Below are 60,948 nucleotides of genomic sequence, written 5' to 3'. Positions count from 1 at the left end.
AGAAATTAAAATCTCAAAGGAGGAAAAGGAATAGCAAAACTTCAACTCTGGACAGGAGGAGAGCTGACTTCATGTTGCTCAGGGAACTAGTGAGTAAAGTCTCCCAGGAAAATGTTTTTGTATTTGAGGGGATTGTCCTGCTCTGCTCTGTGCTGAGGCAGCCTTGTCTGGAGTCCTGTGAGCAGTTTTGGGTGCCACAATAAAAATAAAGGCATTAGAGAGAGTCCAAAGGAGGCCACAGGGATGATGAAGGGGAAGCTGTATGAGGAGTGGCTGAAGTCACTTGGTCTGTCCAGCCTGGAGGAGACTGAGGGGAGAGCTCAGTGTGGCCTTCAAATCCTCATGAGGGGAAGCAGAGGGGCAGGTGCCAACCTCTTCATTCTCATGGCCAGTGAAAAGACCCAAGGAAATGGCTGGAGCTGAGTCATGAGGGATTTAGGATGGATGTTAGGAAAAGGTTTTTCACCCAAAGGGTGTTTGAGCACTGGGACAGACTCCCCAGGGCAGCGGCCACAGCCCCAAGCATGACGGAGTTCAAGCAGCCTTTGTACAATGCTCTCGCACACATGGAGGGAGCATTGGGGTGTCCTGTGCAGGGCCAGGAGTGGGATTCAAGGATCCTGACAGGTTCCTTCTGACTCAACATATTCTATGATTCAACTTTGAGTGAAAAGTCTCCATTACCCTTACATTAAGGAACTGTGCTGTCATTAAGTACATGAAGTACCTGCAAACTTTTACAAATTTAAGCTGGGATTTTCCAAATGAGAAATGTCAGTAACTCACACCACTCAAGTTATTATTCATATAGTGAGTTTATTGTGAATTAAGAATACAGCCAGTGCTTTAATGGTACATGTGAAGGCTGTCACATACACACCCTGGTTTTCATAGTGCACTTGAGAGAAGCGTTAATATAAACAAAGGAGCAAATAATTATATACACCTCCTTTCCCAGAAAATCTCTGAGGCAATTCCACCAGTGTGGCAGATCTTTCTAAGCATTTCACTATCCCATAAGTATATACATTAAAATTTATTTATCCACATTTGAATAATATTCTTTGTAAGCATGTTTTATTTTGGTATCTTACAAACATGATTTAGTTACATGTTTTTTGGTCTTGAAATTATTCTGTTGGTTTTTGCTGTTCTTTTTTTTTTAATTATTGTAAGGCTAAATATGACCTGCCACAATAATAAAAAAATGAAAAGAGAGGAAGAGGCAAAGCATTAGTCTCTCTACACTAATATTTAATTTTTATTTTATATTTTAATATGTTTGTGGAATATACATACTACCTTAGCTGAAATAAAGAAAAATATTTTAATAACAAAGCAAAAGTAGATCAGAAAGTTCCAAAATCTAAACAGGTAAGTATAGTTCTCATAATACTAGTTTAGAGCCCATTCTGGAAATAATGTGTAATCTAAACGTAACTGATGTGTTTTGAGAAGCCACTTTAACAAGTCTTTTGGTATCGTTGAGCCTTTCAATGATTTACTTTCATGGTTCTGGTATCTACTCAGACTTTGCTCAACCTATGGGCTCATCTACACCTGTCATAATTGTTGCCCTTGGGGCAGATAGGAAAAAATCATTTTTATTAGTGTACAATCTAGTACATCCATGTACTTGAAAATTTGTTCAAGTATTTACATGAATACCAACCTTGGCTTTTAATTTTCAGTAAGTAGAAAATTAGGAAAACATTCTTTTCTGTGGATGATTTTGTTTTCATTGAGGATTGAGAAAATACAACCTTCATTTGGCTGTATCTCCAACAATATTAGATTTACTATCTTTTTCTTCCTCCAACAAGATTAGTTCAGTTCTTGCTGAAGATGTCACAATAGATGAGGCCCCATCAATTTCAGCTTTTTCACCTTCTCCTATTTCTTTAGGTGATAAGCTTTCTTGTGCATCAAAAAACACATCTGGCTTATCTGTTGGGCTATCTTCATCCGAGAGTGTCCCCTCTTTATGACCCACCTCTTCTTTGTCAACAGACTTAGCCTTTTTGGAAGGAGATGTGAAACCAAGCTTGGGAAATCTAAACCATCCAGCTTTTTCAGCCTGCTTAGAGGAATCATCTGATGTGTCAGCGGGTTTCACATCTTCTGGAACTGATTTTTTAATTTCTGCTTTTGCATCTATGCTTGTTTCATCCCCAGAAGATGAAAAGCCAATACTTGGAAGCCAAAATTTAAATCTTCCAGGAGATCTTTTACTATCAGTCTTTTCTTTCTCATTGGTTATGTCTTTTTCTTCACCTTCCACTGCTTCAACTACATCTTCTTCTTCAGAGTCAGGAGCTTCAGTTATTCCCTCTGGTGATTTACCAGGAAAACTCTCATCAAGTTTACTGGAACCCTTTACTTCAGCAGCAGATGTTTTTAACTTTGACAGACTTACTTTTCCTCTAGATTCTTCAGACCCACGGTGTGATTTGTCAGATAGTTTAAGCTCAGCACTGCCACTTCCCTGTGCTGCTACTCCAAAGCTTTCACCAGCACCTGTAGGTTTTCTCACTGATGCATCTCCTGTTGGAGATGGCTGCTGAACCTGCACATCTAAATCACTGTGAGATTCAGGCAACTTGGCCTTGAGCAACGAGAATCCCAAAGTAGCAGTTCTGACCTCTGATGACAGAATCTCTGACTCTTTCACTATTTCAGTAGTGTAAATCTCACACCGCTCAATAGCAACATGTTCAGGTTCTACTTTTTCACTTACTTCTTGGCCCTCTATGTAAGACCAATGAATGTCTTGCCCTGCACTTGAAAGGGAGGACTCTATGGTAGCTGTCATTTGGGCTGTTTTAATGTCAGGTTCAGTCAGTGTCATAATTTTGCTTTTTGCTTTTTGAACACCCCGCTCTACAGCTCCTGCTGTTTCTTCAGGGATAGCAGAGCTTGCTTGCAGTTGCACTATTTCAATGTCAGTACTAGAACCCTTTGGATCTGTTACTACTTTTGACAGTAAAACATCAGCCTCAATTGGGGGAGTTCTGAAAGTGAATCTTGGTATTTTTAGTTTGGGAATTCTTACACTTACTTCTGGAACACCTTGTGTTTGGTCCACTGTTTCCCCTGTTACTCTGGCAGATGCTTCTATACAATCTAGAACTGGACTTTTCAGGCCAATTGATCCTTCTAGTTTTTGTAACTGCATTTCTGCTGTGCCTCTTTCACTTTCAGGTGCTGAATCAGCTTCTGACTTTGGCAAATTGGTATCATCTTCAAACCCCTTGATTTCAGAATGCAACATTCCAAACCTTGGAATCTTAAACTTGTATGCTTTTATTTTACTTGTTTCTGCTCTGTCTTCTACTTGCACTTCCACTCCTGCAGACACATCCTTCTCAACACTCTTCACTCGAAATTTCATTTCAGGATCTACTCCAGTAATTTTTACATCCGTCTTCAATGTTGGAACTTCCACCTTTAGATCTTCCAGCTTAGCAGTAACATAAGTACCATCTTCTGATCCTTTTCCTGTAGACCATTCACACGTAGTCCTTTTTAAATGACTTTCTTCACCGTCTTTTCCTGTGATTTTCACCTCCCCCTTTATCTTTCCTTTTTTAATTGCTGCCTCTTTGTTTTGAATATCTAGCTCTTCCTTTGGAAGATTAACATCTATTCTCTTCTGTGTTGCATCCAGAGTCATTTCAGCTGATGACGGCTTGCATCCTACCCCTGATGTCTCTAACTTCATGGAACTTTCTACCATTGGGACATTTATATCCTGTGATTTGCCTTTATGCTCTGGAGATGTCAGAGTACATGTAGGAAACCTATGTGTTGAACTCTTGTCTTTGTCAGTTTCTGAAGTGCTTGGGTATGATTTAGACAATTCTGCTGCAGACACTGTGATTTCTGAAGTATGTCCTTCAGCACTGCGCTTAACTACGTCTGCATAAGTTTCAGTTTTTGGAATATTCACTCTACTGTCTGTTCTTTCTGTGGATAATGAAATATCTCCTTCAATCTTTGGCAAGCTAATATTAGAACTCTTCACAGAATCTTCTAATTTTTGAATCCCTTCTTTTCCAATAGTAATTTCAGCAACTGCATGTGGTAATGAGAAGGTATTTTCAGGAGCACTTGTTTCAGTTTGTACTTTAGCAGAAGGAATAGTTGCCTGAGCTTTTTCCATACTTCTTTCAATATCGGCATCACTTTTCTTTTCCTTTAAGGATGACCTGCCAAATCCAGGTATTCTGAATTTGGGCATTTTAAACCATCCTTGATGTTCTTCAGTCTGAACTTCTTCAGCTTTTATTTCATGTTCTTTTAATTTGATTTCCTTCTCCTCAAGACTCTCACTAACCCCTTCTGTCTTTGGTTTGGTGCTTATGTCTACCTTTGCATCTTCAATGCCACCTGTCAGAGCTTGGGGTGTTTTTATCTTACAATCAACTACTCCAAGATCTGACATGACAGATGTAAGTTCTGATGCTGGAACTCCCACAGCAATGTCAGCAATTTCGTTTGTTGTTCTTAGTTGGGGTAGCTCAGCTTCTATTTTTGGAGAGCTGATCTCTGTCTCTGGGACTTTCCCTTTTGTTCGGGAGATTCCAAACTTTCCCTTCTGGAATTTGGGCATTTTAATCTTCCCTTCAGGACCTTCCAGTTTCACTTTTCTTCCATCCACAACTGATGAGCTTTCTGTTAATATATCAGGGCTCTTCAAATCAACTGAAGCTTCTCCTTTGGGGAGCTTAGTACCTGTTTTTTGAATGTTACATTCATTGGTAGAACTTATTTTTAAGTCAACCTGTTGAAAACTCCCCTCTGAGGGAGTTAAAGAAGCATCAATCTTTGCTGAGCTGACTGTTATTTCAGTTTTAGAGGCCTCAGTTTCTACTCTGGAAAACTCCAGAGTGTGAACCATAGTGTCAGCCAGTTTTATATTGATTTGTGCTCCTTCATCAGTCCCTTCAGGATGACATTTTTCTATATCAGGTATCTTAATAGAATCATCACCCTCTATTTCTCTTTTAGGAAGAGTAGCATCAGCTTCAACTTTTTGAGATTTTGGAACCTTGATCTTGGAGAGTGAAATTTTAGGCATGACAAATTGAGGCTTTTTAACTGGACTTTTTTGTTCAACTTTTCCTGCAGATATTTCCAGATCAAGGTCTGGCCCACTACCTTGATCATCAGTTGCAGATTCTTTCACTTCTGTGTCTATTCTGCTTGACATGACAGCAAGCTTTTGATGTTCCAAATTTGCTTCAGAATCAGATTTAACACTTGCTTCCTTCTTTGGTGACCAACTGAAGGATGGAAGTTTGAATTTGGGCATTTTGAAATGTCCTTCTTTCTCTTCTCCATCTCCATCTTGCTTTATTTCCCCCTTGATCTTTACTGCTGCATCTGAATTCTGAATATCACTGTCTGTTTTTGGAATAGGAATGTCAGCTGATGGAAGGTGAACATCAGCCTCTGATGTCTTACTGTCAGTTTTGGTAATTTTGGCTTCAGGACTGTAAGTCCTTGTTTCTGTGCCACATTCTACCTTCAAGTCTGGTCCTTCAACAGCAATGTCAGATATTTCTACTGTTGCTTTTAGTTGGGGAACCGTGACTTCTGATTTGGATTGGCCAACATCCTTTTCTGACCCTTTCCCTTTAGAAAGTGTAATTCCTACCTTTGGCATTTGGAACTTAGACATTTTTGTTTTCCCTTCAGAACCTCCAGCTTTTATCTCTACATCACCCACAGCAATTTCACTTGATGTTCTTTCAACACTTATGTCAGGACTCTTCACCTCAAGTAAACCTTCAGGTATCAACTCAATCTCTGAGGTGGGGAGGCTGGCACTAGCAGCAGCTGATTTCAGTGTCAGATCATCTCCTTCACAGGTAGGAACTTTGACCTCACCTGTAGGCATGCTAATATCCATCTCTATTTTGGGAGCTTTGGCTTCTGGTTTGGAAAATTCTGAAGTTGGGACTGTAACTTTAGGACCTTTTATTCCCAGTCCTGCAACTTCTCCACTACTTCCTTTCTCAGATTTCTGAACAAAAACACCTTCTTTTTCTTGTTTGGGTCCAGAAACATCAGTTTCCACTACAGGCAGAGAGACCTGTACTTTGTGGCCCTTAATTTTAGGGAATGAGATCTTTGGCATGGTAAATTGGGACTTCTTGGTTTTGGCCTTTTCACCATCTTTCTCTGTTGTGTCAAATTCTTCATGAAGGTATTGATTCTCAGGAGTAGGAAAAGTTAATTCAGATCCCATGTCTCCAGACAAAGTGGGTCCTTCCAGATGTTCCTCAACGTGAGAAGGAGCAATAGCTTCTTTCTTTGGGGACCACCTAAATGAAGGCAGTTTCAGTTTTGATGATTTAAATTTGTTTTCTTTCTCCTCAGTGCTCTTTTCTCCTGTAACTACTTCCTGTTCTGCCTTGCACTCTAAATCTGGGCCATGGATTTCTGCTTCTAAGTTTGGAAAGGTAACCTCCATGGGTGAGAGATTTGGATCCATTGTTGGTGCATCCAGAACAACTTCAAGTGAAGGCTTATGTACCTTTACACCAAGATGGGCATCAGATATTTGAGCTGGTTTTTCAATATCAGGACCAGTCATATCAGATGTTATCCTTCCCTTGGAAATTTCACTTTCCACATTGGAACAAATGTCACTTTCAGATGCTTTTCCCTTAGATCGAATTCTGAATTTTGGTTTTCGGAATTTAGGAATTTTAACTGTGACCTCTGTGTCAACCAAAGATATTTCAGCAGATGTGGTTTTGCTCTCTAGCTTTAAACCTCCTTGCTCCTCAGAACAATCTTCATTTAAAATTTCAAAATCTGAAAGATTTTCATCAGCAAGAGGTGCTATTTTTGATTCTGATTCGGTTAAATTAATTTGGTATTTAGTAAGAGTAATATCCCCCTTTTGTAATGAGGACTCCAGATCAATTTTAGATGAAGTCATTTCAGATTTAGAGAAACCAATGCTAGGAACTCTGAATTTAGCACTTTTAGATGCACTCTCCCCCTTAACATCAGAAAAACGTTTAGGTTCAACACACTCAGAAGGAACAGAAGACGCTTCCTCAGTTGAAGGATAAAAAAGAGTTTCAGAAACAGAAACATCATATCCAGATTGACTTTGTACATGAGGTTTGAAACTTTTAGAAAGAGAAATTTTAGGCATTTTAAACAGAGAAGTTTTAGATTTACCAGCTTCCACCTCTTTATAAGAAGAAGAATCTAGGGCAACATCACAGCTTGGTGCTTCGATCTCAGACTCAGAAAATGATACATCCAGGATGGCGGGACCCGAGGGCAATGTCATTTGAGGCTCTGGGAGTCTGACGTCCACCTCAGCAGCTACGGTGCCCTTGGCCTCTCTGCTGCTGGACCAGCCAAAGGAAGGCATGCCGAACTTGGGCATCTTGAACTTGCCGTCCTTGGTCTTGGTGACCTCCTTCTCTGGCACTTTGGCTTCTCCTTCAAGACTAAGGCTGGCCTCGGGCGCCTGCAGGTCGACGCTGGCTTGTGGAAGAGTGACATCGACGGAGGGCAGAGTGACGTCCACCTTGGGAGCTTTGATGTCAGCTTTGGGCATCTTGAGGGAGGGCTTCTCCAGCTTCACGCCAGTGCCCTCGGTTGAGGCCGTCACGGTGGCCGATGGCAGCTCAACCTCAGCGCTGGGCAGGCTGACCTCGGCTGTGGGCACCTCGGCCTTGGGGGAGGAGACTGTGAATTTGGGCTTGTCAAATTTGGGCATCTTGAGCTTGCCTTTCAGGCCCGTGCCTTCCAGCTCCAGCTTGCCCTCGGCGGAGGGAGCTTTGACATCTACGTCGGGCGCCTGGAGCTCGAGGGAGCCTTCAACGGAGGGCAGCTTGACATCGGGGGCCGTGACAGTGATGTCGGTGGCCTTGAGCTCTGCCTGCGGGAGGCTGACGTCTGCCTCCAGTTTGGGAGACTTGATGGTGGGCTTGGAGAAGACCACGCTGGGCACCTTGACTTTGGGCATGTGTATTTTCATGCCGCCACCCTCCGCTTTGCCAGCGGCCACCTCCAGGCTGGCTTCGGCCTCGGGGCCCTGCAGGGCGACTTCGCCCTCCAGGCCTTTGGGCAGCGAGACCTCGGCCTTGGGCAGGCTGACCTGTGCCTGGGGAGCTTTGACTTTGGGCAGCTTGACGCTGGGCATCTTGACGTCGGGCATCTTGAATCGGCCTTTCTCACCCTCTGCTGCTACCGTGCCCGTCTCCACGGTCACCTCCACACCGGGCGCTTGGATATCGGCCGCGGGCAGGGTCACCTCCACTTCGGCGGTTCCGGAAGGCACCGTCACCTGAGGCTCCGGCAGGCTGACGTCCACCTCGGCGGCCACGGTGCCCTTGGCCTCTCTGCTGCTGGACCAGCCAAAGGAAGGCATGCCGAACTTGGGCATCTTGAACTTGCCGTCCTTGGTCTTGGTGACCTCCTTCTCTGGCACTTTGGCTTCTCCTTCAAGACTAAGGCTGGCCTCGGGCGCCTGCAGGTCGACGCTGGCTTGTGGAAGAGTGACATCGACGGAGGGCAGAGTGACGTCCACCTTGGGAGCTTTGATGTCAGCTTTGGGCATCTTGAGGGAGGGCTTCTCCAGCTTCACGCCAGTGCCCTCGGTTGAGGCCGTCACGGTGGCCGATGGCAGCTCAACCTCAGCGCTGGGCAGGCTGACCTCGGCTGTGGGCACCTCGGCCTTGGGGGAGGAGACTGTGAATTTGGGCTTGTCAAATTTGGGCATCTTGAGCTTGCCTTTCAGGCCCGTGCCTTCCAGCTCCAGCTTGCCCTCGGCGGAGGGAGCTTTGACATCTACATCGGGCGCCTGGAGCTCGAGGGAGCCTTCAACGGAGGGCAGCTTGACATCGGGGGCCGTGACAGTGACGTCGGTGGCCTTGAGCTCTGCCTGCGGGAGGCTGACGTCTGCCTCCAGTTTGGGAGACTTGATGGTGGGCTTGGAGAAGACCACGCTGGGCACCTTGACTTTGGGCATGTGTATTTTCATGCCGCCGCCCTCCGCTTTGCCAGCGGCCACCTCCAGGCTGGCTTCGGCCTCGGGGCCCTGCAGGGCGACTTCGCCCTCCAGGCCTTTGGGCAGCGAGACCTCGGCCTTGGGCAGGCTGACCTGTGCCTGGGGAGCTTTGACTTTGGGCAGCTTGACGCTGGGCATCTTGACGTCGGGCATCTTGAATCGGCCTTTCTCACCCTCTGCTGCTACCGTGCCCGTCTCCACGGTCACCTCCACACCGGGCGCTTGGATATCGGCCGCGGGCAGGGTCACCTCCACTTCGGCGGTTCCGGACGGCACCGTCACCTGAGGCTCCGGCAGGCTGACGTCCACCTCGGCGGCCACGGTGCCCTTGGCCTCTCTGCTGCTGGACCAGCCAAAGGAAGGCATGCCAAACTTGGGCATCTTGAACTTGCCGTCCTTGGTCTTGGTGACCTCCTTCTCTGGCACTTTGGCTTCTCCTTCAAGACTAAGGCTGGCCTCGGGCGCCTGCAGGTCGACGCTGGCTTGTGGAAGAGTGACATCGACGGAGGGCAGAGTGACGTCCACCTTGGGAGCTTTGATGTCAGCTTTGGGCATCTTGAGGGAGGGCTTCTCCAGCTTCACGCCAGTGCCCTCGGTTGAGGCCGTCACGGTGGCCGATGGCAGCTCAACCTCAGCGCTGGGCAGGCTGACCTCGGCTGTGGGCACCTCGGCCTTGGGGGAGGAGACTGTGAATTTGGGCTTGTCAAATTTGGGCATCTTGAGCTTGCCTTTCAGGCCCGTGCCTTCCAGCTCCAGCTTGCCCTCGGCGGAGGGAGCTTTGACATCTACGTCGGGCGCCTGGAGCTCGAGGGAGCCTTCAACGGAGGGCAGCTTGACATCGGGGGCCGTGACAGTGATGTCGGTGGCCTTGAGCTCTGCCTGCGGGAGGCTGACGTCTGCCTCCAGTTTGGGAGACTTGATGGTGGGCTTGGAGAAGACCACGCTGGGCACCTTGACTTTGGGCATGTGTATTTTCATGCCGCCGCCCTCCGCTTTGCCAGCGGCCACCTCCAGGCTGGCTTCGGCCTCGGGGCCCTGCAGGGCGACTTCGCCCTCCAGGCCTTTGGGCAGCGAGACCTCGGCCTTGGGCAGGCTGACCTGTGCCTGGGGAGCTTTGACTTTGGGCAGCTTGACGCTGGGCATCTTGACGTCGGGCATCTTGAATCGGCCTTTCTCACCCTCTGCTGCTACCGTGCCCGTCTCCACGGTCACCTCCACACCGGGCGCTTGGATATCGGCTGCGGGCAGGGTCACCTCCACTTCGGCGGTTCCGGACGGCACTGTCACCTGAGGCTCCGGCAGGCTGACGTCCACCTCGGCGGCCACGGTGCCCTTGGCCTCTCTGCTGCTGGACCAGCCAAAGGAAGGCATGCCGAACTTGGGCATCTTGAACTTGCCGTCCTTGGTCTTGGTGACCTCCTTCTCTGGCACTTTGGCTTCTCCTTCAAGACTAAGGCTGGCCTCGGGCGCCTGCAGGTCGACGCTGGCTTGTGGAAGAGTGACATCGACGGAGGGCAGAGTGACATCCACCTTGGGAGCTTTGATGTCAGCTTTGGGCATCTTGAGGGAGGGCTTCTCCAGCTTCACGCCAGTGCCCTCGGTTGAGGCCGTCACGGTGGCCGATGGCAGCTCAACCTCAGCGCTGGGCAGGCTGACCTCGGCTGTGGGCACCTCGGCCTTGGGGGAGGAGACTGTGAATTTGGGCTTGTCAAATTTGGGCATCTTGAGCTTGCCTTTCAGGCCCGTGCCTTCCAGCTCCAGCTTGCCCTCGGCGGAGGGAGCTTTGACATCTACGTCGGGCGCCTGGAGCTCGAGGGAGCCTTCAACGGAGGGCAGCTTGACATCGGGGGCCGTGACAGTGACGTCGGTGGCCTTGAGCTCTGCCTGCGGGAGGCTGACGTCTGCCTCCAGTTTGGGAGACTTGATGGTGGGCTTGGAGAAGACCACGCTGGGCACCTTGACTTTGGGCATGTGTATTTTCATGCCGCCGCCCTCCGCTTTGCCAGCGGCCACCTCCAGGCTGGCTTCGGCCTCGGGGCCCTGCAGGGCGACTTCGCCCTCCAGGCCTTTGGGCAGCGAGACCTCGGCCTTGGGCAGGCTGACCTGTGCCTGGGGAGCTTTGACTTTGGGCAGCTTGACGCTGGGCATCTTGACGTCGGGCATCTTGAATCGGCCTTTCTCACCCTCTGCTGCTACCGTGCCCGTCTCCACGGTCACCTCCACACCGGGCGCTTGGATATCGGCCGCGGGCAGGGTCACCTCCACTTCGGCGGTTCCGGACGGCACCGTCACCTGAGGCTCCGGCAGGCTGACGTCCACCTCGGCGGCCACGGTGCCCTTGGCCTCTCTGCTGCTGGACCAGCCAAAGGAAGGCATGCCGAACTTGGGCATCTTGAACTTGCCGTCCTTGGTCTTGGTGACCTCCTTCTCTGGCACTTTGGCTTCTCCTTCAAGACTAAGGCTGGCCTCGGGCGCCTGCAGGTCGACGCTGGCTTGTGGAAGAGTGACATCGACGGAGGGCAGAGTGACGTCCACCTTGGGAGCTTTGATGTCAGCTTTGGGCATCTTGAGGGAGGGCTTCTCCAGCTTCACGCCAGTGCCCTCGGTTGAGGCCGTCACGGTGGCCGATGGCAGCTCAACCTCAGCGCTGGGCAGGCTGACCTCGGCTGTGGGCACCTCGGCCTTGGGGGAGGAGACTGTGAATTTGGGCTTGTCAAATTTGGGCATCTTGAGCTTGCCTTTCAGGCCCGTGCCTTCCAGCTCCAGCTTGCCCTCGGCGGAGGGAGCTTTGACATCTACGTCGGGCGCCTGGAGCTCGAGGGAGCCTTCAACGGAGGGCAGCTTGACATCGGGGGCCGTGACAGTGATGTCGGTGGCCTTGAGCTCTGCCTGCGGGAGGCTGACGTCTGCCTCCAGTTTGGGAGACTTGATGGTGGGCTTGGAGAAGACCACGCTGGGCACCTTGACTTTGGGCATGTGTATTTTCATGCCGCCGCCCTCCGCTTTGCCAGCGGCCACCTCCAGGCTGGCTTCGGCCTCGGGGCCCTGCAGGGCGACTTCGCCCTCCAGGCCTTTGGGCAGCGAGACCTCGGCCTTGGGCAGGCTGACCTGTGCCTGGGGAGCTTTGACTTTGGGCAGTTTGACGCTGGGCATCTTGACGTCGGGCATCTTGAATCGGCCTTTCTCACCCTCTGCTGCTACCGTGCCCGTCTCCACGGTCACCTCCACACCGGGCGCTTGGATATCGGCTGCGGGCAGGGTCACCTCCACTTCGGCGGTTCCGGACGGCACTGTCACCTGAGGCTCCGGCAGGCTGACGTCCACCTCGGCGGCCACGGTGCCCTTGGCCTCTCTGCTGCTGGACCAGCCAAAGGAAGGCATGCCGAACTTGGGCATCTTGAACTTGCCGTCCTTGGTCTTGGTGACCTCCTTCTCTGGCACTTTGGCTTCTCCTTCAAGACTAAGGCTGGCCTCGGGCGCCTGCAGGTCGACGCTGGCTTGTGGAAGAGTGACATCGACGGAGGGCAGAGTGACGTCCACCTTGGGAGCTTTGATGTCAGCTTTGGGCATCTTGAGGGAGGGCTTCTCCAGCTTCACGCCAGTGCCCTCGGTTGAGGCCGTCACGGTGGCCGATGGCAGCTCAACCTCAGCGCTGGGCAGGCTGACCTCGGCTGTGGGCACCTCAGCCTTGGGGGAGGAGACTGTGAATTTGGGCTTGTCAAATTTGGGCATCTTGAGCTTGCCTTTCAGGGCCGTGCCTTCCAGCTCCAGCTTGCCCTCGGTGGAGGGAGCTTTGACATCTACATCGGGCGCCTGGAGCTCGAGGGAGCCTTCAACGGAGGGCAGCTTGACATCGGGGGCCGTGACAGTGACGTCGGTGGCCTTGAGCTCTGCCTGCGGGAGGCTGACGTCTGCCTCCAGTTTGGGAGACTTGATGGTGGGCTTGGAGAAGACCACGCTGGGCACCTTGACTTTGGGCATGTGTATTTTCATGCCGCCGCCCTCCGCTTTGCCAGCGGCCACCTCCAGGCTGGCTTCGGCCTCGGGGCCCTGCAGGGCGACTTCGCCCTCCAGGCCTTTGGGCAGCGAGACCTCGGCCTTGGGCAGGCTGACCTGTGCCTGGGGAGCTTTGACTTTGGGCAGCTTGACGCTGGGCATCTTGACGTCGGGCATCTTGAATCGGCCTTTCTCACCCTCTGCTGCTACCGTGCCCGTCTCCACGGTCACCTCCACACCAGGCGCTTGGATATCGGCCGCGGGCAGGGTCACCTCCACTTCGGCGGTTCCGGACGGCACCGTCACCTGAGGCTCCGGCAGGCTGACGTCCACCTCGGCGGCCACGGTGCCCTTGGCCTCTCTGCTGCTGGACCAGCCAAAGGAAGGCATGCCGAACTTGGGCATCTTGAACTTGCTGTCCTTGGTCTTGGTGACCTCCTTCTCTGGCACTTTGGCTTCTCCTTCAAGACTAAGGCTGGCCTCGGGCGCCTGCAGGTCGACGCTGGCTTGTGGAAGAGTGACATCGACGGAGGGCAGAGTGACGTCCACCTTGGGAGCTTTGATGTCAGCTTTGGGCATCTTGAGGGAGGGCTTCTCCAGCTTCACGCCAGTGCCCTCGGTTGAGGCCGTCACGGTGGCCGATGGCAGCTCAACCTCAGCGCTGGGCAGGCTGACCTCGGCTGTGGGCACCTCGGCCTTGGGGGAGGAGACTGTGAATTTGGGCTTGTCAAATTTGGGCATCTTGAGCTTGCCTTTCAGGCCCGTGCCTTCCAGCTCCAGCTTGCCCTCGGCGGAGGGAGCTTTGACATCTACGTCGGGCGCCTGGAGCTCGAGGGAGCCTTCAACGGAGGGCAGCTTGACATCGGGGGCCGTGACAGTGACGTCGGTGGCCTTGAGCTCTGCCTGCGGGAGGCTGACGTCTGCCTCCAGTTTGGGAGACTTGATGGTGGGCTTGGAGAAGACCACGCTGGGCACCTTGACTTTGGGCATGTGTATTTTCATGCCGCCGCCCTCCGCTTTGCCAGCGGCCACCTCCAGGCTGGCTTCGGCCTCGGGGCCCTGCAGGGCGACTTCGCCCTCCAGGCCTTTGGGCAGCGAGACCTCGGCCTTGGGCAGGCTGACCTGTGCCTGGGGAGCTTTGACTTTGGGCAGCTTGACGCTGGGCATCTTGACGTCGGGCATCTTGAATCGGCCTTTCTCACCCTCTGCTGCTACCGTGCCCGTCTCCACGGTCACCTCCACACCGGGCGCTTGGATATCGGCCGCGGGCAGGGTCACCTCCACTTCGGCGGTTCCGGACGGCACCGTCACCTGAGGCTCCGGCAGGCTGACGTCCACCTCGGCGGCCACGGTGCCCTTGGCCTCTCTGCTGCTGGACCAGCCAAAGGAAGGCATGCCGAACTTGGGCATCTTGAACTTGCCGTCCTTGGTCTTGGTGACCTCCTTCTCTGGCACTTTGGCTTCTCCTTCAAGACTAAGGCTGGCCTCGGGCGCCTGCAGGTCGACGCTGGCTTGTGGAAGAGTGACATCGACGGAGGGCAGAGTGACGTCCACCTTGGGAGCTTTGATGTCAGCTTTGGGCATCTTGAGGGAGGGCTTCTCCAGCTTCACGCCAGTGCCCTCGGTTGAGGCCGTCACGGTGGCCGATGGCAGCTCAACCTCAGCGCTGGGCAGGCTGACCTCGGCTGTGGGCACCTCGGCCTTGGGGGAGGAGACTGTGAATTTGGGCTTGTCAAATTTGGGCATCTTGAGCTTGCCTTTCAGGCCCGTGCCTTCCAGCTCCAGCTTGCCCTCGGCGGAGGGAGCTTTGACATCTACGTCGGGCGCCTGGAGCTCGAGGGAGCCTTCAACGGAGGGCAGCTTGACATCGGGGGCCGTGACAGTGATGTCGGTGGCCTTGAGCTCTGCCTGCGGGAGGCTGACGTCTGCCTCCAGTTTGGGAGACTTGATGGTGGGCTTGGAGAAGACCACGCTGGGCACCTTGACTTTGGGCATGTGTATTTTCATGCCGCCGCCCTCCGCTTTGCCAGCGGCCACCTCCAGGCTGGCTTCGGCCTCGGGGCCCTGCAGGGCGACTTCGCCCTCCAGGCCTTTGGGCAGCGAGACCTCGGCCTTGGGCAGGCTGACCTGTGCCTGGGGAGCTTTGACTTTGGGCAGCTTGACGCTGGGCATCTTGACGTCGGGCATCTTGAATCGGCCTTTCTCACCCTCTGCTGCTACCGTGCCCGTCTCCACGGTCACCTCCACACCGGGCGCTTGGATATCGGCTGCGGGCAGGGTCACCTCCACTTCGGCGGTTCCGGACGGCACTGTCACCTGAGGCTCCGGCAGGCTGACGTCCACCTCGGCGGCCACGGTGCCCTTGGCCTCTCTGCTGCTGGACCAGCCAAAGGAAGGCATGCCGAACTTGGGCATCTTGAACTTGCCGTCCTTGGTCTTGGTGACCTCCTTCTCTGGCACTTTGGCTTCTCCTTCAAGACTAAGGCTGGCCTCGGGCGCCTGCAGGTCAACGCTGGCTTGTGGAAGAGTGACATCGACGGAGGGCAGAGTGACGTCCACCTTGGGAGCTTTGATGTCAGCTTTGGGCATCTTGAGGGAGGGCTTCTCCAGCTTCACGCCAGTGCCCTCGGTTGAGGCCGTCACAGTGGCCGATGGCAGCTCAACCTCAGCGCTGGGCAGGCTGACCTCGGCTGTGGGCACCTCAGCCTTGGGGGAGGAGACTGTGAATTTGGGCTTGTCAAATTTGGGCATCTTGAGCTTGCCTTTCAGGCCCGTGCCTTCCAGCTCCAGCTTGCCCTCGGCGGAGGGAGCTTTGACATCTATGTCGGGCGCCTGGAGCTCGAGGGAGCCTTCAACGGAGGGCAGCTTGACATCGGGGGCCGTGACAGTGATGTCGGTGGCCTTGAGCTCTGCCTGCGGGAGGCTGACGTCTGCCTCCAGTTTGGGAGATTTGATGGTGGGCTTGGAGAAGACCACGCTGGGCACCTTGACTTTGGGCATGTGTATTTTCATGCCGCCGCCCTCCGCTTTGCCAGCGGCCACCTCCAGGCTGGCTTCGGCCTCGGGGCCCTGCAGGGCGACTTCGCCCTCCAGGCCTTTGGGCAGCGAGACCTCGGCCTTGGGCAGGCTGACCTGTGCCTGGGGAGCTTTGACTTTGGGCAGCTTGACGCTGGGCATCTTGACGTCGGGCATCTTGAATCGGCCTTTCTCACCCTCTGCTGCTACCGTGCCCGTCTCCACGGTCACCTCCACACCGGGCGCTTGGATATCGGCCGCGGGCAGGGTCACCTCCACTTCGGCGGTTCCGGACGGCACCGTCACCTGAGGCTCTGGCAGGCTGACGTCCACCTCGGCGGCCACGGTGCCCTTGGCCTCTCTGCTGCTGGACCAGCCAAAGGAAGGCATGCCGAACTTGGGCATCTTGAACTTGCCGTCCTTGGTCTTGGTGACCTCCTTCTCTGGCACTTTGGCTTCTCCTTCAAGACTAAGGCTGGCCTCGGGCGCCTGCAGGTCGACGCTGGCTTGTGGAAGAGTGACATCGACGGAGGGCAGAGTGACGTCCACCTTGGGAGCTTTGATGTCAGCTTTGGGCATCTTGAGGGAGGGCTTCTCCAGCTTCACGCCAGTGCCCTCGGTTGAGGCCGTCACGGTGGCCGATGGCAGCTCAACCTCAGCGCTGGGCAGGCTGACCTCGGCTGTGGGCACCTCAGCCTTGGGGGAGGAGACTGTGAATTTGGGCTTGTCAAATTTGGGCATCTTGAGCTTGCCTTTCAGGCCCGTGCCTTCCAGCTCCAGCTTGCCCTCGGCGGAGGGAGCTTTGACATCTACATCGGGCGCCTGGAGCTCGAGGGAGCCTTCAACGGAGGGCAGCTTGACATCGGGGGCCGTGACAGTGACGTCGGTGGCCTTGAGCTCTGCCTGCGGGAGGCTGACGTCTGCCTCCAGTTTGGGAGACTTGATGGTGGGCTTGGAGAAGACCACGCTGGGCACCTTGACTTTGGGCATGTGTATTTTCATGCCGCCGCCCTCCGCTTTGCCAGCGGCCACCTCCAGGCTGGCTTCGGCCTCGGGGCCCTGCAGGGCGACTTCGCCCTCCAGGCCTTTGGGCAGCGAGACCTCGGCCTTGGGCAGGCTGACCTGTGCCTGGGGAGCTTTGACTTTGGGCAGCTTGACGCTGGGCATCTTGACGTCGGGCATCTTGAATCGGCCTTTCTCACCCTCTGCTGCTACCGTGCCCGTCTCCACGGTCACCTCCACACCGGGCGCTTGGATATTGGCCGCGGGCAGGGTCACCTCCACTTCGGCGGTTCCGGACGGCACCGTCACCTGAGGCTCCGGCAGGCTGACGTCCACCTCGGCGGCCACGGTGCCCTTGGCCTCTCTGCTGCTGGACCAGCCAAAGGAAGGCATGCCGAACTTGGGCATCTTGAACTTGCCGTCCTTGGTCTTGGTGACCTCCTTCTCTGGCACTTTGGCTTCTCCTTCAAGACTAAGGCTGGCCTCGGGCGCCTGCAGGTCGACGCTGGCTTGTGGAAGAGTGACATCGACGGAGGGCAGAGTGACGTCCACCTTGGGAGCTTTGATGTCAGCTTTGGGCATCTTGAGGGAGGGCTTCTCCAGCTTCACGCCAGTGCCCTCGGTTGAGGCCGTCACGGTGGCCGATGGCAGCTCAACCTCAGCGCTGGGCAGGCTGACCTCGGCTGTGGGCACCTCGGCCTTGGGGGAGGAGACTGTGAATTTGGGCTTGTCAAATTTGGGCATCTTGAGCTTGCCTTTCAGGCCCGTGCCTTCCAGCTCCAGCTTGCCCTCGGCGGAGGGAGCTTTGACATCTACGTCGGGCGCCTGGAGCTCGAGGGAGCCTTCAACGGAGGGCAGCTTGACATCGGGGGCCGTGACAGTGATGTCGGTGGCCTTGAGCTCTGCCTGCGGGAGGCTGACGTCTGCCTCCAGTTTGGGAGACTTGATGGTGGGCTTGGAGAAGACCACGCTGGGCACCTTGACTTTGGGCATGTGTATTTTCATGCCGCCACCCTCCGCTTTGCCAGCGGCCACCTCCAGGCTGGCTTCGGCCTCGGGGCCCTGCAGGGCGACTTCGCCCTCCAGGCCTTTGGGCAGCGAGACCTCGGCCTTGGGCAGGCTGACCTGTGCCTGGGGAGCTTTGACTTTGGGCAGCTTGACGCTGGGCATCTTGACGTCGGGCATCTTGAATCGGCCTTTCTCACCCTCTGCTGCTACCGTGCCCGTCTCCACGGTCACCTCCACACCGGGCGCTTGGATATCGGCCGCGGGCAGGGTCACCTCCACTTCGGCGGTTCCGGACGGCACCGTCACCTGAGGCTCCGGCAGGCTGACGTCCACCTCGGCGGCCACGGTGCCCTTGGCCTCTCTGCTGCTGGACCAGCCAAAGGAAGGCATGCCAAACTTGGGCATCTTGAACTTGCCGTCCTTGGTCTTGGTGACCTCCTTCTCTGGCACTTTGGCTTCTCCTTCAAGACTAAGGCTGGCCTCGGGCGCCTGCAGGTCGACGCTGGCTTGTGGAAGAGTGACATCGACGGAGGGCAGAGTGACGTCCACCTTGGGAGCTTTGATGTCAGCTTTGGGCATCTTGAGGGAGGGCTTCTCCAGCTTCACGCCAGTGCCCTCGGTTGAGGCCGTCACGGTGGCCGATGGCAGCTCAACCTCAGCGCTGGGCAGGCTGACCTCGGCTGTGGGCACCTCGGCCTTGGGGGAGGAGACTGTGAATTTGGGCTTGTCAAATTTGGGCATCTTGAGCTTGCCTTTCAGGCCCGTGCCTTCCAGCTCCAGCTTGCCCTCGGCGGAGGGAGCTTTGACATCTACGTCGGGCGCCTGGAGCTCGAGGGAGCCTTCAACGGAGGGCAGCTTGACATCGGGGGCCGTGACAGTGACGTCGGTGGCCTTGAGCTCTGCCTGCGGGAGGCTGACGTCTGCCTCCAGTTTGGGAGACTTGATGGTGGGCTTGGAGAAGACCACGCTGGGCACCTTGACTTTGGGCATGTGTATTTTCATGCCGCCGCCCTCCGCTTTGCCAGCGGCCACCTCCAGGCTGGCTTCGGCCTCGGGGCCCTGCAGGGCGACTTCGCCCTCCAGGCCTTTGGGCAGCGAGACCTCGGCCTTGGGCAGGCTGACCTGTGCCTGGGGAGCTTTGACTTTGGGCAGCTTGACGCTGGGCATCTTGACGTCGGGCATCTTGAATCGGCCTTTCTCACCCTCTGCTGCTACCGTGCCCGTCTCCACGGTCACCTCCACACCGGGCGCTTGGATATCGGCCGCGGGCAGGGTCACCTCCACTTCGGCGGTTCCGGACGGCACCGTCACCTGAGGCTCCGGCAGGCTGACGTCCACCTCGGCGGCCACGGTGCCCTTGGCCTCTCTGCTGCTGGACCAGCCAAAGGAAGGCATGCCGAACTTGGGCATCTTGAACTTGCCGTCCTTGGTCTTGGTGACCTCCTTCTCTGGCACTTTGGCTTCTCCTTCAAGACTAAGGCTGGCCTCGGGCGCCTGCAGGTCGACGCTGGCTTGTGGAAGAGTGACATCGACGGAGGGCAGAGTGACGTCCACCTTGGGAGCTTTGATGTCAGCTTTGGGCATCTTGAGGGAGGGCTTCTCCAGCTTCACGCCAGTGCCCTCGGTTGAGGCCGTCACGGTGGCCGATGGCAGCTCAACCTCAGCGCTGGGCAGGCTGACCTCGGCTGTGGGCACCTCGGCCTTGGGGGAGGAGACTGTGAATTTGGGCTTGTCAAATTTGGGCATCTTGAGCTTGCCTTTCAGGCCCGTGCCTTCCAGCTCCAGCTTGCCCTCGGCGGAGGGAGCTTTGACATCTACGTCGGGCGCCTGGAGCTCGAGGGAGCCTTCAACGGAGGGCAGCTTGACATCGGGGGCCGTGACAGTGATGTCGGTGGCCTTGAGCTCTGCCTGCGGGAGGCTGACGTCTGCCTCCAGTTTGGGAGACTTGATGGTGGGCTTGGAGAAGACCACGCTGGGCACCTTGACTTTGGGCATGTGTATTTTCATGCCGCCGCCCTCCGCTTTGCCAGCGGCCACCTCCAGGCTGGCTTCGGCCTCGGGGCCCTGCAGGGCGACTTCGCCCTCCAGGCCTTTGGGCAGCGAGACCTCGGCCTTGGGCAGGCTGACCTGTGCCTGGGGAGCTTTGACTTTGGGCAGTTTGACGCTGGGCATCTTGACGTCGGGCATCTTGAATCGGCCTTTCTCACCCTCTGCTGCTACCGTGCCCGTCTCCACGGTCACCTCCACACCGGGCGCTCGGATATCGGCCGCGGGCAGGGTCACCTCCACTTCGGCGGTTCCGGACGGCACCGTCACCTGAGGCTCCGGCAGGCTGACGTCCACCTCGGCGGCCACGGTGCCCTTGGCCTCTCTGCTGCTGGACCAGCCAAAGGAAGGCATGCCAAACTTGGGCATCTTGAACTTGCCGTCCTTGGTCTTGGTGACCTCCTTCTCTGGCACTTTGGCTTCTCCTTCAAGACTAAGGCTGGCCTCGGGCGCCTGCAGGTCGACGCTGGCTTGTGGAAGAGTGACATCGACGGAGGGCAGAGTGACGTCCACCTTGGGAGCTTTGATGTCAGCTTTGGGCATCTTGAGGGAGGGCTTCTCCAGCTTCACGCCAGTGCCCTCGGTTGAGGCCGTCACGGTGGCCGATGGCAGCTCAACCTCAGCGCTGGGCAGGCTGACCTCGGCTGTGGGCACCTCGGCCTTGGGGGAGGAGACTGTGAATTTGGGCTTGTCAAATTTGGGCATCTTGAGCTTGCCTTTCAGGCCCGTGCCTTCCAGCTCCAGCTTGCCCTCGGCGGAGGGAGCTTTGACATCTACATCGGGCGCCTGGAGCTCGAGGGAGCCTTCAACGGAGGGCAGCTTGACATCGGGGGCCGTGACAGTGACGTCGGTGGCCTTGAGCTCTGCCTGCGGGAGGCTGACGTCTGCCTCCAGTTTGGGAGACTTGATGGTGGGCTTGGAGAAGACCACGCTGGGCACCTTGACTTTGGGCATGTGTATTTTCATGCCGCCGCCCTCCGCTTTGCCAGCGGCCACCTCCAGGCTGGCTTCGGCCTCGGGGCCCTGCAGGGCGACTTCGCCCTCCAGGCCTTTGGGCAGCGAGACCTCGGCCTTGGGCAGGCTGACCTGTGCCTGGGGAGCTTTGACTTTGGGCAGCTTGACGCTGGGCATCTTGACGTCGGGCATCTTGAATCGGCCTTTCTCACCCTCTGCTGCTACCGTGCCCGTCTCCACGGTCACCTCCACACCGGGCGCTTGGATATCGGCCGCGGGCAGGGTCACCTCCACTTCGGCGGTTCCGGACGGCACCGTCACCTGAGGCTCCGGCAGGCTGACGTCCACCTCGGCGGCCACGGTGCCCTTGGCCTCTCTGCTGCTGGACCAGCCAAAGGAAGGCATGCCGAACTTGGGCATCTTGAACTTGCCGTCCTTGGTCTTGGTGACCTCCTTCTCTGGCACTTTGGCTTCTCCTTCAAGACTAAGGCTGGCCTCGGGCGCCTGCAGGTCGACGCTGGCTTGTGGAAGAGTGACATCGACGGAGGGCAGAGTGACGTCCACCTTGGGAGCTTTGATGTCAGCTTTGGGCATCTTGAGGGAGGGCTTCTCCAGCTTCACGCCAGTGCCCTCGGTTGAGGCCGTCACGGTGGCCGATGGCAGCTCAACCTCAGCGCTGGGCAGGCTGACCTCGGCTGTGGGCACCTCGGCCTTGGGGGAGGAGACTGTGAATTTGGGCTTGTCAAATTTGGGCATCTTGAGCTTGCCTTTCAGGCCCGTGCCTTCCAGCTCCAGCTTGCCCTCGGCGGAGGGAGCTTTGACATCTACATCGGGCGCCTGGAGCTCGAGGGAGCCTTCAACGGAGGGCAGCTTGACATCGGGGGCCGTGACAGTGATGTCGGTGGCCTTGAGCTCTGCCTGCGGGAGGCTGACGTCTGCCTCCAGTTTGGGAGACTTGATGGTGGGCTTGGAGAAGACCACGCTGGGCACCTTGACTTTGGGCATGTGTATTTTCATGCCGCCGCCCTCCGCTTTGCCAGCGGCCACCTCCAGGCTGGCTTCGGCCTCGGGGCCCTGCAGGGCGACTTCGCCCTCCAGGCCTTTGGGCAGCGAGACCTCGGCCTTGGGCAGGCTGACCTGTGCCTGGGGAGCTTTGACTTTGGGCAGTTTGACGCTGGGCATCTTGACGTCGGGCATCTTGAATCGGCCTTTCTCACCCTCTGCTGCTACCGTGCCCGTCTCCACGGTCACCTCCACACCGGGCGCTTGGATATCGGCCGCGGGCAGGGTCACCTCCACTTCGGCGGTTCCGGACGGCACTGTCACCTGAGGCTCCGGCAGGCTGACGTCCACCTCGGCGGCCACGGTGCCCTTGGCCTCTCTGCTGCTGGACCAGCCAAAGGAAGGCATGCCGAACTTGGGCATCTTGAACTTGCCGTCCTTGGTCTTGGTGACCTCCTTCTCTGGCACTTTGGCTTCTCCTTCAAGACTAAGGCTGGCCTCGGGCGCCTGCAGGTCGACGCTGGCTTGTGGAAGAGTGACATCGACGGAGGGCAGAGTGACATCCACCTTGGGAGCTTTGATGTCAGCTTTGGGCATCTTGAGGGAGGGCTTCTCCAGCTTCACGCCAGTGCCCTTGGTTGAGGCCGTCACGGTGGCCGATGGCAGCTCAACCTCAGCGCTGGGCAGGCTGACCTCGGCTGTGGGCACCTCAGCCTTGGGGGAGGAGACTGTGAATTTGGGCTTGTCAAATTTGGGCATCTTGAGCTTGCCTTTCAGGCCCGTGCCTTCCAGCTCCAGCTTGCCCTCGGCGGAGGGAGCTTTGACATCTACGTCGGGCGCCTGGAGCTCGAGGGAGCCTTCAACGGAGGGCAGCTTGACATCGGGGGCCGTGACAGTGATGTCGGTGGCCTTGAGCTCTGCCTGCGGGAGGCTGACGTCTGCCTCCAGTTTGGGAGACTTGATGGTGGGCTTGGAGAAGACCACGCTGGGCACCTTGACTTTGGGCATGTGTATTTTCATGCCGCCGCCCTCCGCTTTGCCAGCGGCCACCTCCAGGCTGGCTTCGGCCTCGGGGCCCTGCAGGGCGACTTCGCCCTCCAGGCCTTTGGGCAGCGAGACCTCGGCCTTGGGCAGGCTGACCTGTGCCTGGGGAGCTTTGACTTTGGGCAGCTTGACGCTGGGCATCTTGACGTCGGGCATCTTGAATCGGCCTTTCTCACCCTCTGCTGCTACCGTGCCCGTCTCCACGGTCACCTCCACACCGGGCGCTTGGATATCGGCCGCGGGCAGGGTCATCTCCACTTCGGCGGTTCCGGAAGGCATCGTCACCTGAGGCTCCGGCAGGCTGACGTCCACCTCGGCGGCCACGGTGCCCTTGGCCTCTCTGCTGCTGGACCAGCCAAAGGAAGGCATGCCGAACTTGGGCATCTTGAACTTGCCGTCCTTGGTCTTGGTGACCTCCTTCTCTGGCACTTTGGCTTCTCCTTCAAGACTAAGGCTGGCCTCGGGCGCCTGCAGGTCGATGCTGGCTTGGGGAAGAGTGACATCGACGGAGGGCAGACTGATGTCTACCTTGGGAGCTTTGATTTTAGATGGCGTGATTTCTGAAATTTCAGGTTTTGATTTTTTATCTAATTCCCACTTATCTATTTCAATATCTGGTTTTGAAATCTGTATTTTTCCTTTTGTATCTTCCGGTTTTATTTCCTTTTGGGAAGATTTTATGTTTGGTTTTTTCGGACTTGTCAAGTCGCCTTCACCTTTTTTTACTATTTTGTTTTCATCTTTGTTTCCTATGGATATTCCTATTTGTGTTTGAACACTTGGAAACGTAATTTTTTCTGGTGGTCCACTTACTCGAAGTCCTCCTGCATTTTCCAGCGTTTGCACTTGTACTTCCCTGTCAGTTATCTGTGCTTCAAGTATGGCTGTTTCTTCCTTGGTATTTGTCCAGGTAAATGTAGGCAATTTTAACTTCGGCAGTCTGAATTTGCTTTCTTTCCCCTCTATATCTTTTTCTCCTCTCTTCATTTCAATTTCTATGTTTAAGGATTTGTCATTTGCGGGCATGGCATCTTCCTCCATGCTTTCCTTTTTTATCCTATCTTCTGTGTCCTCTTTGCTTTCTTCTCTTGTTATTTTCGTGTCTGTTTTAGGTGCTTTGGCCACTTTGAATGATGGCATTTGTATTTTCCAAGTAGATACCTCTGTTTGTGCATCTGGCAAACTAGTTTTCACATTGAAATTCCTGCTGTCCTCTGTAGTCATATCAGCTGTTTTTTCCGGTACTGACTGTGGAACATCACTTCCCTGTTTGGTAATGTCAGTCTCTGTCTCTTTTCTTTTCAGCACTGAAATTCCATAATTTATTTTCTGAATATTTAGTATTTGTGTGTCTTCTTCTGCTTGTTTTTCTCCTGTTTCCATTGTTTCAGATGTCTTTAATTCTACTTTAGCAGTGCCAATTTCTAGGCCTTTTACCTGTACAGTTCCTTTAGTACTGTGACCCATCAAGTCTATGTTAATTCCACTTTCTCCATCTTTTTTATCTGCTGTTCCCTTCTGTTTCTTTTTTCGGGATTTTGATGAGGCTTGTGGTGATTTTTTAGTTGGGCTCACTTTCAGATCAGCAATTTCTAAACTAGGCTTTGGTATCTCTGTTGTTATGTCTGGTACTTCAGGTACATTAAATTTTGATGATGCTTCCTTGTCTTTTTCAATGCTTATTTCAACTTCAGGGCATTGTTTTACATGAGATGGAATGCCATTTTTAATTTCTTTTAAGTCTTTTGTTAAAGTTTCGTGTCCCTCCCCTGTCTTCATTTCATAAGCAGGAGATGTGGTATATTCAACAGTTAAAATTTCGGGATTTTCCAGGCTTATATCATAATTATGCATTTTTTCTCTTTCAGAGATCAGTGTCGTTTTTATTTCTTTTTTTTGCTTCTCTTGTGGTTCTGGTTTGGACCTGTGCATTCTGAATCCAATGCTAGGGAACTTCAGCTTCCTTTGGCCTCCTTTTTTCTCTTTGGTATGGACCTCTTGTGGAAATTGAGACTCTGTGTCCGTGCTTGTAGGTGAAATATCCTGCAAAGCAGGCTCATATGCATCTGATGTACTATGAGATCTTCTGTGCCTCAATATCTTTTTATTTTTGATTGATTGAAATTTTGGCCATGATAATCTATCTTTTTTAGGTCTCTTACTTCTTCCTACTCTTTGGCTTACAATTAATGTTTCCCTGTCTTCTTCTGAAATGGATTTTCCTGAAACTTGCAGTGTTTCTTCAGGAATACTCTCACTGATCTCATTTTCCTAAAAGAACAAATAGTATTCAGAAGATTAGCAGTAACCTAAATATAGGTGCAACAGAAAATAAAAAACATACCTTAAAACCTTCTTTTTATTACTAGTATCTACTTGTTATATAAAAAAATCCTGAAGATTATAAAAATATGCAATGTCAGGCAGAAATTACATCAAACAAATGGAGTGTAATTTATGGATTTCTGAAGATATTCCTTTCAAAATATTACAGTAAACAGTGGTTTCTGTATGTATGTATGCAGGTTATCTATCTATCTATCTATCTATCTATCTATCTATCTATCTATCTATCTATCTATCTATCTATCTATCTATTTATCCCTGTACAAATATATGTTATATATAGTATTTATCTATATGTATAGGTATATGTATATGAAGAAAATATGATCTTTAAGTTGATGGAAACCTATGAAGAGGTCTCTCAAAATATCAGTGGTTAGACACAGATTTTTTTAATAGAAAAATCTTACAAAGAAGCTTTGAATTAAAATTTTTACTGATATTTTACATTTTGGAACATACATTATAAGTATTACAGAGATTACCCAAGTCTGTTCCATCAGTGGACAATCAACAATTAAAAAATGCTGACTCATTAAAGAATATTTTCACCACTTAAAACAAGATTGTGGATATATATAAAACCCATAGTCTCACTCAAGATATTTAAAAAGCTGCAAATATTGTGTGGGATTTTTTAAAATAATGAATATTCATGCTATTAACTTTAAACACATATGTAAGTCTTAAGAAGACACAAGCATTTGTTTTATGATCTATTTCCACAGAGCACATTACTATAGTATGTTACCCAAACTTTGTAAACTAATCAGAAATGTACCTGGCCTATCCTTTCCTTTTTGTGCTGGGCTGAAGAGTGTTCCAGATCTTCATGCACGGAAATTTTTCTTTTGAGGCTGAATTGGACTCTGTATGGCTCGGAATATTGGAGAATCTTGAGTGCATCTTCATATTTGATATTATCAAAAAATATTGTAGCACTTAGAAGCTGATCACCTGCAAGTGGAATAATACATAATTTTAATTACTTTGTGTTTTCTTATCTTTTTTTTTTCCATTTTAGTTTTGTATATACTACTTTCTATGTATCTTTTCCACTGTTCCAGTGACAACTGATGTTTTTCGATGGTATACAAAAAACATCGCATTTCATTATTGTTCAAGCAAGTGATCTTAGAAATTATTTATATGGACAGGTTAAGCTCATAGATAACATTAGTTGGTTTAAAATCTACTATTTCTGATACCTAAAGAGATGGCAGATCACACAGCTACAATTCTCATTATTTAAAGATGCAGAATAAAATTTAAAAAAATATTAAAAATCAGACTTTACCTTCTCTAAGACTAAATATTTTTGAAGCAGGAGATTCCTTAAGTACTTTTTTAATAAATATTCCTTCATTTCCTCCACCTTTTACACTAAAACCACTAGCTCCAGCTTCCACTTCTGTTTTCAGGGTCACTTCCATTGTCTCCTAGAGATAGAAAAATATGTGAATTTATAATTTTTATTAATTTGCATTAAAGGGTTCTAAGTTGTTCTACAATAAAAAATTTAATCTCCTCAGGTATATTTTCAATAGCTCAAGAAAGATTATCCAAAATTGAGGACATACTTAGTGTGGGTTTGATTCTGTTCTAAATTACAGTTAAGCACGTGTGTTAGGGTTAAGTTAAATCAGGGTCATAGGGAAAATAGGTTATAATTTTAAAATGTGAAACATATGGAAACTTTTAGGGCTGAAAGACTGTATTTTCTGTGAAGATGTTAACCACTCAAAGTCAATGGGCCGAAAAGAAAAGAAAAAAGTCAAAATAAGAGCTTAATGCTGTACTGCACTCAAATCAGAGAAGGCTAAAGAAAGAATTCTAAAAAGAATTATGGAAGGACCACAAATAGGACAAATCAGTGTTCCTGCCCGTGCCACAACTTGGCCATTCATGAAGTTCCTGATCAAAACAAGTCCAAAGTGACTCTTTGCCCATTTGTCCTTCCTTCTGTCCTCCCATTCATGTCTGTGTGTTTTAACAAACTTTACTATTTACAAGGCTCATACCTAAAGCTACAGAGTGCTTTTAGACTGACCTGTGGATGACTCTGCTTTGATTTATCTGTAGAATGCTTTTTGTTTTCTTCTTGAGGCTGAAAAACAATTTTGAATTATTTCAAGTTCAGAAGCCACGGCGATCTTAAGTACAACAAAAGTCAGTTAAAATTCCTGGTTTAGAGCAAGAAATGAGGCTGACTTTAATGGCACAGAGCAAAATCAGGATCAAGAGCCATGTACAACATGAATTATTTAACTATACTAATCTCAGCAGTAAATTAGATGCCAAGGCCTCCCTTCATTGTACCAAAATTTGCATTAAATCAGAGACCATTGTAACAAAATTTGCATTTGGTCAGAGACCAAATGTCTTAAGATATTGGAAGTCTTTCTGTGTCCTAATGTAGTATATTGTTCATCTTTCAATTTTGTAAACGTAATTTTTTTTACTTATTCAGCTTCAGCATGAATTTTAAACTGTTGCCTACTTAACATGGCTGACTAATTAAATCTCTAACTTTGAATAACCAAGAGATACAGGTAATTTTGAAATACTTATTAATTAGGTTCAAGCCATATATTCTAACATGAAAAACACTACAATTTCTTTATGCTCTCTGTCTTGTGTCCTTTACAGAATTAAGTCAAATGCATTTTCTTGCCAAGAAACAAGAACATGGTCAGGAAGCCCAGCACAAAATAAATCCATCAATGAACAGAGATGCAGTTTTGGTGGGGACAGGAAGACAATGTGGCTGCAGCAATGTCCCATTCTATGGCATTGTGGGAGCTAAAGCCTCTTGAATCAACTTGATAAAGCCATGCCTGCATGAAAATTAATTATCTTGCCTTTAAATAGTCTTCTTCTTCAGGATACTCATAAACTGGAGAGGATCCTTGTGGCCTTGGACGAATGTCTTCTACTGCCACTTCGGTAACCTGTGGAAAAGACACGAGCAGTGATAAAGGAACACCCACCATTAAACAGTGACTCATTTTTAGGACTGTTTCTCTAGCTATCCATAGTGTCCTTCTGAGTAAAAATCTTTCATTAGTGATGGTGGATAAAAAATAGCCAGTAACTTTTTTTAGGTCAAGAACAAATACAGTTCTCATGTTAAAGCACTCAAACCCACAAGGGACAGAGTTCTGAGAGACAAAACCCAGTGGTAAGCTTATTTTGATTTTATTTATGTATTGTGTGTATCTGCAGACTGAACAGACTGAAAACAGACAGATCAATTAGCAATAACTGAAAAAATTTAAAAAAAAATCTCTTCCCGGCTGTATTTCCATACCTAAACTTTGCATCCAATGGCTTCAAACTTTATTGCCCTCTATAAGCAAGCAAAAGTCCCAGCAGGAATTTCTGCTGACAAGCAATTGGCACTCTTCCTTCTCCAGTCAGACAATAGGGAACCTAAACTGTCTAAATCCTTAAAGAAACGTTACTGTAGTTAACAGCCATGTAATAGTTTGCTAAGTCTTGGTAGCAAACTTATGCCAATGAGCCATGGCAAAGAGCAGACGCCTTTACACTGAAACATCTTTCTGGGTTTTGAGCTGGCAGGACAGTCCCAAGCAAAAATACAACATTTTTAATGGGAAGGAAAACCACCAGAAAGACCTAGCCATAAACAAAATATTTAAGATCCCACTCTGACAAACTGTCATCACAGAAAAATTCAACTCTAAGAAACTCACAGAATCTTCCTCCTCTGCATCTGCATCTGCATCGGCATCAGCATCTCCCGGGGCCTCGGCCGGTCTCAGCTGTCGTCCAGAACCTGAAAGCAGCACACAGGTTGTGGTTGTTGGTGCCTCACGATGCACACAGAGCACAGAGCAGTCAGCTGGCAAGCTGAAATCCCCTGCAGCAGCAGGGCTGTGCACAGGCCACTGGAAAGGCCTGCCTTAATTTAGATTCCCAGCATCACAGAATGGTGTGGGTTGGAAGGGACCTTCAAGATCATCTAGTCCTCCCTACTAGCCATGGGCAGGGGTTATAATCTGGTTTACCTCTAATTCCACATTTTCTCCAAGCTGGGGGGGTTTTTGTCTTTCACAAAAGCCTTTACATTTCTGGATATGAGTATTTCTGATATCTTTAGAAAAAGAAAAACATCGACCATCTGCTGACCCCTGTCTCCTGCACCAGCCTCCACCTTTCCAGAGGGATTGAGCATAGCCCACAATGAAAGCTTGGAGGGATTGGAGACCAGAAAAGGGGAAGGAGAGGCGTACAGAGGGAATCTGAAGTGTTTCTCCCTGAATTGTTTTATTATTTAAAATAGCAGAATCAGTAATTAATAATTTGCTAATTCACAATGGATTAAATTGATTGAAATTCCCCATATTGAGACCCTTCCTCACTTCTGACAAAGGTCTTAAGAACAGGAGAGTAAATATCACGAACCTTGACAGTACAAAAGACACTGTTTTCTTACTTTTTAAAAGTATTGAGGGCACACAGAGGTGAAGGAGATGGGCTGTCTGAAAGTATGATCCCCTTGAAATGCTTTAAATTGGGCACCAAAGAATGAAAACAGCATGAATTAGAACATTTGCAGAGATCCAGCTTTAACCAGTAGAGGACAGTGTGGCTGAACTACATATTCCCTAATGCACCAGCTATTCACACACATGCCCAAGTCCCTGTCCCAATAACTGTGTCTCTTTCCTGTCTCCATGCTTGTTTTTTCCAAGCCATCAGGCTGTCTAGCTCCCCAACTCTCAGTTCTGCAGCTGCCATTACTATACATAGCTTTGGCTCTCCTAAACAGATCCTCTGGCTTAAAAATATGCTCAAAAACTGGAGAAAACAACTGACAAGAAGAACTGTGCAACTCATTGTCTGTCTCAAATGGAGAGTCCTTGGGCTGGAACACAAGATTTCTGGACATTACACACTCTGTGTGCAGACAAGATGGCACAACTTAGTCATGTCTGCAATCACTGACTTACACACGCTGCCAAGCTTTTGTTAGTGGCTGGAATTTTGCTGGTCACTCCTCATAGTTTTCTGATCTACATTTACTTCTTCCTCGATTTTTTTTGAAGATGAAATTATATAGTACAGGCAAAGTTTTGCAAGAGTTATGCCCCAGTGATCAGCGATGGACCACTTTGTTAAGGTGGATGGAAACAGTGTGCTTCCAGTGGGAATATCCTCTAACAGTCTCTGGGTCAGGCTTCCAAACTTGATAAAATAAAAGGCAATCCACATTAGCCATATGTACAGCATCATAATCAGTTCTCCTGCAGCATTCCAGCCCCAGGGAATTAGGATCAACCCAGAACACATCAGGGCTGCCAGATCATTCATCCTTTAGCCTTCACAGCACTAGTCCTGACACCTACAATGGACCATTCTGGCAAATTCTAGAAAATGGTCTTAATGCTCATTTTAGCTCAGATTATTGACCTGCCTGAAATTTAGCTTGATTTTTTTTCAAAAGCTCTAGCATTTTTAGTCTTCAGAAGCTCTAACAACTGAAAAATTAGCATAACCATATAAAAAATTTAGACATGGAGTTATAAACCTGATTTTAAGCATTTCTGCTTGAAAACTCTGGAATCCATTCATGAAGCACTTCACCAAATGTATTTTAATAAGCATCATATGAGGAGAAGAGCTGCAGGATTGATGCTCGATTGTTTAATTTGCCTAGCGCTTCTAAAGATTCAGGTGCCAACAATAAATTTTATGGCTGTTACTAAAATTCCAAGAAATAGTAAGGACTAAGTCTTGTGGCATTGCCATATTTTTCCCTTGGGAGAATCCCACCCACAAGCCCTGCAGTCCAGCAGAATGACTTAACAGAAAATTGCTTGGATTGCTGGAGTGTTTGCTCTTCAGTGCAGCACTCCAGTGGTAACTACAGCATTGATCCCTGGTGGCTGCCAATAATTCTGCTACTGGAAAAGAAACAGGAAAGAATAATCTGTGGGACTTCTTAGGCTGGTTTACTCTTGTTTTACTCTGATGTAGCTTCAGTGACACTTTAATTGTCTGGAACTGGAGCAATGCAAGTACAGCACCTCTCCTAAACTGTGATAATAGCGCCTTTTCCTGAAAAAATTCAACCAACATATTACTGTCCCCAGGGCTAACAGAGAGGTGGGTGAGACTGCATGGAGGGGCATCAGACACACAGATGACCTTCCCTCCCAAAGCTTCACACTGAGGCTTTTCCATCCACCCTGATTTCCCCAAACTCTGCCTAGGCTGCCCCTCTATGATAGCTAACCCACGTCATAAAAGACTCCCTGTGCCCTTGATTCCCACTGTAAACTAAGATTTGCTTCTGATTATTTCCTGATTCAGAACACTTTCAAAAGAAATCTATAAAAGAGAGGCATTGCAGTACATTTTCAGCAAAGCCTCCTTTCTGAGTAGAAAAGCCTGTGCCAATAAACTATGATTTATATGCATGTCATTCTCATGCCCTGAATAGTAGCAATGCCAACATTTTATAGATTTTAGCTTTTTTTTATGGACCCTGGACAATCAATGCTTTGTTCAAAATGTTTTCATAAACAAGATGGAATTTACATCAGTGACTACTTCTAATAGCTACTGGACTGACTTCAGAACAAGGGAATTTTTTGAAAGTAAGCAGTAGGAGTTATATAGGCTGGATCATTTTCATATCATATGACTGAAATGTGTATCTGCTTTTCGAAATGCAATTATTTTAAAATTATTTTATCTTCAGCCTAGCAACCCAGATGGACTGTTTGGGCAAAACCAGAAGGAAAAAAGTAAAAAGAGGCACTGTTCATTGGGCAACAGTCTCCAAAATCACATTTGATACAATACAATGAATTCCAAGTAAGACAGTGTCATTGATTTTAAATCAAATGTGCTTTAATGTATTGTATAAAGAGAAACCTAGTTTTAATTGGAACACTGGCATATAAAATTTCTGTGATCTATATACTTAAAAATAAAATAGTACATGAAAATACCAGAGATGTTAATAAAAGAAACAAAAATGTCTTTTGCTGATCATCCTAATTTCTCTGCTTCCAGACTATAGCCCTTTTTCTGCAGTTCTTAGATTTGGGCTTTTTGCTTTCTAAGATTTTGTACTAAAGTTATATTTGCATATGAATAGTGAAGTTAGGTGATCTGCTCTCATCTTTAAGCATATCACTTTTCCTTGCATCAACTTCAACATTACTTCAACAAATAATTTCTCTTAACAGACAGAAACCTGATCCATGATTAATATCTCTCCACAGGTGAGAACTTTTATGCTTTGATCACTCACTTATTGTTATTAAAAATAACACACCCTTATGCTTTTTCATTACTTTGCCACAACCTATGCCTTTTTTTCGTGAGGATTTTGGCATTTGCTAATTACAATTTCTAAGCCGTGACAAGAAACCAACAGTTCTGTTTGTGCAGTGCTGTGGAAATAACTCTGAGTCCATAGCCACTTAGAAAACTCGTACCTTGACATGTGGGCAAGGCTGGGACATCTTTAAATCAGGTCTTTTCTGACAGTGCAAAGCATGCTCTGGACACATAACCTCATTTGCATTATTAATAAGGAGAAGGAGGAATGAATAATTGCGAGACAAACCACAGCAGTAATATTTTAATGTCATTGTCGTTGTTGGCACTGTGTTTGACCCACTAAAGAATGCATACATGTAGGTTAGCAGTTTTCATGGTGCTCCCTCATGGGCTTATGTCTTGCTGTAAACAAAGCTGTGCATGGCTGCTGTCAGGGACAGCTTCAGCCGGCTCCCGTACCAGAGCTCTCCTCCTGCAGCCATCAGCCCCTGTATCTGCAGGTCTGTCTGTCCCTCTGCCCCCCGGCACCCTGTCACACAGGGCTGTTACTCCTCATGGACAAATGGCAGGCAACTGATAATGCATTTCTCCAGAAAGTCTCTTGTTTTCAAAACCACATCCCTCTCTCCAGATGGATGGTGTGCCTGACTTTCCCCCCCAAAGCTTGTTCTCCCTCTCCTGCAGGTATCACAATTACTGGGATTCCTTTTCCTCCCTCAGAGCTCTCACAGCTCCTGAGCAGTGCTGCCATGAGGTCCTGCAGCTCCTTCTGATTCACTTCTTGTAGTTGAAATAGGGAATACTTAGAATACTTAGAATGTTTTAAATCGCAGGTCCCAGTTCAGGAAAGCACTTGATAACAGGAACACTATGCACATGCCTGACATTAATCTTGGCCTCTCAAGAGCACTTTTTCAGATAGGTAAGCTCACCTGACTCCCAAGCAAGTAATGCTGGAGGGAAATGATCCTGCAAGCATCAGCTGCAAAGATAAGAATCTGAAAGTGTCTGCAAATAAACCTTGCTATGCATGTGCTTGTTCCTAAAGGAAGCTGCCATGAGGTTTAAACATGGTTATAGCACAGGATCTTGCACAACCCGTGCAGGCTCCACCATGACCTCGAGAAGGTTTGTGGCACTTCTAGTCAACAGCTCCAGCGATGCTGGGGAAAACCACCAGCAAAAAAAATCAAGAGGTTCATCTTCTACAGAGATTTCCTAGTGCATTCCAGAGACCTGGATTCATTCCATTGTCCTGCAAGATGCCATGGACTGAGTTACAGCAACTGCTGGGCAGGGCTCCGGGGCACGGCTGGAGCCCAGCAGGAATGTTCGGCTGTCACTTTATCCAGGCATGCTCCATGGCCATGGATGGGGACACCCAGCTGTCACTCTATCCAGCAGGCTCCATGGCCATGGATGGGGACACTCGGCTGTCACTCTATCCAGCAGGCTCCATGGCCATGGATGGGGACACCCGGCTGTCACTCTATCCAGCAGGCTCCATGGCCATGGATGGGGACACCCGGCTGTCACTCTATCCAGCAGGCTCCATGGCCATGGATGGGGACACCCGGCTGTCACTCTATCCAGCAGGCTCCATGGCCATGGATGGGGACACCGAGCTGTCACTCTATCCAGCAGGCTCCATGGCCATGGATGGGGACACCCGGCTGTCACTCTATCCAGCAGGCTCCATGGCCATGGATGGGGACACCCGGCTGTCACTCTATCCAGCAGGCTCCCTGGCCACGGATGGGGACACTCGGCTGTCACTCTATCCAGCAGGCTCCCTGGCCACGGATGGGGACATTCGGCTGTCACTCTATCCAGCAGGCTCCATGGCCAAGGATGGGGACACCCGGCTGTCACTCTATCCAGCAGGCTCCCTGGCCACGGATGGGGACACTTGGCTGTCACTCTATGGGGCAGCTCCATGGCCATGGACGGGGACATTCGGCTGTCACTCTATCAGGCAGGCTCCATGGCCATGGATGGGGACACTCAGCTGTCACTCTATCCAGCAGGCTCCATGGCCATGGATGGGGACACTCAGCTGTCACTCTATCCAGCAGGCTCCATGGCCATGGATGGGGACACCCGGCTGTCACTCTATCCAGCAGGCTCCATGGCCATGGATGGGGACACTCGGCTGTCACTCTATCAGGCAGGCTCCCTGGCCATGGATGGGGACACTCGGCTGTCACTATCAGGCAGGCTCCCTGGCCATGGATGGGGACACCCGGCTGTCACTCTATGGGGCAGCTCCATGGCCATGGATGGGGACACCCGGCTGTCACTCTATGGGGCAGCTCCCTGGCCATGGATGGGGACACTCGGCTGTCATTCTATTGGTGCAGGCTCCCTGGCCATGGATGGGGACACTCGGCTGTCACTCTATCAGGCAGGCTCCATGGCCATGGATGGGGACACTTGGCTGTCACTCTATGGGGCAGCTCCCTGGCCATGGATGGGGACACTCGGCTGTCATTCTATTGGTGCAGGCTCCCTGGCCGTGGATGCGGGCACTGTCACGGAGAGCTGCCTCTCCCAGCCCTCCATGGAATGTCCCTCCATGGCTGGAATGCCCCTCCATGGCTGGAATGCCGTGTTACTTCACTTGAACTGCTGCCAGAGACACAGCGGGGCATGCAGCAGCTCCACCTGGAAGAACCAGCCCGTCAGCTCTGCACGGAACGCTGCCACAGTGCAAAAGCAGCTGTTTTGCCTCAAAAAAAGGTGTTAAAGTGAGCATCAGCACCCCTCCTTTAGTGCTTCCCCTCTGCTCTGTGCTGCCAGTGGGACTCTCCCCAGCAAGCCCTGAAATTTCCGTGGGATGAAGACAAAGGGCTGCTCTGAGGAATGAAGATAAAGATTTTGCTGCTGAAGGAGTTTAACAGGCCTCATTATCAGCGGGATGCTATCAGAACCAGCTAGGCCGGTGTACAGGCTACACTCCTGCCTTTGTTTTGCTCTGGTGTGGCAATGCCCCTTGGCTGCACTCTGTCCCGGGGCTGCATACTTGGGCTGTGATGAATGCAGCTCGGACCTGGAGCCGAAAGCAGGGGCACAGGAGTGCTAAAGGAGCAGCTACTCCCAAATAACCAACGTGTGTGAATAGTTTCCTTCCATTCAAGGCATGAACAAGATGTTTTGATTCATTGCCTTGGTATGTTAAGCTGCCCTTGTTGGCTGTTAGAGTACTTCATTAAAAGCCTTCAAATCATTTCATCTCAAAACCTTTTGAAGACATTATATATATGTGAGTTACAATCATGAATCTCCTTGCCCAGCCAGAGGATTGTCCACGAAGTTAACACTTGTTTTTATCAAAAGGAACAGTACTATGCTCGGCAAAGTACATCCAAGCAGGGAAATGTCTCGGGAATCAAGGCTCCTTGCAGACCATACTGAGCTCTGTAGGATTTTATAGAGCATTTTCTACAGGTTGACTAATACCAGGAAAGATGTGTAAGAGCACTGGCAACTAAGAAATTATATAAACACTACCATAAAACCAAAAACTAACAGCCCCCAGATGAAAAGAAGAGTGAATGGCTTTCCCATGAGTGTGTGTTTATTGATAAGCCCTGCCCACAGATTTAAAAGCATTAAAAGCATTCCTGCTCACACTTCACAATAGGAGCAAAACTTTAGGAAGGCTGAAGAAAGAAGTTCTCAATTCTTGCAGTGGTCTACCTTTTCTCTGATGGTAAAGATAAACTTAATAGAAAGCACAGAATAATTCAGAATGTGAAAATAAATCACTCTGGTGGGGCTCTGCACAGACCTTCTCAGTTTGAGTCATATTTTAACATGAAAAGCACAGGGGACTTTTTTTTTCCAGCTGTCAAACTGAAATTTAGCAGATCCCGAGTTAATGGCTTTCATCTAGCTATCATCATTTATTGGTTACTTGGCTATATAGGAAATGTAGTTTGGCCAGATCCACATAACTCTTCTGTTACAAGGATAAAATATTAGCTAAAGTATTTCATTAGTCTAATATTTCACCTCTTACTGAAACAGAATAACCTTTCCTACAAGTAACAGAGAGTTCAAAAATAAGCTCTTAACCAAAGTTTATTGCAAGAACATGAATAGAGGGATGTCCAAAAGAGACAGCAAAAGCAGACAGCAGTGGTTGTTAGCTGTATCTGCCTCTCCTGGTCTGTCCCTCCTCTTCCTAGCTAAAACATGAGTGAAAAAGGCAAATGCTCATGGTACCCACAGCAACCAGAGGTTTGGTGCTGCTTCCCCCAGGCCATGGTTCTGTCTCAGAAGCACAGGTTTTGTATCATCTCTAGATTTAGTCTGTTTGCATGGAGGGCAGGTGTAACTTCCTGCCCCGTGTCTCTGTCCCTCATGTGTTAGGCAGGAGTTTTCCTCTCTCTCAGGTTCATGTGACAGAATGGGTTTCCAGTCTGTGCTTTACTTCCTGCATGAATTCCTACAGTGTTTTCTTACATAATATTGTGATAATGGAATAATTATGAATCAGGATAATTATAAGTTATGATTTTTCCAGGATTGTAGGGCCAGTTCTCACAAAGATGATAAGAGAAGGGAATAACTTTTTAGCAATTGTTGCTATTTGTGCCCAAACTCCTGGACTGAACCAAAATTGCTTACCACCCTTTTGGACAGAAAGTAAGTTAGCAATTCATAGCCAAATAAAGCAATAAAGACTGGTGTAATCCACTCTGATCCTCAACAGTTTTATCTCCTGGGATACACTGGTTTTACTTGCAATTGATTCGCTACTGTGCGAATAAATGTAAAGTAGTTGTATGGATAAACAGTAAACAGTTGTATGGATACCCAGATAAAATTTCCTGGAGTGTCACTGCCCATCTGGATGATGCGAGGTTTTAAGAAGGGTTTCAGGAACGTGTTGCAAATGAAGAGCTCTCACTTGCTTACCAGCTTCAGAAACCCTAGTGGGAACTACTCTGCAGCTATTTGGTTATCCAGTATATTGATTATTGAAATCTTGCAGTTTTCTCCCCTCTGAAATAAACCTCTTCACCTACACAACAAACTAGACTTGGGAAGGAAATGCACAGCACATCTGCCTTCCTCTCAGAGCAAGGAGTTGATTCCTGCTCCCTTCCCTGTTGGACAGCTGTGAACTCAGCTCCTACCATGGCTCACCCAAATGCACAGGCAGGTGGGTGCCTATTGCAGATAAGGCCCACAAGGATCACAAAAATTAACTTTGCCACATTCCTTCTCCTCTCTGAATCACCCTTCCAAGAATTCAGGCTTCTACCAGAGCAGATTGCCTGTTCCACTGCCAAAGCACAGCCCTGCTCAGATTTATAAATGAATCAAATGAATGCATTTATGGAAAATGATCTCTCTGCCTGCGTAGGCCTGATTGGCAGCCCCGAGATTCAATATCTCTGGCCACAGAGTCAGTATTTCCTAAGAAGAAGGGGTTGTAACACCAAGCTGTCTCTTAAGGTAGCCCACTACTGACACACTGAAGAAAGATGCTAATTCTCAGTGGTTTTGGTAGAAAGCACATTTGTTCTGTAAGAATAGGTCTTAAGATAAGAATAGAGGAACTGCTAACAGTTTGCAAAAAGCCCAAAGAAACTGATGCAGGCTTTGTGTAAATGGCACTTACCACTCCAAATTAGAAACAGACATTGTAGCCCAAACTGCTAAAAATGCTCTTCAAACCCTTTGCTTAAAAAACATCCCCATCAGAATCAATGCTCAGTAAAATGTTTGTATTTAGAGAAAAATATGAACACATACATACATACATATATAGAGAGAAAGAGTTTGTACTGTGATCCTTATGGCCTCAAAGGTCTAGAAGACTTTTATTTCTCGTTACCCAACTGATAAAACTTAGTGCACAATCAAGTGCCCAAATACAGCAATATTAATGGAGTGATGCTACTTTGGCTGTCCCTTTGGTATGCTGGGCACAGCCCCTCTCAAAACAGGAATGCAGAAAAAAACCTGGTCGTTTCCCACAACCTTTTATGGGGGCTTTTATATAAATATCTGCTTCTGGAAACAGGTTTTCAGCTTGAGAGAAAATTCCCTGGGCAACTTGTTTGGATGTAAATCACTACAGAAGAAAATATTTTTTAAGCTTTTAAATTCCTTAATGTATATGTAATACAAGAGATACAGGATAAAGGTGACAGAAAATTATTATGGGAAAATATTTTACATCAAAGATAAAGTTAACAGTTCCCTCACTTTGTTAAGATAAAAATCTTTTCTATCAATAAACACTGACAGTAGCAAAATAGCATTTGGCACAGCTCACTTTTCCTTGTTTTTGTGTGGTAGGAGATTCTCTTTAAAATTGGAGAGAATTTCTGGATGCAGACTGTGGGTTTACAAAAGCGTAAAATCTCATTTACAGACAAACTAATCCATTGAGTCAGATAAATAAATAAATTAGCTTAGTTCTGCCCAGATCAGTGTAATTAAAACCTGAATAAATGGACTATAAACTTGGGTTTCAGTCACCAAAAGGTCAGATTTCAAAATTATTGAGTTGGTCACATACCAAATTCTTTTTGAAAATGTTGTCTGGTGATTTCAGCCCATTGGTTTTTACCTCTTTTTGGAACACCTTTCCCTAATAGATGCATACCTCGCCCCAGCATTTTCTAAATATATCATTTGATACATGTCTTCTTTAACAAATTAAATCTGTTACCTTAATCTTCATTGCTTGAAATTAAAAATAATTATGTAAGACTGAAAGGTATTGGAATTTTAAGTGCATATTAATTTACAGAAGGAAAAACTGACGCTGACAAACTTTTGTTGCATTATATTTTTGAAAAAAATAAAACTGAATCTTTGCGTGTGGTTTTTAAATGGTTCAGTACTGATTTTCCATTTCTGTACCTCCTAGCACCCAAAAATAACAAATCAAAAGGCTTGCTTAATAGATTAGAGGGAAACACAGTTTCGTTAAGGAAGCAGCTTTCAGTTTTAGGTTTCACAGGCACAAGTATAAACGATGGGGAGAAACCATTTAAACCATTTCTTTCAAGACTCATTAGTGCAGTTCCGGATTTCTTTCTGGGTAAAGACTAAAATAGCAAGAAAGTAACTGCACTGTGGCTCATCCATGTAGTAACTGCTGAATGAATTGAGATGGGTGGAGTTGTTTGAAAGCACTAAGAGGAATTTGGATTTGATTATCAGCCCTAACACTGATTCATAGCATTTCCAAACATCCAGAGCTTCTCTGTAATACAAAAATAATGATATCTAATGGAAATGAGTAGCTTTATCATAATGGTCTGTTCACACTCAGGTTAAGCATCTTGTAACTCAGTTAAAACAGGAGGCATTCTTTTTGGAGGCACATGGTAAGGTTTTTATTGATAAACAGCTGTGCTAAATTCAGACTAATTCATAAGGGAACTAATTACATTTTGTGCTTCAGCCAGATCAAGAACTCCACTGAAATAAAAGAGCTTTGTACCAATACAAAGTACAAGGAAAAGGAAGATCCTGGAGCTTCAGTTACAGTTTTTGAGATCTGCTGCAAGGTGGCTTCTTCAGTCATTTAAATCTGTGCAACAGGAGGACAATCCAGTGGCTTGTCCCCACTCTGAAAAACAGCAATGAGCACCTTGATTTGTGGAACTGTGAAGAGTTTGAGCAAAAGGAAAGAATGGGAGGCACCTGGAGGTGCCCTTCAGTCCATCTGTAGTGTTTTCTGCAAAGAGTATTTTTAATATTTTTTAAGTATTAAGTATTTTAAAGTACTTTTTGTCTTTGCAAAGAGTATTTTTAAACCAATGGTGTTTTACTACCTGTGCTGTCTTGCCCCCTGCCTGGTCCTGTGGCCCCATGAGGACTCTGCTGTCTGGTTCAGCTCCCTGTGAGCTCTGTGTGCAGCACAGGGATCACCGCCCTCTCCTGAGGAAGGTGGATTTGCATTCCTTGCACTATGCACAGCTTACAGTCAATAATGCCAGAAAAGGAAAACGATTGCTACCATGAAATTATCCCGTCTAAAACAAAAGGCTCCACCACCATCTTACTGTGACATTTTTAAACGCTGCAGTCCCAAAGTCCTCCATGGACTGAGATGTTAGAGGGTTTTAGCAGAGACTGAAATATTTGCTTTATATAGTGGTGTTGGGGCAGTGTTGACAGAATTCTGCGACTACACCGAGAGCAGAATTTGTTTCTTTCTTCATTGCAAATACTTTGAACACTACTTAATCCCACTTTGAACACTTATGAAGAAGATCTGCCCCCATTTGACCAAAACAGAGTATAAGAAAGGCACTTTGCTGACCTTAAAATACCCAGAGCTCTTCTTCTTTTCAGAGAAATCAAGTGCAGGGCTTGATGCAAAAGGAGACACAAGAGAAAAGGGCAAAGACAAACCCACACATAAGCCCAGAGTAAGTCACAGAATCATGGAATAATTGAATGGTTTAGAAAGGACCTTAAAGATCATCTCATTCCTACCCCCTGCCATGGACAGAGGCACCTTTCACTAGACCAGGTTGCTCAAAGCCTTCTGAAGTCCTGCTAACTGAAAAACAGGTCCTTGTACACTTCTGCATCAGGGAAATCTACTGTGGAAAACTTATCTCAAAAGATTCTGAAAATACACCTGGGCCAGGGTCCCAAGTGTGTAAGATCCAGATTCAAGAACACTAAGCAAAGCACAGAGTGAGGGTTGAAATGTAGGATCTCCTGGGGCATGCCCTTCTGCTAGGGGGTTGGTTAAGGAAAAAAACTCTTTGCTTATGGAATGCAGTGTAGCCAATGCTAGGTCTTGTCCCTGATCCCTGAACTTCTAAAGCCAGTTCTCAGAGGGCTAAAGCACACATGTGCAAAATACATGTTGCTGCAGGTTTATCCACTGGCCCTGTGAACAACTTCTAGACTGGTTGGTACAAGGAGGTTCTGATGGATTTGCTGCTCTTATCACTTGGGCAGGTGTGGATATTACAGCTATGCCACTCTGCACACCTCTGCAGCAGGGAAGGTCATGACCACTTCACACATGCACCTTCAAAGAGAGGGGTCTGAAAATGTATCTGAACAATTTCTAGGGAAGTTTAAGTTCTCCTTGCAGAGCAGTGCCAGCTCAGGAATACTGGAAAACACATTTTTCATGCATATGTTTTTTATTAAATGCAGCTGTCAAAACAGAGCAGGGCTCATGTTCCTGAAAAGGTGCAGGGATGAGAAGAGAAATGGTTGGAATAAGGCAGGAATGTGCCTACTCTGCCTAGGCAAAAATCACCACTTCTGTAGAGCCTCCAGGGCAACCTTTAAACCAGCTGGCTCGGGGACTGGGAGCCGTGGGATTTCAGTGCTCGCCTTACAAACCCAACCAGCTCCCCAGGGAAGCCAGGAGCTGCTGCACCAGCCACTCCTCCTGTGCCCAGCCTGGCTGGACAGACCCCAGCTCTGCACAGACTGCACCTTCCCAGCGCTGCGCAGGCACAGACAGACAGACAGACACTGTCCTCAGCAGGGCTCCCTCCCTGCCATGCTGCACGCAGTGTGCTCCAGGAGTGCTGGCAGTGGATTTACACCACCTACTGCAATCTGGTAACACCTACCTCTAATCATTTTGCTGCTGTAGAATTATGGAGGTGAAAACAGCAAAGGAAAAACAAGATTTTTCTTTAAATTGTAATTTTCCTTTTATTCCATAGATACAGATTCAGATTTTAGCCTCTGATCTAAATTTGTGTCCTGAAGGTGTTGGTCTGAATTTATAACAGTGCAACAGCAGAATCTGGCCATGATCTTCAGACAGTTAACAACATCACTTAAAAGATTTGCTTATTTCTCCATAATGTATTATCTGGGTTTTCTACGATGTTCCTATTCAACCAGGATTATAGTCTAAATACAATGCAGTTGTGTGGCAACAGTGTACCAGATAAATTCAGCTAACTCTGGGTAATATCACAAAAAAATATGTGTTTATAGCTTCATGCCAGTTTCTGACTAATGCTTTTGTTTGTTGCTATAGCAAACCACACATGAATCTGATAGCCAAAAGCATGTTTATGACTAACCTTAGCTCTCTGGGGATTGAAAATATGGAATAAAAAAATCCCTAAACCACAACACACAATGTGAGGAGAACATGATAGGAAACACCTTTTTTGGCACAAGTTACTAAGAACATTAAGAGAGAAGAACATCATAAGTGGAAAACATTAGGGAATGGGAACTGTGGGAATAACTGCCTTTAACCCACGGCAATTCAAATTCAGCTTTCACTTCACCAAGTTGTCTGTGCAGGACTAGAGAACTTTGCAGGAAGTCCTGGCTGCATGCTAAGAGATGGATTTAAGCCTCTGAAATCTGGAGAAGCTTTCTATCACACTTTGAAACACTCAGACCACTTTACTGGAGATCATTTTTACACCCTGCCTTGACACCTAGGACACGGGTATTCACTTAATTAATTTTTATTACCATTTATGCTTTGGTAGTTTCCAAGAGCCTGCCCCAAGACTGACACCTCATTATGCTGTACAAATACACAATGGAGAGCAGTGCTGGCCCCAAAGGGCTTTCTGTTAAACTAACAGAGGGAGGCAAAGGAGGAGGGGGCTGGACAGAGGGGGAGGCAGACACACAGAGGGGATGTGCCTGCATCACCCACCCAGGCTAGGGCTGAATCCAGGTGTCCTGCACCCCACTTCAACTGACTGATTCTAGTTGCCAAGTATGTCACTGTGAGAAGGAGAATACATTATGTACCCTGCAGAGGAGAGAAAATCAGAGCAGTTGAAGGGACACCTAAACCAGGATAGCTTATAACAAAGCTACAGTAGGTCAGGAAAATGTTATACTTGTGTTACCATGTTATTCTTAATAACCTTTCTCCTTTGTAGGTTAAAAATAATAAAGGGGAATATTGCAGTAGAGTGCATAGATGACATCAGTCCCCAACAATGTTTTCTATTGATTTTAATAATCATTCTGTCTCTAGACTTGAATATTGCATCTTTATTCTCAGATTTGTACAGTGCATAAAGGCACATGATGACCACTATTCCTGACAAGTTCTTCCATCATCTGCATGATACTCAACAGAGTCTTGAGTTCCTGTACAACTTTGTGGAGAGATAAATCTGCCCAAGTTCTCATGTTCCAGGTATTTCCAAAAGGTTTCACGAAAGACATCTTGACCCACCAGTGGGATCATAAGGACATACCATAAGCCATAAATGGAAGTTTATAAAAATCAGTAGGACTTACATAATACCTGCTGATCATCTAATGCCACAGGATCAAATCCTGAAGTACCGCTATTTCATTCTCTGCCTACTCAAGCAAGACATCACTTGGCCCCACTGATACATGGCATGTTGCATTGCATTAATCTTGTAATTCAGACTGTGATATGGGCTGAGGTCAGCTTTGATTTCATCTTGCAAAATCCAGCAGAGCACACATCACTGCTCATAGCAATCACACCTGCAACCTCGTAAGAGTAAATGCTTAGAGAAAAAAATGCAAGGATTTTGTAGATTAGCCATGAGCTCCACTGGTGGATGCAGCAAGCAGAACTAAGACATCAGTGCTGTATAAAATGAGAAACAAAGGCAAATAAGAGATAGGCAGGAATTTTCTGGGAATAGCCCAAGTATCACTGCTGGACCACAGTCGTGGTGGCACACAGAGGGCCATATATGACTCTCTCTTGGCTTTCACATGCTTTTTCAGTTCTTCACATTTGGCACAAAATGCATCTTATGAAAAAGAAAAAAAAATGGAAGCTGCCAGCCTTCTTTCCTCCACACTGAGAACATGAAAACAGCTTTGGGTGCAGGAAGCACAAATACAGAGACTATTTAAAAACAGCCACTTCATTCTCTGTGATTTAGCCCCAAAGCAATTGCTCTTCCCTGGGAGTGCTGTAGAAAATTAAATAGGAGACCCACAGACAGAGGTTGCCAACCCAGCTTCAGCTCCAAATTACTCTGTGATGTAGGAGGCACTGGTTACTGGCACTTATGGACACATGTTTGTGCAGGCAGGGTGCTACTTCATGAACATCTTTCCCTCAAAAGGCACAGCTCCCCCTTGCACCCTCTGTCACACAGACAGCACTGCCTGGCACTCACTAATCTGCCAGCCTGGCAACTGCCCCACCTTGGTCATGGTCACCAAGGAAGCACCTCCACCTGCCCAAAGCACCACGTGAAACTTGGTGAGCTCTCCCCACACTGCACAAAGTAAGACAGCAAAGTGAAAAAAAAAAAAAAATTTACTTGCTCAAAGTCACAAAGCAAGTTGGCAGCAGAGCCAGCAATAAATTCAACCCAGATGTGCTGGATTCCACCTCCTCCCTGCACCATGCTGCCTCTCTTAGCTGGAAGGAAATGTTTTACATTTACTCATCCCTCCTTTTCCTTTGTCAATAGAAATTAAAGCAGGCATCTGACTGCCTAAGTCTTGAATACTCCAATGGTTTCCAAGGCTTGCAGTAAAGTCAGCCAAAATTTCTATTGAATCCAGCCCTAATGGACAACTAAAAGTGATTTCTTTGCCAAGGAGCCCATCAGTGCAAAACTCATTTAAGCACATACTACTTTTATATAGACAGGCATTGTGCATACATATATATATTTCATGATTTTGCAAAGAACCACTAATTACAAAACCACAGTTTTTCTAACTGTGATGGTTTTGGCTGAGGCAGAGTTAATTTTTTTTCATAGTAGCTGGTATGGGGCTGTGTTTTGGATTTGTGCTGGAAACAGTGTTGATAATTCAGGGATGTTTTTGTTATTGCTGAGCAGTGCTTCCACAGAGTCAAGGATTTTTCTACTCCTCACCATTGAGCAGAGTGGGGGTGCAAAAGGAGCTGGGAGGGGGCACAGCTGGGACAGCTGACCCCAACTGACCCAAAGGATATTCCAGACCATATGGCATCTGCTCAGCATATAGAGCTGGGGGAAGAAGAAGGAGGAGGAAGGACACATTCAGAGTTGGCATTTGTCCTCCCCTTTGCCTGTGATACAGTCCTGATTTCCTGGGGATGGCTAAACACCTGCCTGCCAATGGGAAACTGTGAATTAATTCCTTGTTTTGTTTTGCTTTTGTGTGTGGATTTTGTTTTGTCTATTAAACTGTTACTATCTCAGCCCACGAGTTTTTTCACTTTTACTCTTCCTATTCTCTCCCCATTCCACTGAGGGAGGGAGTGAGTGAATGGCTCTGTGGGGCTGAGCTGACATCTGGGGTTAAACCATGACAGCAACTTAACCAAGCAGTGAATAAACTGAGCTACTACTATTAAAAAACAAAACAAACCAAAACTAAACAAAACAAAAACCCCCAAAAAAGCTACAGGATGCTTTTTTAAAGTATAAATTTAAGACAAGCTTCTATATATTTTTATTTCATTGAAAGGTAGTAAAGTCTGTCAGGATGTTTCTTTCATTGAAGCCACTCAGGTCTGCCAAAAGACTGACAGCTAATTAATGTTAATTAATGTTCCCATCAATTTATTTTGTGAACAGAATGTCCAAATATTTAAAAATTGCTCATTAAGCTATCTATGGTGTCTGTATGGTAGGCCATGTTCATGTATTTTCCAAAAGCAATGTAAATCTCATTTCCATCAAATACGTCATGTCCTGTCAGCAAAATATCCTCACTACTCTCAGCCCAAGGTAAGTCCACATCTCTGAGCAGTTAAACACACTCTCACTTGCCTGTTTTCTCACCCTCAAGGTGAATGCCATTCCATTTTTCCTACCTGTCATCATACAAATCCAACTGGGGTTGTAGGTGTTGTGCTGCTGTTGCTATAACTCCACTTCCAACATGCTGCTCTGCCTACTGAAGGAACTTCAGGGGAGCTGGACAGAAGTTAAAAAGAAATGCAGCATTTCATGTTGCATCCTCCTCTCACCCAAAAACTCAAGGAGCATGACAGTGGGAACAAAAACTCCAGCAGCTGCAGGTTGCCTGAAACACTGAACTCCTTCATTTCTCCTGACTGGAAAACAAATGCCCTCCAGATGCTGCATGCAGGTCTCCTGTCAGAGAGGAGCAGCCTCCTGCTCCTCTGCAGAAAAGCAGCTGGAGATCCCACACATGGCAAGGTCAAAGAGCTCATGGTCTTCTTAGATGCTTTTGTACCAGGAGCCTCCACCATGAGCACTCTGCATGAAGCCACTGCTGGGTAACTGCACCCACAGCTCTGCTCCAGCAGCAGGGGTTTACTGCCATCAACATTTTCTGAGATCTTCTAGACAACGAAACACACAAAAATGCACCTTGAAAAAGCCTCCCTTCTTTCTCTGTAGAACTGTTTCTGCTGTTTCCTCATTACTGTTACCTCAATTTTGCTCAACCTGTGTGACACAAACCTTCCAAATCCTCCAAGGCACACCTGGGCAGGACACTGTGTATCACCTAACACAGTGGGGACCTTAACCTGCCCTGAGACTGCAGCAGCAATAAATGAAGAATAGGTCTTGACAAACATGGCTGGGTTGTGCCATTTTTGTGCAACAACAGTTAGTTTCACAGATTTGAGCCTGTGCTCCTGCCAGAGCCACTGCTGCCTGCAAAGTTCCTGTGCAGCAGGAAGCTCTCACTGCTGCTCCTCAGAGCTATTGCAGCCAGGTCAAGGACATTGCTCCTTGCTGCAATCTGTCAGTGCTGATTTAGCAATTCCCCTGGATGCACAGGCTCTGGCTGGCCTTCCCCATGGTTCCAACTGTGTCTGAGAGCCAAAACCTTATCACAGTCCATCTCTGTCTCCTCACAAGAGCAGAGTTAGTGGAGGAGTTGGCGTGGCCTGTTTGTGCTGGTATGACAGCCAGCTCCTGTTCTGGATTAGAGGATGATGGTTTTCCCTCCCCCCTAGATCCCTTACTGGGCATTTGAAAGAGGAGGATTTGTGGGGAGGGGAAACATTCATGATGGGTTTTCATGGCTCTTTTGCCCTCCCTCTGTTCTGGTGCAAATGAAAGCCCCAGCTCCGTGGGCTGTATCTGTGTGTGCTGTCATGGGGCCCAAACTTTGTCAGCCCAGGCCATGAAACAACAGAGTGATAGTGCAGAGGTGTTCATGCAGCACCTGAGCTCAGCTGCAGCTCCCTGCACAGATGACAGCTGGCAGAAGACCAGTTTCCAGTGCATGTCACAACTTGGGGGATCATTGCAAAAGCGCCGCTTCCCTATCAAACACCAGGGTAGAGATCTGCTGACTCCATTCCCCCTCCTTCAGAGTGGAGATCTGCTGACTCCAATCCCCCGCCTTCAGAGCAGGCCAGGGACTGAATGTGAACCAGCAACAAGCCCCAGACACACAGGAGGGCAAATAAATTAATGAAGCAGGGCTGAGAATGATGGGGGCAGTGGTCAGCAGAGACCCCAAACACACTGCAGCGTGTCTTGTTGCTGATGTGCAACACAGCTCTGGGGCACCAGCATCTGATATAACTCCTACAAGGTGTTTCTCCCGGGCTGGAAAATGCTGTGGTTGCCCACATGGGATTTTGCTGCATGAGGCTGTCTCACCCACACTGGTTTTCACTGGCCTGTGGCTGGATGTGTCTGTGTGTGGCCCTGCTGGCTGCTGTCTCAGTGCTCTTGAAAAATAATCCAACATCACTCGTTTTCTTTCCATGGCATTTGCTTCTGTCCCTGCTCTGGGGTTGTCCTTGACTCCATCACAGGCACCTTTGGGCAGCCTTGCTGAGGCGGCAGCCTGGGGTAGGGGGTGTGCTGGGGCTCCCCTGCTCCCAGACCTGTCCTTGTGCCAAGGTATCTTCCCTCAACATTGCCTCTGCCAAGCAGACTGATCCCAGAGGTACCAGCTGCAAAGGACTTCAAGTTTGGCCTGTCACAGTCTTCCTTCATGAGTGCTGTATGAAGTTAAACATTTCTTTGTGGGGGAAAAAAGCTCTAAAAACTGAAAGTAAGAAATCAGATTTTTTTCCACAGGTTTTCTTTCCCAAGCCATGCTATCAAATACGGTCCACATCCAACAAGTTAATCTGACTCAGGTGCTTCACCCTCTCTGTTTAGAGCACCTGCAGTGCTGAGTGCCCCCAGTGCCCCTGCTGGCATTGCACCTTTTGCCTGCCTGCAACCACCCACCCTGCAGAACCACCAACCCTCTGCCAGCTGCCTGCCACAGCCCTCCCTGCCCTGCACCAGGCACTGCTCTCCTGGAAAAGCCACGGTTCTACTGACACAGAGGGACTGCAGCACCTTCCTAATCAAGAGAGGGGCAGCTCTGAATTTGTGTGACAACGTGCTCTGCAGCTTGTGGCTTGACTACAACATCACCTTCCAGTAAAGGCTGCCATCACATGTACCTGCTCATGCTGGCCCCAGAATGACAACACACTGCTGCCCTCCAAATACATTTCTGCTGCCAGATTACACACTGCTGCCCTCCAAATACATTCTGCTCCCTACCTGCTGCAGCAGAGATCCTGCCTGTCTGGGATGCCAAAACCCTCTGAGCAGCCTGACTTCTGAACAGGAACACCTCAGGCACCCACACACCCTGCACACTCCCAGTCCTGCTGTGCTCAGCAGCAGCAGGGAAATGATGATCCAGATCTCTGGGAAGGGTCCCAGGGCCTGAGACTGGCCATGTGGTTGGGGTGTGAGGGGTTCTGCAGGACTGGGGCTGTTTATCCATGGGAGAAAAGCAGACAAAGTGAGAAAGGGAGAGAAGGAGGGGGAAGCACTGGGCAGAGCTCCCAGGAAAATGCTGCTGTGGACAGTTTGCTTGGGCTCCTCAGGGACTCCTGATGGCTGCTCTGATCTCCTCACCATGAGACCCAGAGATGATTTGTTGTCACATGCGCTGAGCACACTGTTTTCTTTCTAAGAAAAAAGATGGTATATTAAGGAGAGATTACATTCATGCCTGAGCTTATCTGAAAGTGCTAGGCTTATTCTTTGGGCTTTAAGGTTTATTTAGACTAAATAAGGTTTATGTATTTGGTTGGTGAAGCATGCAATGTATACATTATAATTATGTAGTTAATGCACTAATCCCTGTGATGAGCTTTCCTGGCATAACCCAGTACAGTTATCCAAAAGCTTCCTTTTAATCTCTGAGGAAGGATAATTTTAAGAAGAAAAACATGATTTCTCCTGCTATCTCTATCCCAACCCTTTCATTCACAGATTGCTTTTAGACTGACTGAAGCAGTGGTTAAATCCCCTGTGAACATATAATCCAAATACAGATATAAGATCACAGTGCCATTACTGAATTTATTCCTTTCACAGCAGACCTGTGGGGGCCCTGCCTCCATCCAGCTCTGTGGATCACTGGAATGTCCCCTCATAAATACCTGTGTGTGAAGAGTCTGTTTTACACCTCTTACATGGTCAATCATTTTCTAGTCTGAGACGTGCCCCCAAAAGGATCCTGACAGCAAAACCTAAGCACACACCACCCATCACGGTTCATGGGAAGCCTGAGTAGCAAGATGGCTTCACCAAGTGCTGCATGTAGTCATTCTCATGTGAAAATGCCCAGTTTGCCTCCAAAATGAGTTCTCACTCACTCTTTGGGCACTGAGCTATTCATTCTGCAAACAATTTTTTTTCTCATAATCAAGCCCATTATGTGAAAAAGTCAGCCCTAAGGAGTATGAGGACACAGTTCATATAAAAATCAATGCAACCTTTCACTGAAGCATAAATCAGATCAGCTCTGACATATATGAAAATATTTGGGGAATGTTTAATGACATTTTTGTGTTCTTGTAAATTATTTGCTTTCGGCTGATTGTAGAAGCAGGGATAGGGGAAGCTCAGCTCATATCAGGAAGCATCAGCAATTGAAACCACCAACTTTCTCAGGATAGTTTCACAGATCTTCATCTCTTACAGACCCTCCCATAAACTCACACACACAGAATCACAGGATCTTTAAATGTGGAAAAGACCTCCAAGATCATAAAGCCCAATCTTTGACCTAATACCACCATACTCAGTTTTCAAGCAAATAAAAAAATTATCAAACCCAATCTTTTGGATGCTTATCTGATCTTCTGATCTGAGGAGAGCTGCTAACTCCTTTGAGGTTCACCAAAAGCTAACTAACCTCTAACTAATTTTCAAGATGATGATGCCTAGTGCCACCGAGCCATTTTCCCCTTCAGAATACAATGCAAGCATCAGTTAAAGCCACTCCTGCTGTGTGGAAAAGTTACTATCCCATTTGCTAACTTTAATAATTTTTGCTCCTGCATGCATGCCCTTTGAGTTTCTTCTACTCAGGCAAAAACTCCCAGTTTGGAATTCACTCCTCCAAGTAACAGCGGTGAGGCAAATTCTTTGGATTAAAAAAAGAGTGATGTGAGGAAAAGGAAAGAAAAGTTCCTGCATGTGTTTACTTGAGGGAAAAGCAGAGCACTGTGCCTGGCTGACAGTCAAAGGTCCAGGAGCTGGAGTAAATCACACAGCAAGTAAATGAAGAGAGGACCTGTGGAAACCTGATGACATTTACTTCCTATGGCTGGTATGGAGTATGGGAATCCTGGGAAAAGTGGGGATGCCTGGAGTAATAAAATGTGTGAGCTTTCAGGATGCACTTCAAGGTGGAATATTTTATATCTTTAACAGTTTATTGGACTGTTTAGCTAGGATTTGTGGAAATGGGAACAAGTGTGTGCAGCTTGAAACCTTTGCTTTTCAGTGCTGGCTGGCTGGGGCTGCAAACACACCACTGCTCAAGGGGAGAGACCTGGGAGGTCAGTGGGCAGGTAAAAGGTATTTAAAATCAGAGGGCTGCTCCTCTGACTCTATGAAAGTCAGGTACAGAGCACTGCTATCAAAATCAAGTAGTGTTTGTTCTCTTAACTACAGAGAAGAAACAACATTTGCCCAGCAGTGAAGAGCAGTTCCTGTGGCTTTGGAGCCTCGAGTATTTATCAGCAAGCTTGGAAATCACATAAACCTTATCTCCTTGTTTGTGTTTCTGAAAAACAGATAATTCTGTCCCCTGAAGACACTGCTATCTTTATTAGGCAGATGAAGAAGACTTGGTGCCTGCTCTTCTTCAGGCACTTGCATTCCTGCTCCATGGAATTTTACTGGGATTTGGGCAGTTACCATGGCCTGGGACTCTCTCCCTTGCAGAGCTGCTGTCCCTTACTGATGAGTCCTCTGTCAATTATCCTGGCCTATTTATTACTTACATGCCATAGCACCCGTAGCACATTCTGACTTGTTTCACTCTGGACTCACTATTTTCATTTCTGGACTACACATTTGGTCGTCCCCTTCTCTGACAGAAAACTGCAGACTTACTCTACAATAAGTCAGTGGTTACTTTCAGATATTTGGCTACCTATAGTCCCCTTTCAGGAAGTAAACATGTTGGTAGGAAGTATTTAGCACAGTCCTCTCCTAGCCCGAGGTTTTGTTTTCCAATACAAAATAATGAATTCCAGCCTTGACTCTGAAATCCGGAGCGAAACGAGCAAACACGTGAATTTAGCAAATTTTCCTTGGAGCAGGCATAACCCTCCCACACTGGGGCTAGGCACAGCTGTGGGTCACCCAAAAGACCTTCCCTGACACAAGGAGGGATTCCTCCAGCATGTGGAGAGATGGCAAACTAGTTTTGGTTGGGTTTAATCTTAGCTCCACCGGGAGCTGAGTCTCCTCCATCACTCAGCCCTGCTCTGCCACTTGGCTGTGGAGGGAAAAGCCTGCTGGGATGTTACACCTAAGGGAAGCAGAGAAGGCAGCAGTTGTTAGCTGGTGTTGTCAGGAAAACAGTTTGTTGGTGCACTGGGGGTCAGGGACGTGGCAATCTGCCTGAGAGCAAGTGCTTGGCCTTGCTGGGTCTGCCTGTGCTGGCGCAGAGGGCCAGGTCCCCTCCTCGCTCCAAACAAGGTTAAAGGGTGAGGCTTTTCTCAGCCTTACTGGTTCATGGGAACCAGATTGCAGCTAGCATTGTACCTGCCATACAGAGCCCACAAACACAGTGAGATGTTTCTCCAGAGGAGGAAACGCTGGGTTTTTTCAGGGTATATTTTCCTGTTTCCAAATGTAAGCAACATTATGGAACGCAAAAACAGCTAGATGTAAAAAATTAGATTGACTCTATTTACTCAAATATTTACTCAGATTAAAAGCTTTCGCACCTTTCAAATACAGTGCCTTGTATTCTAATTATTTAGGTCTCTGAATGTGAGGAATCCTGGAAAAAATCTTATTCTAATCCCTCAGTGTTTTACAGGATGAAATTACTTCTTCGCCCAAGCAGAAAACTTGAGGAATAAAAACAACCCAAATCTCTGAGTATATCTGGAGATTCAAACTTTCAAATCCACATTCCTGTGGCTTCATGACATCTCAGTCAGACCCTGATGGGGTTTACATTGTCCCTCCACTCACAGTGACAACGTTAAGTGAAACACCTGTGAAGTTCATGGTGTGGCTTCCTGGAGAAAGGTGTGTCCAAGCACAGGGCACTGCACCCCTGAAGTCAACAGGAGGTTAACTCAGATTGCAGCTATTCCCAATAACCACGCGTTACAGACTGCTGGGTTTTGTTTCAGTGATGAGCTTCAAGTACAGCCAAAAGCAAATAGAGGCACGTTGACCTCATAGTTTTGTGAACACAGACGGAGAGTCCAAGACAATTAAAAGCAGGGACTACGTGCCATCTCCAAACCCCTGGCCAGCCACTGCCAGAAGTTCCCGCTGCCCCGTCCGACTGCAAAGCCATTAACACCCGCTGCAGAGCAGCTTGGAAGGCAGCCATCCCCAATGCATTGCTTACGAGCACTGACTAGAGTCAAACTGACTTCAGTCAGAGATTTACACAAGCCTCATAATCTAATAGTAGAGTTTACTTTACGAGAGTGCCACACCAAAGATAGTAAAATGCAGTTTTAGCTAACAAATCTACATGCTTGCACAGAAAAGCTGCGGCCATCGCGGAGCGTGTCAGCACCGCGGAGCGCCTGGAGCAGATTTATAGTTTTCAGTTTATTGCTGAAGAGTTATTGTTAACTCCATTGTTATACACTTTCTGCAATTAAAAGTTCCAGTCACGCTTATCATTTTTAAACACGGCTGATAAAACCCAATAAATCCTGAGATGTTAGAGGTTTTCCCGTGCCGTTAGACATCTGACATTTTTTTAATGCTGGATTTTTGACCTATGTTAGGATAGATTTTGGAAGTAAATTGGCTGTTGTAAGCTGGTTTACTTCTGATTTGCTTAGATCTGCAAAATTTGTCGTTTTTATTGTAGTAAAAGAAAGAGCGAGGCAACACTTAGACCTTTTCCCTCATACATGCAACAGGTGATCATACAGTGTCTCTTACAAGTCATCTTCCAAACTTCTGTGCTCTTTGTGTCATAAATTATAAAGAATAATTTTTTTGTTTTGTTTTGGCAATGACTTTTGGTCTTTTGTCTCATATGAGTAATGTTTTCTCTCTTTTCATTAAAGTTTTGAGAGAACGGACTTTTCATTTTCTCTACAGGTCGTTACAGATACAAGTTCGACTTCTGAGCATCTGTATTCACATGTTGAGAAAGGTATCAGGGTACATGGATGAACCTAGACAGGTGGACAGAATCCTTTTTCCCTGTGTATTTCCCAGCACTTTATGAACTAGCCTCAGCAGCCTTGCAGTGAGCACTTCCAGTACCCAACTTCTACTGACAAGGATCTGCTTTTTGAATGCTTCAAGGTTAATCTTAGTCTCAAATTCCACGAACATTCAAAGATCCTAATGCCAAGTCAGTATATTTATGTAGTGCAAATAGTATCTATTGAGATATAGTAGCCACACAAAGAGTATTCCTCTTATAGGAGCAGAGATACTATGAAATCCAAACTCTTATTTAGGATAAGAACAAATAACAGAAAACTCATCAGAAATCAAGCTCACTGTAAGAACATGGCTCTTTGCACCCTGAAATTCATTGCAACTATTGGGATTGGCTCTTTGCACTACAAAAGAGTTTCACTATCTCTGAGATCGTCCCGATGGGTTAAGTATACAGACAGAGGAAGTAAGAAAAACAACATGCACGATCTGGAATCGAGATTACTGAATGGAGGGGTGTGTATACACTAAGACCCAACATCCCTCTGAAAGCTTTGGGAGGCTTAGAGGCTGGAAACCCCCTGTGTAAAAACGTGGATCAGAAACTTTTTATCAGGGTGAACACATTTATTCATCCCTGATCTCACCTCTTCCCATACACAGCAAAGGGGCAAAGGTTTACACCAGGTGAGATGCACCTTGGTGGAAGCTCTGGGCATACTTTTCCCCAGCAGTGTCATTTAATACACAACATTTTCAGGTTTCACTTATCAAGTACAGCAGCTGGGAACACTGTGTCTTTACAACTGTAAAGTCCGGTTTCTGAACCAAAGGACACGAAATGTTCACACCCACATCTCTCTGCATTTTTAAACACCCATCATCTACTGCAAACTTTTGCAATCTGCACCAGAGATTTCATAGAAAGAAAGAAAGAGAGAGAGAGACGTTTGGGTTGTAAGAAAAAAACTTACCAAAAATAACTGAAGTTCTCTAAAGTTGCCCTGAAGTTGAAATAGCCCAGAACACCAGTGCAGAGCCTGCCTTAAACTCTCTCTCTTTCTCACTCCCCCTCTCTCTCCAGCGATTGGAAGGAGGGCTGTGCAGAAATTCAGCAAACAATTTTCCTTCTATGTCGACCGGGGCGTTGCTCACGGGCAGAAAGGGGATGGCTGAGCCGGGGCGAGGCTCGCCGCTCTCCCCAGGGCAGGGAGCGCGCTGTCGCGGATTACACAGCCTGTGAAACCCAATCCCTTTCTCTGCTCGGGCAACAGCTGTACGCCTTCAGCCGGGGCGGGAGCAGGGCACAGAGCCTGGGCTGGGTGCTGGACAGGCTTTCCATGTCGGGGGGCGCTGAGGGATGCGGGCACAGGGGGCTCCGTGAGCTCCGGGTCCGCTCCCGGCTCTGCCGCTCGCAGGGCGGAGATGCGGGGCGATTTCCGCGGCGCTGGGAGTATATGGGATGTGGGCGCCCGCGCAAAACAAACATCTCTTTTCCTGAAATTCATTCCCAGCCTTGCTCCGGGACATTGCTGGGTAATTAGCGTTGTACGTATTAGTAAATTCTCATGCAGGCGTGCACACACGCAGGATGCAGCCTGTCACAACAGCGCGGCTCAAAGGGGCTTCGAGGCTCTCCCAGTGCCCTCTCTAAGTTCTTTTTTTCTTGTCACTTTTATCAGCTGTTTGGTTCTTTCCGAAAGCCCCGGAATGCTGAGCTGACAGTGCTTAGACCAAGGGAAGAAGCACTATGGTGGCTGGCAAGGTGGCAGTGCCAGTGCTTAGTGCTGCGTTCAACGTGTGCTGATACTCTACACTTGAGGGAAGCTGCTTAAAATCAGCAAACCCAGGTTTGTTATAATTCCCAGCCCCTCGTCTCACCTGTTTCTATTTCACAGTGTCTTGCTTTGAAAAAGAAGTGAGTTTTTTGGGATGCTGTGGTCAAATTAATCGGTACTCATATTTGAATATTGGCACCTGGTGTAGCTACTGAAGACAGATACGCCAGCGTCAAACCATGACACACCCCATGTAAAGAAATTTGCAATACAGCTGATTCCTCCCTCTCCCAGGAATTCCACTGATCCTTTGACTCCTCCTCCCTGGAGCTTTAAGAAGTCACAGCGAGAGATTTCAGCCCTGGTTTCCGTGTTTCACAGAAGCATCTGGCTGCTGGTTTGCATTCTGTCAAATAGGGGTGAGGTGAGAGAGGGTGTAAAATACAAACAACACGTAAGTAGCCCTGGGAGTGCCCTGCAATTGCTCGGGCTGCTTTGCCAACACCCCAGAGCAGGTAAAAAACACTCCAGCCAAAGGAGAAGGAGAACCCCTGTGCTTACAGAGCAGCCTGGTTTCGTGTCCAGGCAGATGCTGTGCTGGGGGTTTTTATGCTGTTGGCTCTGGATAGGTTTTGACATCTGAAATTCTGCAGATCTTGGGTTTCTGGGCCCAAGTTTGGAATGGGCTCACTTGTTTTCCACAGAGGGTATTTGAAAATCTGAGAGGGAGAACTGAGTGTGTATCTCTGATGCCATCCTATGTGGGTGCTGAACAGGCATTTTATGAAAACAGGGTCACACATCTACAGTATTTATAGTAAAGCCAATTATTTAACTTGTGCAATTAAAGTATATTATTACATCTAATTATACATTATATATTAATTACAGATCACAGATATAACTTAATTTAGAAATACTATATGCAATTTTATCTAATTAATATACACAGTTTTTCAGCACATGAACTGAATAACACTTCAGAAATTGTGTCTATTATGGGATTCTATTGTATATACAAAATAAATAATATATAATCACATATACTGTGTGATTATATACTATATCTATAATCATATATAATTAATATAAATAGGTTGGGAAGCAGTATGCATACACAACCTCTGTCATTTTGTGAGTGTGGCACCCACATAAAGAGTTAAAAGCAGAGGTTTTAAAAACGGCAGGGTGGTAAAGCTGGGAAGGAGGAAGATGAGGCAATGGGACAGTGTTAGCACAGGGGAAGTGAGAAGGTGGCACCCAAAGTGTTGAAGGCCAGGCTGGGTGGGGTTTGGAGCAACCTGATCTAGTGGAAGGTGTCCCTGCCCATGGTGGGGGCTTGGAACTGGATGGACTTTAAGGTCCCTTCCAACCCAAACCATTCCATGGTTCTGTGTTCCAAGCAAGATGTCCTGGAACTGCCTCCAGGATGGAGGTGCCAGAAGCAATAAGGGCCTCCTGAGGTGCAGTCAACAGCAGCAGAGAGAACTGAGGCGGCTGAGAATGGGAACAAGACCTTGCTAAGAGCTGGCTCAGGCTCTGCTGCCATCCCTATTTCTGTGCACTGTCTTTAGGACCATACCAAGGTCCAGCCTTTCTGAGCCATCCTACAACATCCTGACGAACAAACAAGACACATTTTTAGAAACAGGCACGCAAACAAGAAGCCCAGCCTACATCGCGGATTGATGTGGGGAGATGCAGAAATGTGACTCCCAGCTCCGGGGCGGGTGGTGCCAGCAGCAGCGCTCCAGCAGGGACAAAGGGACAGGCTGTGGGGTGGCAGCAGCAGCTGCAGTGTGCTCCATCCCCAGCCCGTGCTGCATTTCAGCTGTCCTTGCTGAATACATGGATGGGCGTTGTTTCGATCTCTTAAGAATTTTTAAAGCCCACATGAGACAAACCCCTGGCTAAGCTGAGAGAAGCCAACTGTTTTTCCATAAACCTGGAAGAAATGACTCTGTTGGTTTTCATGGTATTGGGAAATCTACGTTCACTGTCAGTGGCTTTTTTCCAGTTTCATCTCGGAACTGAAGGTGTAAGTCCGGATGTCTGAGCACTCCCTGCAGCTGTGACTCCACTGAAGACAACTGCTGTGTCAGAGATTTATCCCCACACAACTTCAAACCCCAAATCTCCCCTCTTTTCAGCCAATGTGGTGCTGTTCTGGGACTGTCAAATTATTTCAACATCATTTGACTGACAGGAATTCATAATGCTCACTTGGTTTATTTTTAAATATTTATCAAATCCACTGTTTGTCTACTGAGCCATTGAAAAAATGCTATCAGATCAATAAATTCCCAATTCACCAAGTGATTCCAGCACGAGTTATTCAGTGAGAACACTCCAAACAGCCCTTGTGTTTACTCTTCTTGACAGACATCTAAATATTAAAAGATAAAGCTCTTTGAGTTATGCTGCAGCAATATTAAAAAATATTCCTTTCTGCTCAACTGCCTTGCCAGGAAGCACCATTGTATCTCACATTTCTCTGTCCTGTATCTAACCCCATTTCTCAACTTCCCTGTTGTTTTCTCAACGTTGTTTTCTCTACTCTGCTCACAGGTAAATCTGCAAACACACAGCTGAATGACACAAGCTTTATTTTATTAGTGCTACTCACACCCTGCCCTGTGCATGGACTCATGTTAGATTTATGCATCAGGGTGTGCTGCTTTAACAGTAGTTGAGAAATGAGATGAAAAACAACGGGGATGTTCACGTGTTTTCTTTGACCCAAAGAGAGAGAGGCAGCATGTTCCATGAAATTGTAGCAAAGCATGCTCTGGAACACAAATCCTTGTCGTTTAATGTGGAGAATGCAAGGGTGATAATTTCTATTGTTTTTCCTTTTTAACAATTATGAATCTTCAGATATTTGGGGTAAAATTATGAAGCCATGAATTTCCATAAGCAGATAAGACTGGGTTGCAGAGATCAGCTAGAGAAAGCAAACTTGTCTGCACAATTCAGAAAGGAGTTAAAAAATTGAGGACCTCCAGCTGAAAGAGAGAGATAAGATAGGCTGCTAAGAGAATGAACCACAGGAAAAAGAAAAAGGAAGGGAGAGATAAGATCAATGTGAACTCAAGATGCAGAAGAGTGGATGGAACTGAACATCAGACTGGCAATGAGAGGAATGAATGGGGGGGAGCATCTGGCCACCAACTCTCAGTTCTAGCCCAGAGGAAGAAAAATGTAACATTAATCATCAATTTAGACATCTCCCATGCTTTGTCTCCCATGACTGCATTTTGTTACGACACAGGAATGCATATATTTATCTATTTCACAGTCAGTTAGTTTGAACTGAAAAGGTATTTAAGGCAGCCACACAAACTTCCTCTGCATTTTTTCTCTTTTGCAACACATAAGACATTAATTTGATTGATTTGCTTCAACATTTTTTGCATAAAACTCTTCCATTTGCAAATGGACATGCAACCTCACAGAGAAAGAGAGCCAGGTATGGAAATGAGGTTCCATCACTGCCTCTTTTAAGAAACCTCAGGGTTGGACTCAAAGACCTCTTTCTGAAGTTAGTCAATTCAGATGAGTTCCCCCCCCAAAAAAGTGAATGGATGTCATTCATGTGTCTTGTAACTTAACTGAAGTCTGTCCTCCAAATAGTTTGGTCTTTTCATCTGAGAATTTACTCAAAAGAGGCTCCAGTGTCTACCTGCCTGTGGCAAGTTCTACCAGCACTACCTGCTTCCTGCACTGACACCAAGATGCAACTGATAATATTTTGTATAGAAAGGGGTTTCTGCTTTGTGAAGGTAAACAAATGTCAACTCCAGGTATCCAGGGCTGGAGTTTGGCTGAATCCAAATTCATGGCAAAATAACCCAAACAAACCCAGGGAAGGGTTGAACCTTTTCAGAAATCCAAATATTCTCTTCCAGGATCCTAAATACATGTTTTTTTCACTTGGTGGTTAATATTGTTGCTGATAGGGAAAAAATAAAAATAAAAGGAGCCTAAAAATGCAGATCTACAACCAGCATAAACAAAAACCCCAACAACAACCACAGAGAAAGCATTATTTAGAAATGAAACAAAATGAGACATTTCCAAGAGCACTCCTTTCACTACCAGGAGGAGAAGAAAGAGGAAACTGATTTATTTTGTCCTCAGGCATATGCTCCATCTCTCTTTGTCCCCCAAGTGCATTTCCACTGGCCCTGACAGTGCTGGCTTTGACCTTCTGCAGCCAAAATAGCTTGGACAGAACGAAACAGAAAAGCAGGAGCCAGGCAGAGCAAGGGGCAACGCAGCCGAGGCTGCAGACCTGGGGGAAAACTGCTGGAATTGGCAAAGATCACACAAAACCCAGGGCATCCCTGGAGCCGCTGCCCTCCTGCCCTGCCAGTGGCTGTCACATCATTCAGAGGGGACAAAGCCACCACCTGCAGGCTTGTCACCCCCTGGCCTGAGTTGGACACCCATCTCCAGCCTGTGCTGCAGAGGGCTTTAATTTAAAGTCAGTATTATATATAATAGTTATAGTATATAACTATTATATATAATAGTTATAGTCAGTATTATATACTATAGTTAATAGTGTAATAGTTTCATATATATATAAAAATAAATATATATACTAATTATATATAGCATATATAATTACTCCATGTTCCGCACAACCATCTCATTCCCTGCTCTCTGCTGCTCTCAGTTCCCCACTCAAATGGAATTCAGAGCTGCCTGACCGTGGACCTTTATTACTTTACTATTTCAAAACCTGTCATGTGTGAAAAGCAGACCTGTGCTCCTCCCTGGAAAGTGAATATTAGTGACAAATGGCCGACAGGAGGAAAACAAAAGCAGCTCTTGA

The 60,948-nt window shown here is 47.8% G+C and overlaps 1 protein-coding gene and 1 long non-coding RNA gene across 2 annotated transcripts; one reads left to right on the top strand and one right to left on the bottom strand.

Moving 5' to 3' along the window:
- Positions 1–796: 796 nt before the first annotated feature.
- Positions 797–30,838, bottom strand: AHNAK2 (AHNAK nucleoprotein 2). Its single transcript, XM_063159358.1, has 7 exons — positions 30,829–30,838; positions 29,173–29,255; positions 28,318–28,407; positions 27,507–27,563; positions 26,754–26,895; positions 26,238–26,413; positions 797–25,381 (listed from the first exon to the last, which is right to left on the bottom strand). Exons 1-7 carry the CDS (start codon positions 30,836–30,838, stop codon positions 1,766–1,768), a joined length of 24,174 nt encoding a protein of 8,057 aa, XP_063015428.1. The 3' UTR covers positions 797–1,765.
- Positions 30,839–56,042: 25,204 nt separating this feature from the next.
- On the top strand, positions 56,043–58,373 carry LOC134419747 (uncharacterized). The gene is made up of 3 exons (XR_010028133.1): positions 56,043–56,180; positions 56,403–56,532; positions 58,126–58,373. It is a non-coding gene; the product is annotated as an uncharacterized LOC134419747 (long non-coding RNA).
- The last annotated feature ends 2,575 nt before the right edge of the window (positions 58,374–60,948 follow it).

The sequence above is a fragment of the Melospiza melodia genome, chromosome 6 (assembly GCF_035770615.1).
Source record: "Melospiza melodia melodia isolate bMelMel2 chromosome 6, bMelMel2.pri, whole genome shotgun sequence".
Taxonomy (NCBI): Eukaryota; Metazoa; Chordata; class Aves; order Passeriformes; family Passerellidae; genus Melospiza; species Melospiza melodia.
Note: the sequence above shows the minus strand (reverse complement) of the source record. Positions and strands in the feature narration are given on the sequence as shown.

Excerpts from the sequence above, each read along its gene's own strand:
- AHNAK2 (XM_063159358.1), bottom strand. Across the intron at positions 28,408-29,172 it reads ATGCAGAGGAGGAAGATTCT|GTTACCGAAGTGGCAGTAGA; the intron begins GTGAGTTTCTTA and ends TCTTTTCCACAG. Across the intron at positions 25,382-26,237 it reads AAAAGGAAAGGATAGGCCAG|GAAAATGAGATCAGTGAGAG; the intron begins GTACATTTCTGA and ends TTGTTCTTTTAG.